At 33.3% G+C, this 72,089-nt stretch overlaps 1 long non-coding RNA gene across 1 annotated transcript; it reads left to right on the top strand.

Annotated features, from left to right (window-relative positions):
* The first annotated feature begins 26,167 nt into the window (after positions 1-26,167).
* On the top strand, positions 26,168-60,021 carry LOC141565964 (uncharacterized). The gene is made up of 6 exons (XR_012489190.1): positions 26,168-26,679; positions 29,263-29,324; positions 42,085-42,228; positions 50,848-50,921; positions 51,284-51,450; positions 59,820-60,021. It is a non-coding gene; the product is annotated as an uncharacterized LOC141565964 (long non-coding RNA).
* The last annotated feature ends 12,068 nt before the right edge of the window (positions 60,022-72,089 follow it).

Below are 72,089 nucleotides of genomic sequence, written 5' to 3'. Positions count from 1 at the left end.
GGGGGGGGGTCTTTAATGCAGCATAATAAATAGGCCTTTGTCATTATTCATAGAAAATAATTGTTATTAGGAATTGGGAAATGTTATTAGGAATTATCTCTTTGCTTCATCAGAGATTATTGCTGTGGGAATGAGCAGGCCTTCTTCTTAGAGTAGGTAAAGATGTAGAAGTAGGAAGAAATGTGACTGAAAAGGGGATGCCTATCTACTTTATAGATAATTATTTATGTGCCTCCAGATCACCAAACTATCTATACATAAAAGATTCCTTGAGAAATTAATGATACACATTTCACTCAATTTATACTTTGTTTTGGTCTTATAAAAGGAAAGTTATATGCTAATATGAATGATAATAAACTAGCACATCCAAAACTAAATATTCAGATATGAACGACGATAATGGCTAATTGCCATATAGCAGATTTGAGGTCTAGTCCTAGAAAGAGTAGTATTGCATTTCCCCAACTTGTGTATGCAGAGGCAAACAAATTTGACCAATAATCCCTAGGACAATACCACTTTCTAATCTCAGTATTCTTTCTAAAGGGAAAAAAAAGGAACTAAATTAATTATATCTGCTTTCTTAGAACTGGTGATTTTTCAGTAGTCCATTGGTAAACACCTCCACAATGATTGTAGCAATTATTATTTTAAGAAAAGGGAATTGTTCTAACAATATATTCTCTTATCTGTTTCAATGCCAGGATCATTTGATCCTCCGGTCAACCAGTAGCTGTATTTTGATTTTTGAACTGTTTAATTATATAAAAAAGCTTCATTGGACAAGTCAAATGAATATATATTTGAGACAAACTGTTTTTGAAGAAGAGACCTTTATTTAAAGACAAATTAAGGCTTACTGATGTCTTTTTTAAAAAATATTGGTTGTTTCTAGATATATCCCTTCACCATCAAGTGAGTCATCCCTTATAACAAAATAAAACAACAGAACAAAACCAACTAACACAATCATTACATCTGATATTGTTTACAACATTCTATATCTAGACTGAACTACATCTGTCCTAAGATGAAAGAATATATTTCACTTTATTTATTTATTTTTTTTCTGGAGAAGATTAGTTACTTCTATTATTCAGTATTTCTCATCATTTTGTTATTTTTTCATTATAACAATAACTAAATATATTATTCTCCTGTGAGAAGACGATTTAAAAATATTGGTCTAATCTTTTATCACTAGAGTACTGTAGACTTCTTCTTTTTCTTTTTAAAGGCAGCTTTTTGAAAGTTCCCATTCTTTCTCTTGAAGTATAGCCAAGAACAAATACCCAGTCCAAGTCCTTCTTAGACCACATCATCTGTGCACAATTACCTTGTTAAGCAATCTGCATCTGTGACCAGTGTTGTACAGTAGAATGGCATGTAAATAGTGAGTATGGGAAGCAAAGGAGGTCTCCAAAGCTCACCAAGAATCCCCATAATTATTATTCAGAGTGTTCCAGGCCTCAAATTTCCTATTTAAAGATGGAACATTCCAAGCTATGTTAATAATCACATGTGTATTATAGGTAACTTGGTCCCTAACTTGTTCTTCCCTTGTGGATGATTTTGAAAGTTCAAAATATGTGGGGAACCTCAGTGAAATCTTTCAAGACCTAAACCCCCAATTATAGCTACCGCTAATGGATAGGAAGGTGTGGCAGATGGGGAAGGGTAGTGGTGGTGAGTTCTCATCTCACCTAAGCTGGGATGTGGCATCTGTGGTGAACTTCTGTGGCTCTGTAGGGTGAGGTGGGTGAGAAATGGATTGGGGGGATTTTTGAATTCTCAAGAGAGTCTTGGAGCCATCAATAGTTTCATGAGCTACATTGGAGACAGACATTCATGAAGTAGATAAAGCAATGAATTTGGGATGGTATGATCTGAGCTGCATTCTTGGCATTAAAATCGGCAAATCTTGGAAAATCCATGAAACTTTTGCTTAGTTCATTAGTTTAGAGCAAGAAGGAATCTAAAGGGCCACTTAACCCATACCCTCATTTTACAGATAAGTAAATTAAGGCCCAAGAAGATTATTAATTATTTAGGCTATAAAGTTAATAACTGATACATCAGTGCTTGTATCAGAGGTTACTCCCTCACAAAGATACTATGATAATGAATTAGATTAACTTCCTTGGGAGGGTATTTCTTAATTTACTTTCTCTTTCTGTTCTCACTGTTGTTTTTCATATAAATACCAAGTATATTATCAGCATGTTTTACTGACAGGGTTATCCACTTCCACTACACAAAAAAGGCTATGGTTTGATTATGAAATTTCCCAATATTTTTCTTCAAGGTTTCTTAAAGTCCCTAGTTAGCCAAAAGATGGATGAATAGTTTCAATCTTAGCTGAGCTGAAATATGCATACTAAAATATACACAGCCTATGAAATCTCAGAGTAACTAGAAAAATATGTTGGGCATTATATGTGTTATGATGAGATTCAATCTCTCTTTTATGACTTAGGCTTTTTGGAGGAATAGGAAGATGAGAGATTTATTTTTAAAAATCTAAGACATTCACAGACCCAAAAGTATGTGTGGATAATGTTTATGTTGTGATGCAGACCATTCAAAGCCAGGAAATTCAAAAGGAAAGGCTGACACTCTGTCCTTAACTCTTGCCATGGGATTTTGAATTCTTGCAGTATTATAAGTGACTCAGCAAATGTTTGTGTGATCCTGGGAGGTAAGGGGAAATAGTGGCCTCTTATAACAGCGTCCAATTCTGACTTACCCCTTCGCATTGACAGAAGGTCATAATTTTAAGAAATAGAGCTTTGAATCTGTGTGCAAGATGGTCAAAATGCACTAATTTTGACTTGTATGCAAGTGTTTATACAGCAAATACTTTTTGGAGAGCACATTTTTTTCCTGGTAAAATGAGGAATTCAGTAGGTTGGCAGCACAGTCCTGTTTGCACAGCTATATACGGTATGTGTGTGTCTACTTGGGCATCAGTTGCTACAATTCATTTGGTTAAGTCTTGTAAAATGTACAGGTGTGGATATACTACATTCCTTCCCTTATGTTTTTTCCTTAACTCTTCTTACCCCTCCCCCAACCCCCACCCAAAGTCACTTGATCAGGTATCAGACATACTGAAAACCTGGCAGTTCTACAGGAAAGTGGCTAGACTTAGAGTGTTTGTGTACTTAAAGAAGGATTCTTGCCCATTTTCAACTTTGAGTCGCAGACATTTTCTTATAAGAGCAATTGGAGGCTTGTGCCAGCCCTCAAAGCGGAAATCAAAAGCTCCCAGAGAAACATACTGGAGGAATGTGACTTTGAGCCAAGAGCCATACGCAATGCCCCATACAGAACTGTCAGTCTTATAGGAAGACTGACCGTATATGGACATCTGTACAGTGAACTATTTATCACCATGATGAGCTTGTTATTGGCTGTGGATATTTCTAGCTTGCCTCAGATTAAATGATGTAAACTAATTCTATCAAAAAGTTTGCCAGAATATTAAAAAATAGTAATAAATATTATCTTAGAATCCAAAGGGATCTGGCTTGGCTGACATTACCTTATATTTGCTTAAAATGAAGGATTGAGAAAGGAAACTTTCTTACTATGGTAGTACAGAAGGAGAAGCAAAACATAAATGTTTACTGTCTAAATTACATTTATTTCCCTTAGATATTTTTTTTTTTTGCTTATGATTAAATCTGCAACAATCATACCATCCACCAATGTGTAGCATATTTGTCATAAAGTAGTTAGTTTTTTCTTTTTTTAATCTGAACATTCACATACTGGTGAATGGTGGGGGGAGGGAAGAAAAGAAGGAACATATAATGTTTGCCCCAAGACATTTCTTTATATTTTCCATTGACCACACTTCTTTATTTATTAAATTAGAATCTTGTGGTTCTCATTTAGCTAGTTATTTTGATTTTGTCATTAGATATTCTGAGAGTAAAAATGAAGAAAAGATAAATTTAGTATTTGAGACCAACTTTTAACTCTTTTGCTGCCAGGTCAAAGTCTCACATCATGTCCAAATTGGTAATGAGGAAGTCATATTATTGATTTCATCACTCTGGGGTTTGTATGCATGTATGTATATTTTTATCTTGAGACTAGCTCTTTTTCTCTCACTCAGATTAGAAGTGCATTAGACACTTACAGGCCCAATCCCACTAGTGGTCAGTATGGGAACTTTGATGTGCTTCATTTCTGGCCTGTGCTGATATTGGTTCTCTCCTCTTAGAAAAACTGGTTGTTCTCCTCCCCCCAAATTTGGTCTCACGATAACAGCTCCAGACCATGCAGAAACCCAATCAGCTCAGCATACCACAATTCAGAACTCTCTAACTCAAGAGATCTGCCAGTCCCAGCCTCCTTAATAGTAGGAATTACAGGTATTTGCTATTCTGGGGTCTTTAAAAGCATCTTAGAAGTGTCATGAATTTAGCCCAAGAAATGAATGAAGATAAAACATAGAAATACATAATCTTAAAAAAATCTCAATTAGGCCAAGGTAAGTAGGAGGAGGAAAAGGAATAAGCATTTAAATAGCATTTGCAATACACTGTGATAAGTGGGTTTTAAAAACATTATCTTATTTAATCCTTAAAATAGCATTGAGGTAGCTGTTGTTGTCATCCCCTTTTTTTAGCTGAGGAAACTGAAACTTGTTCAAGTTCACACAAATGGTAAAGCTATTGTGAGGCTAGATTTGAACTCAAATTTTTCTGATTCCAGGCCAGTATTCTGTCCATTGAATCACCAGTTGGTTATTAGAGAACACCCCATTTCAAAGAATTGGAGAGTATTTAATAGAAAAGAAATTTATGAAAGAAGATATAAAAAAGACTCTGGAAATCAGATGCAAGATATATTTTCAGGTTTATAGAATCCATTTTTTTTAAAGAAAAAAGCCATATATCAGTCTAAAAAGTCTTACCTGTTTCTTTTGTTTTATTATTACTTGTCTCATTCTCGCTCAGATTTTTATCAGTTTATACCAGTTTTCTCTAAAAGCTTTTTCTCTTCCAGATAATTCTGATCTCAATGGAGTGAGAGAAATATTAAAATACCATTTTCATTATGTTATTCTCTCTATTTAATGATTCCTTTCTGGTTACAGGAGCAAGTTTAAACTCAGCTTTTGTTTTTATGGTCCCATACAAGCTTTCTCTAGATTTGTCTCCCCACTGTCCCCCACTATATTGGTTCTATTCCTACCTCTCCATCTTTGTTCATGCTTTTTACTTTACCTGGGATGCTTTTCCCTTCTTCCAATTGTGCAGGTTGCAGATATTCTTCAAGGCTCAAATCAGGTCCTATCTGCTCTATAATGCCCTCCCCAACCACTCATATTGAACTTTTTCTTTTCAATCTTCTTGAAGTATATATTCTTTTTATCATCCATTTGGCCCTTGATTATGCAGAGTTTTGTGGGTATATTTTTTGCCTTCCCAATAATATTTTCCCTTTGAGGGAGAAAATGTGCCAAATTCACTTCAATTCAGCCAACAAATAAGCTATTTTTCTAAACAAAGTACTGTTGATAGGCACTTGGTATATTTCTCTCTATTAATTTCCTCTTCAGAGCATATACAGTCTTGAAAAAATACAATTCTCATGTTGTCTCAATCTAGAAGTGCAAAAACTCATTTTTGTTTAATGAACAATTTTCCTTGTTAAATTAAATATAATTTGAATACTTTTTTCTCTCTAAGAATGTACTGAAACTGTACAGCAGAATATTATTTTTATAGTTCTTACATGCCATCTGACTACTAGAGCATGTTTTCTTTTTTTGTAGGTACCAAGAAATGTAAGAACTACAGCAATGCTAAGTAGTAGTAATAACTTGTTGCATATATCTGGAAACATCTATATAGTCTATTTTCTTTAGATGTCTTCTTTCTGCTTTTTATACCAGACTTTTTTTTATTCATACTTAGTTTATAATTTTCCTTGAATGCTTTTAGAAAGCAGGTATAATATCTAAACAATTAAATGGATATTTCATGTCCTAATATTTTGAAAAGAAAATATATATTATTTCTTTTTTTCTTTTCTCTTTATTTCTTTGTGTTTTTCAACAATGAAATGATATGTCATTAAAATAAGTGATAAATTAATAAGTGAAAATGAAATGATGGCCTAGCATGCTTTATTCAAACTACATCATATAAGTAAGCCACATCTTTTGAAGCCAAGGAATGGGTTAAATAGCCTCCTGTTGTGACAGCCTTAAAGAAATACACCCATCATAATCATTTATTAAAATATTACCACTTACTCAAAATTTTCTAAGAAAACATTTTGCCCTCATGTTTAGATCTTAGGTCTCTTGTGGAAAAAATGTTGTCTTAAAGAAACCTTTGACATCATTAGGACTTGAAGTGAAAGTGAACTTATTAATGCAGTGTTTACTTTGACAGCTGAATGTACAATGCCTTCTTTGTCTGATCAATTTAAGAGGAATGTCTCTTCTAGAGAACTCTGTCTATGTGTATGTGTGAAATGGATGTTCAACTATGGTTCACAAAGATAGTATTTGTATGTGTGTATACTTGTAGACAGGCATGTGCATATATTTTTATTAAGCATCATCAGAAAATTCCTATCTGAGACTTTCTTTAGGCTCTTAAAGACATATAGATGCTACAGGCTACTTTGTAGAGTCAGCATTACACAATGGGCTGAGATAAGCTTAAGGCAGAAAGAGGTTGTGTACCAGCTTGTATTGAGAAACTCTGTGATTAACCAATGATTCTCATCAGTGATTGAGTGGTAAGATATTTCTGAATTCTGTTACCTAGGTGAATGTGCTTCAACAGTGATTTGTACATAGAATGAGTTGACTAACCAAGAACTTGAAAACTTAATCAAGAATACCAAAATGGACACTAGTTTTCAAGGCATGGCAGCGTTGTGACATTAAAATCAGGTCACAATGAAGTTTTTCTGCATCTAATCTTCTTTATTGATTTGGAATTAAGAACAATTGCATATCACTAGGTAACTTCCTGTATCATTCCTGTATCTTTTTTTCTGAGAAAGTCAAATTTATTAGATGGGGATAGAAAGAGCAATTATTTAGTATTTATGTGCTAGAAACTGTGCTAAGCACATGGGAAATAAAAGAAAACAAGATGGAGTCTATTCTCAGAGTACTTAAATTCTAAAAGGGGAAGAAAAATGTAAAGAGGACTTTGAAATGGGTAGGATTTGGGGATTAGAAGTGGAGCAGACCAGTGAGTGAGAACTGGGAATGATGCAGACATGGCTAAGTGTAAAGTTCTGTTGTCTCCAGAAACAGTGGATTGCTCTCTGGGAGGAGATCTGTTGTCTCAACTGCCACCAACTCTGACCTAGAGTAGAAACTCTCCCTCCTTGTTCAATGTTGCTTCTTTTATCCTCCCAGAGAATGGGTGTGGAATAACTCAGGGGCTTCTGGGAAAAAATACTTCAACCAATGAACTTACTCCTCCTAAGCAGCCAAGCTCCTCCCCAGAAGTTCAAAGGGGTAAAACTCCCCCCAAAGGCTGGAACTAGAGAATTGTTAAGTACCGACTTAGCACCTAGTAAGAACCTAATATCTCATTATCTCATTAGCACTTAGTAAGAACCTAACAGCTAAGTCCCCTCATGAAATGATAATCCCCCCTCACCAATCAGTTCCTATGAGTCCTCAGTAAAAAGCATAGGTGTTGGAACTGAGTGTACTGACATTGCTATCTAATGCCACTCAAATACCTGTTGAACCATAGCATCCATTTCTGGATGCTTCATTGTGGTATGGAAGTGGCCCTAGTTATTCAAAATGCCATTGAACATGAAAACTTTGATGGATAAGTTTTGTTTTGTTTGTCATCTTAAGACCAACTTAACCAAATTCAGGGAGGCTCATTAAACTAGGTTGGATACAGAGTAATGAATTTTTTGGCCATAACAGCCATTTCCTAAATCATTGGTTTGTTTTTTTGCATTGGAACAAAGAGTATTCCTGCTGATGAAATCATATATCCATGAAGTATTGAAGCATCCCTTAGTACATTTCAATAAAATGTTGACAGAGTACAGCGGCATGAAGTCATCAATTACATGCTAGTTTCAGGGATAGGAAGACCTAGGTCTTTCTTCTGTCCTTTACTAGGTAAGATTCTTACTGGGTAAGTCTCTTAACTTCTTTGGCCTTCAGACAGCCTTCTAAGACTATAAATTATGGAGACTAAGTTGTTGACATGTCATGTATAAAATTCATGAACCTCATCTGAAGTAAAAAAAAAAAGTCAGCATTCCTCAATGTGATTGCAAATCATGGGTTTGGGGTTTTCAGGGGGATTTTTTAGGTTGTTGTTTATTAGAGTTGTGGTTTATTTTTTTTCCTAGGAATGTCTCAAATTGGCACATGATTCATTGGTTCTATAGTATGCATTCAGTGGTTGTGAACTGTGTAAATATATTGCTACAAGTGACAAAGATGGGAGATGTTGTCTAGCAATGGCAAGTGTATACTTAGGGAATTTCCTTATTGACCCATGCATGTATGCAGAATTTAACAACTATAGGGCCAGGTGTCATATAACCAGAATTTTGCAAATGTTTGAGAATCTTTCAGTGGTAAGCTGTTTTTCACATAAAGATGATGAAAAAACAGTCTTGAAGAAATGGATTTTTAGTGATGTTTTTGTTTAATTCTATCAACTTTTTTATTATTTGTTACCTTCTTTAGAGAACTGATACTTTTTCTTTCATTTTCTTCTCTATAGCCAATTCCTGATTTTCTTTGTTATGTATGATGTACTAGCTTTTCCCCTCTAGATTTCAGTGAAGAAGCAAGCTTCCTGCCTAATTATAGACTGATTACACTCCCTTCCCTCCAATCTTTCCAATAGTGCTTCCCACTGTCACAGTCAAGTTTATTCCTCTGTTAACTTTCCCCACTTCCTGGGCAAGTCCTACTTTCCTTTGTTGAGCAAAATTCCTTAGATGAGCTTTATTCCTTCTCAGGCAACTGCCCATCCTTATAGTTCATTCATTCCAAGTATGCATCCCCATTGTCTCTCATTAGGGATCCATTTTTGTTCCTTAACCTACCCAGTGCACCATGGTGGGAGATCTCAGCAGAGAAGCTTTGACTGCTAAAAAGTATTCTCCTTCTTAGTTGCTAAGATATAACTCTGGTAAAGACTTCCCACCCCACTCTGAGAATTTTCAGAAATGTATTATTTAACTTCAGAGAAGAAAATACTTGCCTTGCATCTAGGAGTATTAGGAAGCAATAGACAGCCTTTTTTTCTTTTTTTTTTTTTCTTTTTTTTTTTTTTTTTTTTTTTTTTTTGTGGAATAAGTCCTAACTTTGACTGAATTTCTTTGAATCTGAGAAGAATGGAGGTCATGACTGAGAAAGAAGGAAATAGCAAATCAGCACAAGTCAATGTCTTAACCTCTGCCTGTCTCATCTCTGTCAATTGTAAATGGTGGGGTGATAAAAGCACCTGCTTCCCAAGTTTGTTGTGTAGACAATGAGATAAGTATGAAATGCTTAGCATAGGTAGATGCTTAATAAATGCTTATTCCCATTCTCCCATTGGAAATAAAGGATAAAGGACATCAAAGGGAAAAAATTTGAAGAAAATTTCTCCTCAATAGAATAGCTATATCATTGATGAATCTACACTATATGAAACAGAAAAGAAAAGCTTCTATAGGCTTCATGGTTTTAAAATGTGAATTGCATTATCAGAAAATTCTATGAACAGTTTTAGATTACCCACCATTTTACATAGACATTCCTCATTTGTCTTTCATTTTTTATCTTAACTTCAAAAAATCCACTATTTAATTGGTGCTGGTACTCTCTTCAAATAAAAAGGGATCTAACCACTATTAATTAATCTGATTTCTGAGTTGCCATAATGAAACCAAGTCATTAGCTGGTGATCAGTTTTCTAGTACTTTCTAAGGTTCATCTTCAGGTGACAGATGCCACAAATACATTGTCAGATCTGTCCCTGATGTCCTGATATCTTAATAGTTGGAACTTGTATTCTGGGACATAGGGTCACCTCTCCACTGTAGTATGGGTGTTGAAGGATTGTCTTTTTTATTATTGGAATAGAAGAAGTATCTGTGATCTCATCAATCTGGGAAATCTCTAGTGATGGAATGACTGAACCTACATCTAAACCATCTATTATATATTACATAAAATCCTAGGAATATGCCTGAGGCAAGGAGAGATTAAATGACTTTTCCAAGGTCCTGTAGCTAGTCAGAGGCAGGATTTGAATTAAAGATTTTCTTGACTCTTGGTCCAAGATTCTATTCACAGTAGCCCTATTTTCCCTATTTCATCAATATATGATTTAGTAATATGACTAATTGAAAGATGACATTTTAGTCCTTTCAAATAAGGCAATATCTTGGTGAAATTTAAATTAATTACACTACTCAAAGAATCATATAATAGCTATTTTCAATAACAATGGGGGTTAATTTCTTCTTTTTCATATCTCATGTTGTATAGACTATTTCACAAATGAAATCCCAAGAAGAGTTGGCAGTAAAGGGATAGGAGAAACATCATTCCCATTTCTGTTGGTTAGGTTGGCCTTAGCAATCCAATAATAAATGTTAGACTTTTGTCTTGTGGAATTTGGAATCATAAATAAATGTTTGCTTTTGACTTATAATTTTATAGAAAAGGTGTTATGATGTATGATTCCTATCAAAAATTTTTTTCTTTACTAGGAAGTTGTAAAGCATTGCATATTTTCCCTTGTGAGTAACATGATTTTTTATTCTGTCCTTGGAGTTGTGTTTTCTCCTCCCTTCCTCCCTTCCCCCCTCCCTTTATCCCTCCCTCTCTTTCTCTTGCTTCTTTGTTTGTTTTCTCTCTCTCTCTCTTTCTTCCTTCCTTCCTTCCTTCCTTCCTTCCTTCCTTCCTTCCTTCCTTCCTTCCTTCCTTCCTTCCTTCCTTCCTTCCTTCCTTCCTTCCTTCCTTCCTTCCTTCCTTCCTTTCTTTCTCCACCATCTCCTTCTTCTCCTCCACCACATCCTCTTTCTACTTTTCCTCTTTCTGCTTTTTTCCTTCTCCTTCTCTTCCTCATCTTCTTTTTCTTTTTTCCATCTTAAAATTGCCACAAGAGGATCATAACTTTAGGAAGAGCCAAAGGGTGGTCCAGTTTTCTTAACACATAGAGCTATGTTCAAACAATTTAGGTTATCAGTTCCTGCTTATGGTTGTTATTGAGTTGATTGAATCAAGTTGTACTGCATCTCAGAATTGACTCCCAAATGACTGACTTGCTTAAAAGACTTTAGACTAATTATCTATAAATAAAAAAAAAACAACAAAATATGTAAAGAGAAGACTGTTTATCTTTCAATGTCATGCATTTGGTTAGAAAAATCTATAGATCTCATTCACTAGTATAGGTATCTTATACATACTACAAATAAGTAGTGAGCCTGGTCTGAACTGAAAAAGAAGATAAGAGCTGGTCTTTGGGGAAGTACACAATTTGTTTAATTATCCAAAAATCATCTGAAATAAATAGGTTTTTTTGTGTGTGTATGTATGTGTGTATTGCTCATATAAGTTATATATTCATAGAGGCTTGTTAAATTCAATTTGCTTGAATTATTGTTTCTTGTTCCTAAGGAGGGAATAGAGTTTGAAAAATAAAGACCATGAAATGAGATTTGATTATGTTTAAAAATACCTTAAAGGCTACATCCAAGTAGTTGTCTCTAAGGGATCAACTTTACTTTGGAAGGTCTCTAGCAGAATATACAATGGATGTGTGTTTGGGCCTGTGTTAGTTCACATTTTTATCAATGATTTGGATACTTACAATATTTGTTGACTACCCAAAGCTATTAAGTAGCACAATGAATGACAAGGTTTAAAGAAATCTTGACAGTGTACTGAATTGGATAAACATGAAAACCAATAGTCACACATTTAAAATCTTATATATATATATATATATATATATATATATATGTTAAATAATAGGTGTGGTTGGATAACATGTTCATCTGTATCATACCAAGGGATTTTGGTGGACTGCAAGCTCAACAGAAGTCAATGACAGTTGTCAGACTAGGGAAATGGTATTCTTCATTACTTTACTTGGTCAGACTATACCTGAAGTATTATGTTTAGTCCTGGGAGCTATAAACTCAAAAGGACTTTGATAAACTGTACTGCATCCAAAAGGGGACAGTTAGAATGAAGAAATCTTAATTTCATGCCATATGAGGATCAATGGAAAGAACTTGGAATGTCTAGATTAGAGAAGAGATCATTTAGGATGAATCCTCCATTAAAATTCTAATCTGTAACTTCCTGCAATGATTAGCTAAAATGCTTCCTCTTACATGATGTCTTTCTTGATTTTCCCTACTACAGTCTCCTTTTCCAATCCATGTCTTTAGAAGGGGAGTCAGGAAGACCTGAATTTGAATCTAGTCCTGATTACTTGCTAACTGCCATTCAAAGCAAGTCATTTAAATTCTGCCTCATTTTCCTCAATTGTAAAATGTGGATTATAATAGTACTTATCTTTCTGAGTTATTATGAAAGTCATGAATTATATTTGTAAGAGCACTTAGAACAGTGCATGGCATATCATAGGCACTAAATAAATGCTCATTCTCTTTCCTTTTCTCTCCATTGTATATATATTTTTTAACATTTACATGTGTAAGCCTATTTTCTCTCTCTATAAAATGTATGTTCCTTGAGGGGAGAAAGCTTTTGCATTCATGTCTTTATATTTCTAGGACTTAGTACAGTGTTTAGTGTATACTAAGTGACTATTAAGTACTTAGTATATTATAGATTCATTAATTATTGTGATAAATGTCAACATATTTCAAGGGCTACATTAGTATTTTTTATTCAAATAGAAGAATTCAGAAAAAGAGTATACATTTGTGAGAGGTAAATTCAGACTTGAGGTCTCAATTCTTCATGGGAGGCCTTTAAGCCAAAACTGAATGACCATTGGGTAAGGGTATTGTAAGTAAAAATCTAAGTCTGGTTCAGGTGAGAATGGATGACCTTTAAGTTCCTTCCCAAATCAGAAATTTTGTAATTTTGTAATAAGTACAAATTTAGAGACATTAGAATCAACAAATTTCCTGAGTGGGGACTTATTGTAGTAATTTGCTCACCATCAAGCACACATCTTTTCTTTCTGTTCCCTTTCTGTACTTCCTTCCATCTTTTTTTAGTCTCCTACTCAAATTCTTTTTTTTCCCCTTTTCTCATTGTCTATAACTTAGCTTTATAGAGGAAGTTAGAGATAAAAGGGTTTGCTATTTATGGGCCTGTGAAATATGTAGGGAAGAGAGATCACTGAAAAATTATTCTTTCCCAAATTCCCCTCAGGAAAAATTATCCAAAACTGTACAAGAAAAAAAAAAGAACAGAGAACCTTTTTTGGTTTTGAGATGTTTAAGGTCACCATGGGGGAAGATGACAAGCAAGTCAATGTTACTTTAACTCAAATTAATCTCTAAGTTGTCTGATATTTCTTGGAATTTTATTTCTGAGTATTTATGAATAAAGCTCTCACTTAGAATTAAAAACAAACAAATCTTTCAAAAGTGAATTCCTTTTTAATGTTTGGAAAGCATCTCAAGCATGCTTCTATGAACATTCTACATTTATCTAAAATATCACACTTGCCACATACTTAGGTGTTAGGATGATTGATAGTACATATGTGCGTGTTTGTATTCATAATTCCTTAGACACTTCAATACTTTAATTGATTTATGATCTTGGTGATCAAGCTCTTAGAAAAAAGCTGACACTAATTGCCTCTACTTCCTCTCCTTTCATTCGCTTCTCAATTCTTTTCAATTTAGCTCCGAGCCTCATCACTCGACTCAAACTGCTTTCTCCAAAGTTACTAATGATCCATTTTTTGATAGAAAAAATATACTTTCTTTGATATCTTTTTATACAATTCCATTTTCCTAAATATTTCTCCCAGACATACTCACAAAAATGAATAAGAAATGAAGAATAGTTCAGCAAATTTAGCCAACAAATGTAAAAGTGTATGATCTTATGTTTACTGTTTCATGTCCATTGTCTGCAAACTCTTCAAAGAAGGGAGACTTCTCATCATTTTTTATGAATAATCTCCAATAAGACATTTTGACTTTTCTGCCTCAATTGACATTGTTTACCATCCTCTCATCTTAGATATTCTTTTTTCTCTGCTTTCTTTTCTTGATGTAGTCCTCTCTTGGTTCTCTTCTGACTGATCAGATTATTCTTTCTGAGTGTCTTTTGCAGGTTCATCACATTTATCATGCCCCCTTAATGTAATTGTACTTTAAGGCTCTATCTTGAACACTCTTTCACATTCTTGTAATCTTCTTCTTTACCTTGCCTCCTAGCTTCCCTTGACTTTAAGTCCACTAAAAACCCTCTCTTCTATAAGAAATCTTTCCTAACTTTTCATTCCCTCCTTTATGTTACTGCCTTCCCTCTATTATATTTAATTTGTCTTGTATATATCTTGCATGCATGTGGTTGTTTTATTGTTTCCCCCTATTAAACTGTAGATTCCTTGAAAATTGGGATTATCTGTTACCTCTGTTAGCCATCACCTAACACAGTGCCTGGTACATAGTAGATACCTTAATAGTTAGCCTATTGACTGACTTATCTCTGGAAACTTGTTTTAAGATCTCATCAACTCTCATGAGATTATCAACTCTATGCGAATGACTTCCTGTTTTCAGAACTTGTTTTGTACTCCTGTAACTTCACTGTTTCTTTTAATGGCCTTTCTTGAGTTATATATTGTCATTAAGGTCATCATTGTGGAAGACTGGCCTCCCTGGAGTCATTCTCACTGCTGCTTCTACCATTGCTGAAATCTTTTCCATCTCATCTCAATATTCTTTGCTGTAACCCTTCCCAACATCTTAAATATAGGGTGATTATGGAGACATGCTCTAGACTAGTCCTTTACTGGATGAGAAATTGTTTGATATGTGCATAGATGTCAGAGAATGCACTTGTGCTACTATAGGCAGCAGATAACACTTCTAAGTTCTTGACATGGCGATTGTGGAGGTAGATGTTTTATATCCTTTTAACTTTGAAATTTATAATTTGGTGTCTTATTTGTAAAGGTGTTTTTATTTTCACTGTATGATCTATGAATACCTTATTAAATTTTAACACTAGAAACTGAATTAGTGGACTGATCTATGTCAGGCCTAGGCTAGAATAATTTCATATCTATATATCCAGACCCAGTTTCTTTCCTGGGCTCTAGTCTAGCATATAGCACATTTCAAACTTGGTGTTCCTGACATGTCTGAAAATGAAATTACTCATTAACAGAACTCATTTCCTTTCCCTTCAAATCTACTCTTCTTTCAAACTTTCCTATTCCTATGAAGGTTAACTTTTTGTTGTCGTTGTTCAACTGTTCAGTTATGTTGAACTCTTTATGAAACTATGAACCATACTTGTTCATGGGTTTTTCTTGGCAAAGATACAGATGTCATTTACCATTTTCTTCTTCAATGTATTAGAGCAAACATAACTAATGAGAATCTGAGGCCAAATTTCAATTCAGGTGTTCCTGACTCCAAGATCAGCCCTCTATCTTGTTTTCTAGTCAAATAGAGGTTTAATGACTTGATTAGGATCATATAACAGCAATATCTGAGGTCAGATTTGAGCTCAAGTCTTCCTGACCACTTGTCTGGCACTCTATCCACTGTGCTGTCTAACACACTATACTTTTACATTCCTTGATTTGTCATGCTCCCTTAAACCTCTTTAGAATATAGCCACTTCTCTTTTCACACAACTATCACAATATTTAACGACCTAAAATATGAATGATTGTAAGTGTTCTAATTGTTCTCTCTGCACCAATCTTTTTTTTTTTTTTTTTTTTTTAGACATTATGTCCTTTAAACCGTCAAAGTGATTTTTCTTAGGATCGCCTCACTCCTCCCCTCAATATAATCCAATACTTCTAGGCACTTGCTATGATCCTAGACATTTCAAATCTTCCATAAGTTGACCTCTTCAGCTTTATTATACATTACTCCCCTTGATGCACCTTTCAGCCATCTGATCTTCTTCCTATTTCTTTGCACTGATCATTTCCCCTGTCTGTGTAAAATGCTTCCAGCTCATTCCTGAATCTTAGAAGTCCTTGATCTCCAACACTCAGCTAGAATATGATTTCCATGAAAACTTAAGTGATCTCAAAGCTCTGATTCCCTTCTTCCAAAAAGATATTGCATTTATTTTGTATATATTTATGTACATGTTATCTTTTTTTCACTAGATTATAAATTCTCTAAGGGAAGGGATTATTTCATTATTGTATTTATATCTTTCAGTGCTTGACATTTAGTAGTATTTTATAAATACTTGTTGACTAATTGATTAATGTGGCCACTTCCTTTAGCAGTCAATATCACAGTCCGTCCATGCTTTATCAACTTGCATTACTCTCATTCTTATTCTCTGGTAAATCCTCAATAGAGGTCAATGGACATGTAGGGGGCCTTCTTCTAATTCCCTTCACAGTATGTGGATATTTCAAGGTAGCAGGAAGACCATCAATCAATTTTACTACATGGTTGTCATTTCTTTTTCAGACATATACTTCTTTGATGCATTTTTGATTCATTCCTGCCACTTATCTTGTATAGTTCTTCATTAGTAATGTATCTCACTCATGCTCACTATACTCATTTCTACTGACTTCTGGATATTTTTATTTTAATTTGAATTCTTTAGACATTGTGGCATTATATAACTCACTCATATGTTGTCAGAAGATTTTTGTGGGAAAGGATTGGAATTACGATTTCCTTGGGGTACAGGTAAGGGAACTCATTATTGATGTATGTAAATTAATCAATCAATAGATATATAACCCACTGTGTGCAAAGCAGTGTACTTGGTACTGGGGATAAAGGAAGGAGGAATGAAATAACTCCTACTCATAATGCACTTAGTATACATTTGTTCTTCAATGTATAGTTTTAGAGAGTTAATTGGTGGAAATTAGAGATTAAATGACTAGTCCAAGATCACATAAAAAGCATGTCAGACACAGAATTTTCAGACTCTGAGATGTAGCTTTATTCATTATTTCAAACTACTCCATAACACAATGAAGTTTAAAGGCCAAACCTCTGCTTTGAAGAGAAGGATGTAATCACCAAAAATACCACAAAATTTCCTAAAGGTAAATTTACTTCTTTTCCCCTTTTTATTCAGTTTTGAACTAAGTTTCTTCTTTATCTATTTTTGTGGGTTGTATCAGATGCACAATATAATGTGAAAAAGGCATTCTTTATGAACTTGTTTTTTTCCTGTATATATCTATAAGCTGAACTCCTTTGAAAGCAATAGCAATGGAGGAAACTTTATTCAATAGTTTTCTGGTTATTAAAATCAAGTGAAGCATAAAAATGTGATACATACTTTCTAAAAGTATTTGCTTCTGTAATTCAGGTTGCTTAATACTAAACTGACATATAAGAGGAATTCCTCATAGATAGTGAAGTCTTCCAGGTGCTCCTTTTTAAGATGTCATTTTATTGATTGAATAAGTCTGGAGATTTACCAGAGTCCTTAAATGAGTTTTATAATCACTCAAGATCTTAGAGAAGATCAAATGCATTGTTAATTCATCTCTGCATTTACAGACAAATTGTAATTTAAGCAACGGAGAAACTTACCTCAATAACAAAGGACATCCAAATGGAAGCTGTGTCAGGGCAGTCACACTCACCTGAAAGTTCCTTCTGTTCTTTCAACAAGATCATTAAAGGTGTATGGAGCACTATTCTGAGCACTGTTATGTAGAGTTGTCTATAATCCATGCCCTCCAGTAGCTTGCAGCCTATTTGGGGTTATACATTCCCAGGAAAAACTGAATTGTTAATATTTACAGTTACAAAGGGAGCCAGGATTAAGGCGTAATGACAGAGACTTGCCTGAACTCTCCCCAATTCCCCCCAAACAATGTTAAAATAATGCTTCAAAATGAACTCTGAAATGATAGAATCAGCAGAAGGCTAAACAAATTGTCAGTTGTAATCTATGCCATTGCATATTTATTTTATTGCTATTTTTAAATGATTTTTAAGAATGTCCAATAAATGTCCAAAAGTGTGGTTCTGAAGGAACTCATTTGAATTAGCATTAGAGATTTTTCTAGTGGCTGTTGATATAGATAAACAAAATACTTCAAGGAGCATTCAAAGACAGTAAAATAGAATCAGTCACACTGGAGCACAGAGGAAAATTGTGATCAGTTATGAAAAACAACTCCAAAACCTGACAAACTATTGCTACATAACGTCTAATTAATTTTCATAAAATTACCAAAGACCTTGAAAGGGACATAGCAGCTGGATGGGTTATTATTGATTTTGTTGCAGAGTGGCATAGATGAAGATCAGTTTTTAAAAGTTTCTAAATTGTTGCTGTGAAGAAAAAAAAATTGTCCATTGTCAACACAATAAAAGGACTGAAATGCAAAAAGCCGAGAAACTATGTTTTTCTGATGAAATTTACTTTTTCATTCAAGGCTATACAAAAATTATTGTCAAAAGTAATCCAGGTAATCTTATAAAATCTGGATGCTCTCATGGAACTATAAAAACACACCCTTTGCTTTTTGCTTTGGAGATTTAAAAAAAAAATTCTAGTGTGACTGAAAATCTTGAGAATAATGAGAAAATGATGAATGTTGATAAATATGTTATTATATTGAGAAAATAGAATTGTTTATAATTACAGAAATTTATAAATTAAAATAGAATATAGCAATATGACTTTGCCATGTTACATGCCATAAAATATTAAGAAATTTATTCAAAAATGAAGAAAAATACACTTCTGTGGCTTTGAAACTTGCCTTATTTAAATCTTATAGAACATTTATTGACTATAATCAAGGTTAGATTTGAAAAACTATTTTTTAATTAAAATACACTTAATATTCAATATGATTAATATTTTTCAAGATTAACTTTATAATTTTTAAAGTCTTATAATTTGAATATTAATAATATAAAACAAATGATCATACCAAAAGGACCTATTATATTTTATATTTTTATAAGATGTAAAATTATAAGATTTATTATATGTCTGATAATCCTTTCATAACTTTCTCTTACCCTTTCTCCATTCCTACTTTATGATTCAGTGACATTAGGCTCTTTTCTATTCCTTGAACAAGAAACTTTATCTCCTAACTCTAGGCTTTTTTGTTGGCTTTTCTCAAAGCCTGGAATGCTTTCCTTCCTCATCTCTGCCTCCTGGCTTTTTTGGGTTTCTTCAAGTCTCAAATAGAAGTCTAACTTTTAATACAAGAACTTTTCCAGTTGTCCTTAATTCTAGTGCCTTCCCTCTGACTTGTTTTCTAATTTATCAGACATATATTATGTTTGTAAATTATGCACATTGTAGGACATTTATCGCTTTGAAATAATTGAAAATGCTTAGATTGTGTTGATGAACCCAAACTAATGCTACTCGGTGTCAGCCAGTTAATATTTCTGTCATTCATTCAATCAGAACTTGTTAAGTAGATATCACTGAGCTAAATGTTAAATATTCACTTAAAAGTAGCTTTAATTCTTTTTGCTACTTATCCAGAGGAGAACTGCAAATTAAAAGTTGGAAGTGATATTCTACTGGACAGACTTCTGATTAGTTGCAGCTAGTCCAAATTCCTGGGGCAAAGTAAAAATTGATACAATCCTGAGTATTTCTTCATATCTATACCTTCTATATGGAGTGGTAGGGATAAAACTTAAAGAAGAACAAAGCATGATTCTTTTTATGAATAATAAACTAATCTTGCTTAGGATATAAGTGAACTCTTCAGTGAGGAGATTTTGAAAAGATTTCACTTCCCTGGCACACTGTGGAGTCAGGACCATTAAAATAAGTCAGCACTTCATAAAATTGTGGGGCACAGAAAGGCTAGGGGCTTAGGAATTTGTTTTGGAGCCCAGTCCCACTATCATTTTGAAAATATTTTTGTTCATTCCAATATATTTTCATTGCAACAGTAAACCATATATTTTTATGTTTAGTTGCTCAATAGGAAAACCAAGAGGGGTCTGATTTTCTTCCTGGAAACCTGTCAGGTGAAACTTGTCAGAGATATGTCTCGTTAGTACCAATACAAACTTCTACATGCTCACCACCTCATAATTTTTTAGATTAAAAATATTTTAACATGTACAAAGAAAAAACCAAATTAAAAAAAAAATCAGTCATATAAAGAGAGGCGTGGTATTTTCTTAAGGAGCCAAGTTACAAAAGAGTTATCCATTTAAATAGCCAAGTTAAACAAGACTAAGTAAAAACTTGCTTGACACTCCCAGAATTAATGAAGAAAGTGTTGGTACTCATGAATTAGATGTAGGGTAGGAAAGTTAAGACCAATTAATTGCCAAAGGTAATTTAAAAAAAATCTACTTCATTCTGTTATTTGTAGTGAATGTGACCAACTCTAATAATAATTCTTCATTCTTAAGATGAAAAGGCTTCAATAACCACAGGGACCTTTCTTAATACGAACATATTACATGTAAGACAAATATAGTTTCCTGTTGAACAAAGCCCATTATGCAGTTGTAAGGGCTGGTGACATACTTACTCATATGTCTAGGAATTAGTGGATAGAAATAATATCCTTATTCCACCACCACCCCCTTTTTGGAAAAAGTTAAAGCAAATACAAGACAAAGAAAGTAATTATTAAAACTGTCTAGAGATGTAAGACTAATCACAGCAAAAATAGTATTTCAGGTTTTAGATTGAGCTTAGTCAAATATGACTATCTTCTTCACTAAAAGATCTAAATGCTGAGAGACATGTTAAGGAAAGTCGTAGCCTGAGATATGTATTTTGGCTTGAAAAGTTTGGGGAATGGTTAGTATAACCATAGGAGAATATACTGATGACACATTCTTTCTGGTATTAGTGATAATACTGGTTATGTTATAGTTCCAGAACTAGAAATGTGTGTGTGTGTGTGTGTGTGTGTGTGTGTGTGTGTGTGTGTGTGTGTGAGAGAGAGAGAGAGAGAGAGAGAGAGAGAGAGAGAGAGAGAGAGAGAGAGAGAGAAAGAGAGAGAGAGAGAGAGAGAGAGAGAGAAAGAGAGAGAGAGAGAGAGAGAGAGAAAGAGAGAGAGAGAGAGAGAGAGAGAGAGAGAGAGAGAGAGAGAGAGAGAGAGAGAGAGAGAGAGAGAGAGAGAGGTCAGAGAAAATAAAATGGGAAGTGTAGTGGTGGCTTTATAAATGACAACAAGGTAGATAGTGAGGTTATGGGAGTAAAATGAAATTTTTCCAGAGTCTGACTGGTTATAATAGACTATATGAGACGCTCACCATTAAAAAAATTATATAAGCAGTTTCCACAGTATATGCAATGTTTATATTAGAGAGAACTAGTAGAATCCTTTTTCATGGAAAGTACTGAAAATCAAGCATTTAGCTGTTTCAGATTGTTACAAAAGGACCATTTATAAATTGATTTTTTTAATATTTAAAGCTTAAAAATATCATAGTATTTTATAGTTATTTTGTTCCATACACTATCCTTCATAAGTTCTATACTCATAATAACATTCTTGTCTATCTACATTTGCTCTCATTTTTCCTTTGCCCAGTATTCCTCCCCTTTCTATCTTTGCCTTTTGAAATCATACTCATTTTTCTAGATTTAGCTCAGGTGCTATCTCCACAAAATTTTCCATGATCACTAGTAGGCACTTGATAAGTATAATAGATAAAATGTTGGACCTAGAAATAGGAACACAAATTTTTTTTTACTTAATAATAATATATTTCCCCCCTCCATTTCATGCCAAGACAATTTTTAGCATTCATTTTTACAAGATTTTGAGTTCCAGATTTTTCTCCCTTCTCTTTTCTCCTCCCCTCTTCCAAAATAGTAGGCAATTTGATATAGATTATTTAAGAAACAGATCAAAAGGGAAAACCAGGAAAAAAGAATAAAGTAAAAATATGCTTCAATTTGCATTCACAGTTCTTTTTTTGGATGTGGATAGCATTTTCCTTTGTGATTTATTTGTACTTGTCTTGGGATCATTGTGTTGCTGAGAAGAGCTGAGTTATTGAATTGATCATCAAAAACAATGTTGCTGATACTGTGTGCAGTGTTTTCTTGGTTCTGCTTATTTCACTTTGCATGAGTTCATACGAGTGTTTCCAGGTTTTTCTGAAATCAGGTATTCATCATTTCTTATTGCACAATAATATTCTATTGCATTCATATAGCACAGTATGTCCTCAAAATTTCCAATATTTTGTCACCACAAAGCTGCTATAAATATTTTTGCACATGTAGGTCCTTTTCCTTTTTAAAAAATTTACATTTAAAATTTTTTTATCTCTTTGGGATGCAGACCTAGTAGTGGTATTGCTGGATCAAAGGGTGTGTACAGTTTGGGTACTCTTTGGGTAGTTCCAAATTTCACTTAAGAATAGTTGGATCATTTTACAATTCCACCAAGAGTGCATTAGTGTCCCAGTTTTAACATATCCTCTCCAATATTTATCACTCCTTTTTTTGGGGGGTGGTGGTGGAATCATATTAGCTAATCTGATTGTATGAAGTGGCATCTAGTTGTTTTAATTTGCATTTCTTTATTCAAAGAATATTTATTCAAGTGATTTGGAGCACTTCTTCATATGCCTATAGCTTTGATATCTTCATCTGAAAATTTCATATTCTTTGACATTTATCAATTGTGGAATAGCTTGTATTCTTATGAATTTAATTCAGGTCTCTCTATATATGAAAAATGAGACCTCTACCAGTGATACTTGCTGTACTGTTTACCAGCTTTCTGCTTTCCTTCTAGTCTTGGTTTTGTTTGAACAAAAGTTGTTAAATTTTATATAATCAAAATTCTCTATTTTACATTTTCTAATGCTCTTTGTCTCTTCTTTGGTTACAAATTCTTCCTCCCCCCCAAAAAATCTGACAGGTAGACTATTCCTTGTTCTTTTAATATGATTATGTCACCCTTTATGACTAAATCATATATCCATTTTGACTTTATCTTGGTTCATAGCATGAGATGTTAGTATATATAATTTGTATTCTATTGTTTTCCAGTTTTTAAGATAGTTTTTGTTAATTATTGTATTCTTATTCCAAAAGTTGAGGTCTTTGGCTTTATCAAACCTTAGGTTACTAGGGTTATTGACTTCTGTGTGTTCTGTACCTAATCAGTTCCATTGATCTACCACTCTATTTCTTATGCAGTAGCAGATAGTTTTGATCATTATTGTATTATTTTGATATTGATATATTGATGATGATGATGAGACATGATATTATTATGCTACCTTTGTAATTTTTTTTCATTAATTCCCTTGATATTCTTCACCTTTCATTCTTCTAGATGAATTTTATTGTTTTTTTTTTTTAGTTTTATCAGATAATTTATGATAGTTTGATTGGTATGACATTGAAAAAGAAAATTAATTAAGGCATAATTGTAATTATTTATTATATTGGCTTAGTATACTCATTAGCAATTGATATTTCTCTCATTGCCTAGATCTGGCTTTATTTATGTGAAAAGTGTTTCCTGGTTGTATTCTTGGCAGATAGACTGTCAACTATTTTATACTGTTTACATTTAACAGGATCTTGCTACTAGGCTTTGTTGGTCAAATAAAGAAATGTTGATGATTTATGTGGGTTTATACCCTGCAACCTCCAAATAATTAGTTGATGCTCTAGGATTCTCCAAATATATAATAATGTTATCTGCAAAGAGTGATAATTTTGTTTTCTAATTGCCTATTCTAATATCTTGAATTTCCTTTTCTTCTCATTGCTACAGTGAACATTTTTAATACTATATTAAAAATAGTGGTGATAATGGCCATCCTTGCTCCTCCTCTGATCTTATTGGGAAGGCTTTTAGATTATCCTCATAAAAGATAATGTTTATTGATGGTTTTAGAAAGATACTGCTTATTAATGTAAAAACCACTCTTCCTATGTTCTTTAGTGGTTTTTTTTTAAATAGCAATGAGTGCTATATTTTGTCAAAAGCATTTTCAGCAACTATGACCAGGTGGTCGTGATTTCTGTTGACTTTGTTATTATTATTATTATAAATTGTGTTGATAATTTTTCTAATGTTAAACCTGTCTTGCATTCTTGGTATAAATCCCTCCTGGTCATAGTATATAATCTTTATGACATATTGCTTTAACTGCCTTACAAGTATTTTGTCAAAAGTTTTTGCATTGTAATATTAAGAAAGTTGGTCTATAATTTTTCTCTGTTTTAGCTTTTCCTAGTTTAGGTATTTTTTCATCACAAAAGGATTTTGGTCTAGGATTTCTTCCTTGCCTATTTTTCCAAATAGTTTATATAATTTTGGAATTAATTGTTCTTTTAAATGTTTGGTAGAATTGACTGATAAACCCATGTGGCCCTGATGATTTTTCCCTAAGGAGTTCATTAATGGTTTGTTAATTTTTCCCTCTAAGATGGGTTTATTTAGGCATTCTATTTCCTGATCTGTTAATCTTAATAATTTACATTTTCACAAATACACACTGATTTTGTTCAGATTGTCAGTTATTGGCATGTAATTGGGTAAAATCCTAATGATTATTTTAGTTTCTTCTTCATTGGTGGTAATCTTACCATTTTCTTTTTTGGTACAGGATATTTGGTTCCCTTCTTTCCTTTATTTTTCAACCAAATTAAGGAATTCTTATCCATCTTAGGTTTATTTATTAATAAAATAGATTTCTCTCTCTTTTTTTTAACTTCTAGTTTTATTAATCTCATCATTGATTTTTCAGGATTTTCAACTTAATGCTAAATTGGAGACTTTTAATTAATTCTTTTTCATTTAAAATTTTGTATATCTAATTTATTGATTTCCATTTTGTTGATATAAGAATTAGAGAAATAAAATTTCTCTTATATGCTGTTTTGGCTGCATCCATAATTTCAGTGGTCATACTTTTTCATTCTCTTTAATGCATTTTATTTCTACATCTTGTTCCTTGATGCACTTATTCCTTGCATTAGATTATTTAGTATCCAAATAATTTTCAATCTTTCTTTTCACTACCCATTATTGAATGTAATTTTTATTACATTATGACCTGAAAACAACACATTTAATATTTCTGCCTTCCTACATTTGATTTTGAGGTTTTTATTCTCTATTACATAGTGAATTTTGTATAGATTCCATGTGCTACTTAGAAAAGTTATATTTCTATTCCCATTCAGTTTTCTCCAAAGGACTGTCACATCAAACATTTTTATATTCTATTTACCTTCTTAGTTTCTTTCTTAATTATTTTTTTTTGTTGGAATTATTGAGTTCTAATAGGGGATAGTTGAGTTCCCCTTACTAGTAGAGTTTTGTTGTCTATTTCTTTCTGTAACTCACTTACTTCTTTAAAAATTTGGATGCTATACCATTTGGTGCATAGATGTTTAGTGTGTGTATGTGTGTGTATATAGTTTCATTGTCATGGTTCCATTTTAGCAAGATGTAGTTTCCTTCCTTATCTCTTTTAATTAGGTATATTTTTGTTTTTACTTTGAGATCCAGATTGTAAAGCCAGATGTTTTTTTTTTTTTTAACTCCAGTTGAAGAATAATTGATTCTGCTCCAGATTTTATTCTGTGAGTGTGTCTCTTCAAGTGTGTTTCTTGTAAATAATATAATGTAGGATTCTGGTTTTTGATGTATTCTGCTAACCACTGTTTTATGGGAGAGTTTATGACGTTCACATTCAGTTATGATTATTATTTGTGTATTTTCTCCATCCCATTCTTCCTCCTATTTGTCCTTTCTCCTTTCATCCTTTTTCTCTTGATCTGTGTTTTGCTTCTGTTTACCACCTCCCTTGATTTGCCTTCTGTTAGGATTACAAGGTGAGAACTCAGGTTGTCTATTTTATCTTCGAAGAGATTCAACGGGGCTAGTGAGAAAATACTTCAACCAATGAACTTCCTCCTCTTAAAGGTTCAAACTTCTTTTAAACACCTCAGAATTTCAAAGGTATAAACTCCCTCTAAAGGCCTGAACCAAAGGTGTGAACTCTGAGCCAGAGAACTGTCCAGACAACCTGAGTTCTCACCTTGTAATCCTAACAGCCCTCCTTTCCCCCTTCCCTCTATTTAATCTCATTTCTTTCTACTTCTCTGTCAGGCAAGACAAATTTCTGTATTCGACTGATTTTGTATATTATTCCTTTTTTGAGTCAATATTTATGAGAGAAGGTTTCAAGCAATGCCCATCACCCATCCTTTCATCTTCCCCTCCACTGTAATAAATCTTTCCTAATTCTTCATGTGAAATAATTTATTTAATTCTATGTTTTTGATCCTTTAAATTTTTTTGTCATTCCCTCAAATTCACCTTAATCATCTAGCAACTTACCTAGTCCTTAGCTGGCATCCTAGTGGTGGTATCAGGTATGTGCTAGTGTGTTTTTATATTTCCTCAGGGCTACACTGAAATATGTGGCAGTTGGCAATTGGAGGTTACCTGTTTGCCCTGGGCTATGATGAAACAAGTGGAAGTCTGGCAATTGGAGGTTGCCTCTTTGTCTGGGGATATGCTTATGCACATGGTGAGACTCTGTTTACTTAGGCACACACAGGGTTGATGTTTACCTATTTGCTTAGGCTACAATAAAGTATATTGAGTATGGCTGCTGGAGGTTTCCCCTTTGCCCAGGGCTATGCTAAAGCACATGGTGATTTTCAAAGCTGGATTTTGCCAATTTCCTTGCTCATGTTGAAGCATGTGGAACATTTGCCATCATACTGAGGCTAAGAATCAATTGCTAGTTTGTTGAGGTAGGACTTGTTGCTAACTTGCTAGCTTATTTCCTATTTTTTACTTGCTGCCCTTTTACCTGAGTGAGACTGACTTTTTCTGCCAATCTTCTGAGTTTCTTGGGCTCAAAGATTGTTTCACTCCATCTTTTCACTTGTTCTTCTGTTCCATGATTTGTTTGGGGATACCATTTTATGGTTGTTTGGAGGTAAATGTGGGAGAATTATGATGATTTGCTGTTTACGCTGTCATTTTGACTCCTGGAAGTGACCTAAGAACACAAATTCAAATCTGACCTCAGACACTTTTTAGCTATATCACTTAACCTCTATCTTTTTCTCCTAAAGTATAAAATAGGATTAATAATAGTACCTACCTCCCATTATGATTCTATAGTTTGAATGCATTTATTAGTTTGCTAGAAAATTTTGGCCAAATCTTTGAGCCACAGATAAAATACAAGTTAAGATATTAAAATAAACTTAGGGAAATTTGAATATATTGTCATTTATTGACAAACCTTGATGGCTAGGAAAGTCTGGGAAGTTTGATTTAAATAAACAAATCATTAGAATTTCTGAGCATAAATCTGATTTCTTAACCAAATGAGCAGAGATTAGAAATGTCTGCTTCTAATTTCAACTTCTCTCTCAGAGAAAATTTCTCTTTCCAGTAAAAGATATAACTATGTATTTATTACTGAATTTACAAATAAAGTTTTGTTTTAAAATTGTTTCATCAACTCTAGTATATTTCCTCAGGAAGATGAAGGAAAATGATAGAAAAGAGTAGAGGGGTCATATAGTTAGAAATTTCACCCTTATTTAACAGTTCAAATATAAAGAAATTCTTAATTCTTAAATTAGAGAGCATTCTAAAATTGAGTACATTTGACTGTATTATAGTTTATTTTTAAATACTTTTTTTGTTGCTGTCTCATTTCTTTACCACAAAATTTCCCCCAAATATTTTTTCTCTTTGCACATCTCAGTAAGTCATCCCATATAATAAATTTTTTAAGAAATAAAAGAAAAAGAGGAAAAATCCTAATAAAACTGATCAATAGATCAAAAATCATGAAAATATAAGTAATTATTAAATGTATAGACCTCCTGTATTTGCAAAGGGATGGGGATGAGGTATCTTCTCACATTTCTTTTTTGAAATCATGCTTACTCTTTATAATTTTGCAGGACTCACTTTTGATTTTTTTGTGATTGTTCTTCCCATTTACAGTGTTGTAAATTTTTGTTGATTTTGAGTTGAAAATCAACTGTTGATTTTCTTGCCTCTGCTTACTCCTCTCTGCATCAGTTCATATAAATCATTTCATGTTTCTCTGTACTCATTATTTCTTACCACTAACTGATATTCCTTTAAATCATAAACCACATTTGTTTAGTAACTCCCCAGGTAATAGACATTTTGTATTTTCAAAACTTTGCATATATACATAAACACATACATATATGTGGTGTGTGTGTGTACATATATATATATATATACTATATAATTTTCTCAGCATTTTGGAATAGGAAATGGACATAGATAACATTTCATCAGTCACATAATACTATAAGGTTGCTTGGGGACTGAGAGGTTAAGTGAGTTGTCTATAGTTATGCAACCTAGTATAAGTTGTATAAAATTTTTTTAATGCTTGTTAGTGTTATTAGCTTGTAAATGCACTAAGACATTTGGAAGACCCTGTATATGTCAGAGGTAGAATTTGAATACAGGTCTTTCTGACTCCAAGGCCAGATCGATATCTATAATGCCACTTTGCCTTTCATGTATTTATAAAGATATATATCTGTATATATACACATATATATAGGCATGTGTGTGTGTATGTGTGCATGAATGCACATACATACATATAGTGTTAGCAACTAGTTTCTTTGGAATTTGAATTTGATTTCAGATTCAATGCTATTCATACTATATTACATGTTGGCTTGCTTACTTCAGAAACTCTCTAGAACAAAGCTCAAACAAAAGCTCTAGAAACAAAGTCAGAACTTAATATGAGGTCTAGTACCTGAATGTGAGGATTATTTTTGTACCTATTTTTAAATACCTTTATACCTGGGTTTGCATAAAAATTTCTTGGATGAAAAGGAGTCACTAGTGGAAAAAGTTTAGGAAGCTATGCTCTAGAAAACTATGGTATTCGTGGCATTTTGAAATATTGTTTTGCTTTTAAAAATTATATTTTACTATTTGGAATAGGATTAATGGTCAGATTAATGTTTAAGGAAATCTTTGTTCTAAAGTGCAGAAAATAACTCAAAATTGTATTCTTATTTAAAATAACATGAAATATTATTTTGTTTTGTTTTCTTTTTCTTTTTTTTCTTTTTTTTTTGCCCAGGATATCAGAAGAGAAAAAAAAAATTAAATTAATTGTACTGATGAGACAGAAACAGGTATAATGTGAGTATAATCTACTTTGTTCCATACTATTAAGACATGTTTATAACTCTAAAGATGACTTAAAGTAGAAGATTAAGAACCAGCCTTGAAGCCAGGAAGGTCTGCCTCTGACACATCCCAGTTATGTGACTTTCAGTTTCTATTCTTCCTAGTGATTCAGACAATTCCTTAAAGACTATAAATTGCAGAGAAGGTGCTGATTTGCAGGAGTAGAGCAAATTTCCTCATCTGAAAGTTTCATGACATATGATCCTTTTCTTTGCTACTCAAATGAGTTCAAAAATTTCTTTTTCATAGTAGGCACTTTATAGAAGTTTTGTTTGTTTCTTTAGTAGACTATATGCTCTTATTGTATAAAATAAAATTTGTTCCCAGGCTATGCCCTTACATTATAAATAATAAATTCTAAACATTACTAAATATGTTTATTATTTAATACATAAATTAAATATGTAATGCATGAGTAATTTGTCTATGAGTATGATGTCTTCATTAATGGGAACTCCCTTGGGAAGCATTATTTTGTAATTTGTATAGTCAGGGAATTGGGCTAAATGACTACTGAAGACCCTTCCAGATCCAAATCTATGATCTTATTAAAAAATATTATTGTTCCTCTAAACTGACCTACTTCTCCTTCTCCCCCCCCCATAGTAGGATCATGAGGTATTAGAATTTTGTCCCCATTAATATTATTTCATTCCAGTTTTTGCTTCAAATCTCTTTATATTCATTCTCCAACAAATCCTGTTGATTCTTTCTCAAAAGTTTATCATGAATCCAAGACAATGACCATAATGAAACATTTAGGAACACTGATCTTACTTTCTTTTTGCCCCAGGGATGATAAGAGGGACAGTAAACATGAGGCTGAAGAATCAGTAGAATCTTTATTACCATTCCTATAATGGCCAAATGCGTACTGCACAAGCTCTGGTATGCCTGGGATTTTTACTTCTTTATTGAACTAGTGGAGGGTGAGGAAAGAGATATACTAATACAGAAGGATTTCTTGATCTTTCTTCTTTTTGTCAAGTTGAGCTGTCATTCATCATCAGACCTATTAGAAGAAAGAATAAATTCCATGAGAGTAGGAATTTTCATATAAATGATTTATTATCAGTGGCTCCTCTGATGCTGATTGATAACTCAAAAGTCAATGGTATTGTTGGGAAGAGAGATCACAACTATAATATTATTTCAAACCTTTTAAATTCCATGTCTTAACTATTGGCATATCCTTCAAATTTATATGATATAATGTCAATTGGATCCTTAATGCTGCTAGCCAATCCAGCTATATCTTGCCATCCCTTTCTCTCCATCTTTTCCCCTCTCTTCTTAATTTCCCATAGCTTCTCTACTCCAACTCTATCATGTGAGAACCTTGATTCATATTTTATAGAAAAAAATGAAGTCATTTTCTGTGAACTCTCCTTTCTCTTCTTTTCCTCGTTTGCTATCACTGTGTTGCATTTTACCACTCTCTCAACCTTTACCTTCAACTCATAGGTTGAAATGATCTTACTCATTACCAAGGAAAACACTTCTACTTATGTAAGTGATCCCATTTCATTCCATCTCCTCCTCTATTGCCTAAAAATATTCCCATGTCACCCTATCTTCAAGAACCTCCATTTTATCCTTTCAACTCACTGATTATCATCTTATACTTACTTCTGCCTTTTGTATCTAAATTTGAAAAGTTACCCACTTTTTTTCTCTTACTTTCTTAACACCTTATAATCTGAATTCTGACTTTATCATTTTATTGAAATTGCTCTGTCAAAGTTACTAAGAATCCCTTAGTTAACAAATCTAATTATCTTTTCTCAATCCTTGCTCTCCTAGATCTCTTTGCAGCATTTGACATCTTTGATCATGCTCTAGTTCTTAATATTCTCTTATTTCTAGATTTTTGAGATACCATTCTCTCCTGGTTCACATAATACCTATTTATCTATTCCTCTCTATATTTTGCTAGATTCTTTCTTGGGCCCTCTTCTTTCCTCCCTCTTTTTTTATTTTACTTGGTGATCTCATCAGCTCCCATGGATTTAATTACTATCTTTATGATTTTCAAGTCTATCTATCTTACCCCAAACTCTTTACTGAGCTTTAATTTCAACCCCCCAACTGACTTTCAGGCATTTTTAACTGGATATTCAATAAACATCTTGAACCCAATATGTCCAAAACAGAATTCACTATCTTTCCTCCTGGTATGTAAAGTGTATTCAGGGAAGAATATTATCTCTTTTCAGGTTGCTTTCTATGTTTGATGTCAGTCTGATCTACCCAACACTCATCTCTGGCTCTGAGAAGCTGTAGCATGCATAGCATGATGGCCTACTCCAGATTGAGGATAACCAAGAAATCTGAATTAGATGGCTTTTTATCTCAAGCACATGAAGATTCTGTTTCCCTCTTAGTTTAAAAGGCAGGTTAGAACAATTTGTTCTATGAAAGTGGATGGGGGCAGTTAGGTGGTGCAGTGGATAGAGCACCAGCCTTGAATTTAGGAGGACCCAAGTTCAAATCTGGTCTCAGACACTTAACATTTCCTAGCTGTGTGACACTGGGCAAGTCACTTAACCCCAGCCTCATTTTTTTTTAAAAAAAGAGGAAAGTAGATGGAACAGGTGCTATGGACTACTTAGAGCTTTGAAGTCAATATGATCCAATGCATCCTGAGCCATCTACCAGTCATCTTGATTTTTGTCTTGCCACTGCACTTAGGTGACTTTGGAAAAGAGAGTGAAACTGATGACTTTGTGCAACTCTGCTTCACTTAAGTACAATTTATGCTCAAATAAAAAGATATCACTATACCGTTTTTACTTACCTCAAAGTCCTTTGAGGACAGAAAAATGATGAAGCAGCAGACATGGATACACTGGAATCTGTAGTTGCAACTTTGCACAAACTCTCATGGAGTTTATTCTTCCCCTGTAATAGGTCTGATGATGAATGACTGCTCAACTTGACAAAAAGAAGAAAGATCTAGAAATCTTTCTGTATTAGTATATCTCTTTCCTCATCCTCCATTAGTTCAATAAAGAAGTAAAAAGCCTAAGCATACTGAGCTTGTACAGTATGCATTTGGCCATTATGGGAATGGTAATGAAGATTCTACTGAAACAGATTCTAGGAAACAGATGACCCAGGATATAGGGTCATCTCACTGGATTAAAGCAGCATTGGGTATCTGAGTAATCTTTTTTGAAGGAGTGAAAAGCAACTATCTCATTCAATTGGCAGTCCCCAATGAAACAAGGCTGGCAAATGAAGGTCATCTTTCCAAAATCAGAGTGTTTTTCTGTAGTGGCTGCAATGAAAAATGAGTTTTAAAGCTGGCAAAGATTTTGCAATTAAAACTAATCTAACCAACAAGCTTGCTAGCCTACCAAAAGGAGTGAATGACATCATCATTATAAGATTGCCATTTGCAAGAAAGTGCCACACCACTATCATCCATATGTAAGGTAAGCACTTATATGGAAGTCAGGAAAAAAAATATTAGTGCACTCTGAAGGTCCCTCTAAAAAACTTTGGAATTGATTGTATGACATGGGAGATGCTGGCAAAGGACTGCTCAGTATGGTGTGTCTGTATCAAAGAAGGTACAATGCTCTGAGAAAAGCAGATGCAAAAATTTGAAGGCATCTCCACTCCAAATTTTAAAATAAATTATTTGTGCCTGTCCTGTGCTAGAAACTTTTCAGCTCAAATTGGTGTGATCATTCATAATCAGACACATTGTATCTTGATTCCAACATAGAGATGCTATTTTGATGCACTTCAAGGACAAAGGAAAACAGCAATTATCTTTCCCCCTAAAATCCCCATTTTCTCCATTTTTTGGAAGAAGGAATACCATCTTCCCAATCCCTTAGTCTCACAAACTAAGAATAATCTAAAACTCCTCATTATTTCTTATCCCCCCACTTTTAACTGATCTGTGGTTAAGATATCTTGATTTCATATTTACATTTCCTAAATATTATCTTTCTCTCCTCTGACACTGCCACCTGAACACCCTCTGCACCTATTACTTATTGTAAAAGCCTGATAGCTATTCTACTGCTTCAGGTCTCTTTTCATTCCAATTCATAATCCATCCAACACTAAAGTGATTTTCCTAAAGTGCAGGTCTGATCATAGATACCTATATCCAACCTTTATTAACCCCCATTATTCAATAAACTCTAGTGACTTTCTACTGTTTTCATGATGAAATACAAAATCCTCTTTTTGGCATTTAAGCTATTTATAAAATAGTCTCTCATCCTTTCCAGTCTCTTTACGTTTTACTCTCTGACATCTACTCTATGATTTGATGACATCAGACTTCTGACTTCCACGAACAAGGCATTCTATCTTTCCACTCCAGGCATTTTTTTTTCTGACTGACATGTCTGGAATGCTCTCCCTCCTCTGCTCTGCAGAGTTATTATGAGGATCAAATGATCTATGCAACATTTAATACAATACTGAGCATGCAGTGCATCCTTAATTATTTCTTATCTCCTTACCTTATTTCCTCTTCCATTTTACCTCATTTCTCTAGCCTGGATGCTTTGTCCAGTTTGACTGGCCCATATAGCTTCTTGCTGTTTCTTGGCTCAGCACACAAATGAATGCTTAGTAATTCAATATGTTATTTATGGATTATTATATTTAATAATTTTGTGGGAAATGAGATCTAGGAAAAGATGAATCCCCTTGATTTTCAGAAGCAAAATAATTTTCAGAAGCCTAATTTGATTTATCTATAAAATGGGGAAAATTATATCTTTCTCACAGGATTAATAGTTCTCTCACATGAGATCCAGGTATATTTGGCAAACCTCAAAGCAATATATAAAAGAAACTATTATTATTATTACTGCTCTTGCTTTTTAAGAGAAATGGGAACATATAATATCAATATTCTATATATGTTTTTAAAAATACATCTTGTTCTAAATATTTTTAATTTATTTAATATCAATTTCTTAACTTCTCGCTATTGAAAATTCAATGCTAAAGATAATTAAGTTAGCATGGCTATAGTCCCAGAATTTGTAATCCACTACATTGACTTTGACAATGTGACACCAACAGAAACATAAAATTGTGTTATGGTTCTGGGGAGTAGAAATATCCTAGAGTTAGTTTTAAATAATGCAAAACCATTTTTCCATGTATTAGTTCTTTTCATATCCTGGTTTTCATTTTAGAAACTATTTGCATTGGGAACACTGCCACCTTCCCAACCCCTTTTTCCTTCCCTTGCCTTTTTTCTTTACCTCTCATTTTTGATCTGTTAGTACTTGTTCTCTTAACCTTTCACTATATTAAAAGCCTATAAGGTTGGTTTTCCATCAAGATTTTAGGTCCAAGTCTTTGGAACTTTCAGCATGTGAATTAATCTCACCAGCTGCAATGAATCTTTTATGGTTTTAAAGCTATTTCTCTTGAGAATGTCATGCATTGCATGTAGACTAAGCTTGTCATGGTAGGGAAAAATAACAGACTAACTATAGTGCTTTGGTGCCTGAACTTTTTTTTAACTATGCAAGCCATAAATATGGAAGGGTACACTTTAGTATATCCTAACAAAAAGTGGAAACCACATTTTTTCCTTCTTTCTGAATCACTAACATTTCAAGTTAGTGCTAGTTAGAAGACCTATGTTCTATTCCTGGTTCTGTTTTTTACTATCTGTGTAACCTTGGGCAGACCACCTCTCTTAGACAGTTTCCAGACTTAAGTATAACTCTTCACCTAGAAATATACAAAATAAAAACACTCAAAAAACTTTTTTTTTTTCTGAAAAGCAAGGCCCTGATCTTGCAGTAATGAAAGAACATAGAGAACTCCAAGAAGTTGAAGATAATGTATTGGACATGGCATGATTGGCTAGTTCATTACATGAAAAGAAATGATCTAATTGACCATTCATGCATAAAAGGCCAACCTTTTTGTATGAAAATAAATATGAAGGGTGGGGTGGGGCAACAGGAGAAAAAGAAAAAAAACCCAAGGAAGAAATGGAGAGAAAAGGAAAAAGAATAGGGAATTACAAGTGCTAATAAAGCTATAGTTCAATAAAAAAGTGGGAATGAGAACAGCTTATCAAAAAACAAAAGAGAAGACAGCTTTATTACTGAAAAGTTAAAATATTCATATGCTTTTAAATAGTCCTTGCAGGCTCAGGATTGTGTATTTGTGTTTGTAACTGTGTGTGCATATGACAAACAGCAGTAGGAGCGTGAGCACACAATTCAGTGATTGTACAACATACAATACAGTTAACTGTACAATATCCAGTATACTTAAACACTAGGAAGATATTGGGACAGGATATAATTGTTTTGAAGGGAAGTTACAAGTTAGGCTAAAATAAATGTATAATTACAGAATCTTACTGCATCCTGTCCTCTATTATAGTATTCATAAAGCAGTAGAAAAAAGCCATCATTTTATAGTAAAAGCCATTTGATTAATGAGCATGGGGCAAAAAATTAATAAATAAAAACAGGAAACTAGAAAAGCTCCAAGCTCTGTTGATAAAATTCAGATATTCTTGTTTAGCCAGGGACTGACTTCACAGCTTCATAATTGCCTCTATCTTCATTCTGGTACATACTTTGAGAGTGTATTGCACCAACCAAGTCATGACCTTGGATCAAAACAAAAACTGTACTGTGGCAAGGAAATCCCAGCATACCACAATACTCTCCCCCTTAAGTCTTCCCAATATTTACCACAGAGTTCATTGCCTTTTACCAAGTATTCTATCATTACTTATTCATTCACTCATACTGAGGTGTCTACCAAACTGTTAACAAACAGTTCATCTTCCTACTCTCTGTTACTCTTAAATGACCTGCCAAAAATACTAACACTGATTCACTCTCTACTCCTACAATGGCTAGCCAAATCAACATTTAAACCTTGGCCTTTTAATTACAAAGCCAATGTTCTTTTCAAGACATAACATTGATACTTGAATCTCACCTTGGACTTGTTTTCTGGAAAACCTTGGCCAAATCACTTAAACTTATTGAAATTTGGTTACTTCATCTCTAAAATGGGGATAATAATACTTTCACTATTTATCACACAAAGTTGCAGCAATAATAAACAGAACAATAAAATCTTTTTATAGAAAATTCTTTTTACATCCTTTTTGCACATTTTAATGCATATTAAGTGATTTCAAGCATTTGAGTATATTTTCTGTCCAGTACTTTAATTTTCTTGTTTTATAAGACATGTTAGTATATTTTCACTTGCACAATTTAATTAGGTTCCTATTCTCTTTTCCCCTTGAATAATATGATACATGAATGATAACTTCAAGTCCTCACTGTTTTTCTTAGAGGATACCCATCCAATCGTCAACCTTCATTTGCATTAAGTTTCCATGTTCTGAATTTACTTTTTTTTTAAATTTGTCCAAAATTACACAGGAAAATAATTTATCACTATCTTGCTAAATAAAACAAATTATTACTCAGTATTCTTTTTATAACTGGAACAAGGCATACAAAAGATGTGACAGTTGCACTGAGTAGCATTCTTATTTCTGCTTATTCATTCAGCAATTGTTTTAAAGTACCTACTTCGTGCAAAGCAAATGTCCGTGATTGACCTATATGTTATGTTACTTCTCTAAACCACTGCGGTTTTTAAGTGCCATCATCATTATTGCTGTTTGTTATGTTAATTATCTGCTCATTTGAAAAATGACTAATGTTTTGAAACTGAGTTAGGACTATTTCAATGCAATAGTTATTATTTTTGACTACTTGATTATGTTTGTTAAAATATCACGAATATTTCCCTTTTTATTTGGGAGGAAGACAATCTGAGCAACAAGAATGCTAAATAGTATTGACAAATATTAGTATTACTTGAATGGTACTGTCCAAAAAACTCCACCAAATAAACCTCCAAAAAGGAGAAAACAAAGTAAAGCAAAGTATTAGAAGCATCTTTAAAAGCACAGAAGAGAAGACAACAAAGTTCAGAGGGAAGCACAAATAACTAAGACAGTTTTGATAGTAGTGCTGAATTTATATTATTTCTTTTAAAAAAGTTAACAATAGAGTTTCATGATTTCACATACAGACATCTTTATGACATGACAAATCAGTATTTACATTTCTAATTTATAAATTCAATGAACAATTCTCTGTACATTAGCTATAATTTCCTTTGATGAAATGTTAGTACTAGACTAGCTATATTTTAGCATAATAAACATTTTGTAGACACACCCTACCATCACCACCACCAGCAGCAATAGCTAATAATAGCTAACTTTTATAAAGTGCTAATTATGTGTCAGGCATTGTGCTAAAAGTTTTACAGTTATCTCATTTGATCATTTAATTATTTCATTCGAATAACAGTAATTCACTGTTAAACTTCAATATCACAAAAACTTTTATATATACTTCTAATTTGATTCTAGTAACAACAATAGGAAATACAGATACTAGTGGCTCCATTTTACAACTGGTGAAACTGTAAATAAAAAAAAAGTAAATGAATTACTCAGTGTCTTACTAGCAAATGGTACAATCAGGGTTGAAATTCAAATAATACTTCCTGAGTTTATTATAATTATGTGTCATATGAAGTCTGAGATGGAAAGCAATGCATTTTGTATACAATGTCTCATCATCAATAACATTAAGCTGATTTACCACTTGTTCATAGATCTAGAGCTGAATAGAAGTTCAGCTGGCATATAGGTAATTTTACAAAAGGGGAAACTGACTCAGGGAAGTTGAGTGATTTGTTCAGTCACATATCTTCCAGGTCCAGAGTCATGGTTTTTTCCAAGATGTATTATACTGCTCTTGCTGATGCCACAGAATTTAACCTACTTGGACCTGTTTCCTCATTTTGAAAATGGTGTGTTTGAGAGTATGCTAGAGGTATGGGTATGCACTAAGTAGATGTCCCTAAACTTCATTTTTAATCAATTTTACAAAGGGGGTGATAATAACACGTACCTGATAGGATAGTTTGTGGACCAATTGAGATAATGTATGTAATGTACTTCTCAGACCTCAAAGTGCTATATATTAGTTATTATTAATATAATTAATATATTATATGATTAAACATTATGATTATATATTAATTATTAATGTTCAATATGTACATATTACTCAATAACTTTTGCTGGATTGAAACTGAAATATCTCATAAATTTTTCCTGAATTACATATTCCTTTAGTCAAAACCCCCAGAAAAACCAGAATCTAATTTTATTTTTTCATAATTGATATTGCCTAGCAAAAAAGTTTGTAGTTCCTAAATTATATAATTTAATTTTTAATCTTTTTTATATGTACACCTCAAAGTAGAATGGGTAGATGTTAGGATTACTAAGTGAGAACTGAGGTTGTCTGGATAGTGACAAGGTGAGAATTCAGGTTTTCTGGACAATTACAAGGTGAGAACTCAGGTTGACTTGATAGAGGGGGCAAGCTCATTGGCAAGGGCTTCTGGGAAGAACCACCCCAGCCAATTAGCTTGCCCCCTCTATCAAGTCAACCTGAGTTCTCACCTTGTAATTGTCCACATAACCTGAGTTCTCACCTAGTAATCCTAACATCTCCTTCCCAAGCAACCCGACTCCGAGAAGACCCGGTCCCGGCGCGCCGGGGGCCGCTACCGGCCTCACACCGTCCACGGGCTGTGCCTCGATCAGAAGGACTTGGGCCCCCACCGAGAGCGGCACCGGGGAGTGGGTCTTCTGTACGCCACATGGCCCCACGTTGGGTGCCAACTGTAATGTGCTGTCGTCTCCAGAAGCTGCTGGATCTCTCTCTGGGAAGAGATCTGCTGTGTCTTCTACTCAAATCTCTCCGACAGATTCTTCTTCCTGTAACGAACCGTTGTCTCCAGGCAGTTGCTGTTAACTCTTGTCCAAAGAAGTGACTTCCCTTCCTGCAGAGAGCCCCGTCAAGCCTGATGCAATTCAGAGTCTTCTTCTTGAATCCTGGCTCTGAATCTCCTCCAGCTCTTATCCTTCTCCAGGCCGATCTGCTCTCTGCGCCCAGTGCTGTCTCTTTTTATCCTCCCAGAGAATGGGCGTGGGATAATGCAAGGGCTTCTGGGAAGAACCACCCCAGCCAATGAGCTTGCCCCCTCTATCAAGTCAACCTGAGTTCTCACCTTGTAATTGTCCACATAACCTGAGTTCTCACCTAGTAATCCTAACAGGTAAATTCTGGATTAATATTGGCCACAAAATGTATAATTGAGAACTAGTGTAGGCCAGGGGAAAGAACACTGTTGTTGCAGTCTAGAGTCCTAGGTCCAACCTTATCTCTGGTGTCTCCTAGTTGTGTAATCTTGAGAAAGATATTTAACTGTTTTGGATTTCAGTTTCCTCATCTGTATAAAGAGAAGGTTTGGCTAAATAATTCCTGAACTTCTTATTAGCTCAAGGATTATAGCTAGTAGGTATCAACCCTTGAATTTTAGAACTTTTAATAAATGCATTTTAGAAGAATAGAAATTTAATGTCTCTGTCTCTGTTGTGGCAAGTGAAAAGGAGTGCAATAATATCTTTTCATTCACAGTTGTACCAATTGTAAAATAGAGTTTAAAATATCTGCCTTTCATATTGTTCCTATTAGAATCAAATTAGGTAGTACATATATAGGTTTTGTGATGGTGAAGGACTGTTTGATGGTGAATTATTCTTATAATGACGAACTGTGAAATTAGAGCCAAAAAGATCCGGGGTCATATTCTGCTTCTGCTGCTTATTTTGGCAAATTATTTTGTTTTTCCTTTTTTTTTTTTTAAATGAAGGATTAGACTGGATGAGCTCTCTGGTCTCTTTCTGCTTTCAATTTTTTTAAGGGCCAGTGTTTCTTGTCTTCTTTCTTTGTCTATATTGAGTGTATCCTTTATCTCTGTACATCTAATTTTCTTTTCGTGATAAGCTGCCATTTATTATATTGGTGGGAAGAGATTTTTGAGCAAAAATTATTTGTGGTATCCCTTACTATTTAAAAATAATAATAACATTCTGAAAGAAAAATTAAATGTATGTCTTTGGACCCAAAGGAAAATTGTTCTTGTTTACATCTTGATGTAAGATACAATTTTCTTTCTGGAAATTTCATTAACAATGTACAATACTGATCATCTGGCTTGAGAAATTCTTGTGTTATTTTGGAACCATTGCTGGTGAGTCAGAGCATATTGGGCATTCAAACTGTGGTTAAGTGGTAATCAGGTTAGGAAATTCTGTTCCCATTAACTCTCCCTTTCTTAGCCCCAAACTCCTCCCTATTAAAGTGTTTTTTTGGTTAGTCATGCTTATGGTCTCTGCTGGGTTTTAGTGGGACCAAAACTGGAACCAGCGAAATACCCTAAGAAAGACTATTCTTGCTTTATTTCCAGCTCAGCTAAAAACAGGAAGTACTGGAAATTTCATGGAAAAGCCCACTTTCATGATATTTTCAATCCAGAGAGGTTTGGATCAACTTTGGATGGCATATGAACTTTTGGCCACTTACCTACAGCAAACCACCAAACTTTTAAGATTCTAGCACCTATGACAAGTCCTTCCTTGGGGTGAAGGCTAACCAATTTAGGCAATTGTGGCACTTAACATTCAATTTCCTTTTTGTAAAATCATTTAATTTAAATACATTTAATTCCAAAGATGTATGGGAAAACATAATCAGATAGTTCAGATCAAATGATGAGACATTAACCAAAACATTAAACACAAATCTAGTCCAATTTTCCATTTTAATTATTTCATGCATACTTCATAATTAACTTAGAATATGATGATCAGTGTAAGAATTCATGATGAGTGTTTCTTGGAGGAATTTATAATTTAAAATAAAACCAGAACCAGAAATTCCTGGTAAGGGAAAATAGTCAGATGACTGATTTATGCTAGGAAATGCTTAGCCATTAAAGTATGAATTGCAATTGTGTCTTGAAGATCAATCAACTGGAATTCAGTTATACCAGGAGGTTGAAAGTATTATGAAAGGACTTTTTAACAGAAATTTTAAAAAGCTCTTTCTTACTCTTATAATAATATTAAGCCATATGATTTTGGGTAACTCCCTTAACTTCTCTGGATTGCAGTTTCTGAATCTGTAAAATGAGGCTCCTGCTGGATCTATATTTTTATATTTTGAGTTTGGCTTGAGTGGTAAGTATGACATTTGTATATCTCTGCTATATGATATATCTGAGTAGATGCCAAAAGAAATTAGATGGATAAAATCTTTTGGTTTCTTGATTCTGCTGCTAACTCCCCTGAGTCTTTACACCTTTCTCATATGCAAATTTGGAAGTTAATTTTTGCAACAGTTAATTCATGTAGATGTTTTGAAGAAAGTGTTTGTAAATACACTATAGAAGTGTTAGTAGGGTGCTAACAATAGCCAGCTGACTTCAGAGTCAAGAAAACCTGGGATCAAACTTTGCTTCTAATATATATTGTATTGTATGATCTGTTTAGAAGGACCTCTAGTCATAGAGCTTGCCAAGCTCTTTTCAGGGCTTCTCATCTACTTTTAGTGTCCACCTGATTCATCCAACCTAAGGCTCTAAAAAGCTGTAGCATGTGCAATGCTCACACCCTGCTCAACTTTATTCGCAAGTTGGAGAATAGGCCTCAAACCTGTTTGTGAATTAGGAGAATACCTACCCCAACCATGTGAAGACTTCCCTGGCAGAATGAGCTAATGAAAACAATTTGTTCCAATAGACATGAAGATGGCTGAGCCAGAAACCATAGAGTGCTTAAGAGCTTTGTCAGATATCAAAGATGCCAAAATCATCCATTACATCCCAAGCCACTGCCAGTTGTCCTGGCTTTTGTGTTACCACTAAATGACTCAAGAAGAAAAAGGTAAGACTAATAACTTTATCTAACTCTGTCTCACTTAAATCTAATTAATATTCAGGTTATCACTTGTGATATCATTGGTCCATGTTTGTGTTGTTCATCCTTCATTCTCAAAGAGGATCATTATCAGGTTCACTTTCTCCGAGTCATCAAAGTCCAGTGGTAAGAAAAAAGTCAGGATGACTGTTGATGGCCCTGGATGGAATAGATGATCTTGGCATCTTTGATGTCTGACTAATCTCTAAGCACTTCATGGTGTTTGCTTTGACCACTTTCATAGCTGTTGGAACAACTTGTTCTCATCTACTCATTCTACTAGAAAACGTCTTCACATGCTTGGAATAGACATTCCTCTAACTCACCAACAAGTTTGAGGGCTCTCAGTTATTCCTAACCTAATTTAGCTCATCTGCCAAGACAATTTACTAGGGTATAATCACTGTACATGCAATAGCTTCTTGGAGCCACAGCTGATCCTCTTAAAAATGAAAGACACATAACCAATACATATTGGATGTGTGGCTCTGAATAAGTAATTTTGACTGTAAGACCTGCAGGCTACTGTTGAAGACTATTTTTACACAAAAGTTGTTGACCTGTATTGTAGAAGGAGTTTCTTATGCCAATAAAGTCATAAGTCTGTACCCAAATATTCCAAAACACATTATATAAATATGAGTAATGAGGAGAATGATAATGCAGAACCAATAGTCAATAATTGTTATACAAACCACAAACCATAGTGAAATCAATATATTTTGTTATTAAATGTCTTTTATATATTTTACAAGGATGAGATATGTTATATATCTTCATTTCTTCCTTTGCACTGAAATAAATTCATCAATTAATTCAGGGTTTGGTTGTTGAAAGTAAAAATAAAGTGAATCTGTTCAGGAAAAAGCAGAATCCTCCCATACTAATCCATGTTGAAAACAAAATTTATGATAACTCTCACTAGGGTTCTGCTGTATTCAAATAAAATTTTAAAACCTCCTATCTCATTGATCCCTTTTGGCTGGAATGAATTACTGGTTTAGACTAGTAACAAATATTTCTTATAAGAAAACTAACTTTGTGAGCTATCTAGACTGTCTTTTAGACTTGGCTAGCAGAAAAAGACATATAGACTATTGGTTACTCATTAGCATGTGATGCAGCAATATCAAACACTAGCTAAAGATCTTGCAACCACAAAGACCTCTTGCACATCTCTACTCAGATATCTTAAAAGCTTTGCTCAACATGTACAAAACATTATCCACTTCTCTTTTCTCCTAGATGTCCTACTCGTAACCCCCATTTCTGTTGGAGAATCATTATTTTCATAGTCACCCAGATTCACAACAAACTTGGTTTACTCTTTACTCTCCATCACTCAACACAAGCAAACAACTGCCTAATATTATTGGTTCTCTCTTCTCAATGTCTCTCAAATCTGTCCCTTCTTTTTACTAAAACAGAACCCACCTAACTCAGGCTCTCATCACCATTCATCTGATTTATTGCAATAGTCCATGAATCAGTCTTTATACACACATTTTATTTCTTCTCCAATCCATTGTTCATATAACTGTCAAGTTGATATTCTTAAGGCACACATCTGACCAGATCTCTCCCCTTTCTCAAGAAGCCCCAAGATGTTATGGGCCAGAACTCTGTACTTGTAACAAAGATTCTTACAAGGTGTTAAGTCAGTGGAATTGATGAGACAATGGTTATCTAATTTAGTGTGGTGATTAATAGTTATCTAATTCAATACATGTATTTAGTTCTACAAGATTGACACCTATTCTACAAGATTCACACCTATGATAATGTAATTAAAATAAAATAGACAGATTCATTCCATCTCACACCATCCTGGTGGCTCTCCTCCTTTGCTTCTCTGAAACCAAGACTCTGGAAGGCCTCCAAGAAAGATAGCTGAAGCCCCAGGCAAGGAGACAAGACATTGAAGGAGATAATAAAGACTTTGGACTTTAACGCCTGGCTATTACCAGTGATTACTTTGCTGAAACGAAGGTTGGTCCAGAGAACTCCAGAAAACCAAACAGAACACTACATCAAGGACTCCATATTGTCTCTAGGATCAAGTATAAACTCCTCATTTTGTTATTTAAAGTCATTCACAATCTGCTTTCAGCTTACTTTCCCAGTATGATTACACATTGTTTCCCTTTATACAATTTGCAATGTAATCCAGTTTACCCATTCATTGCCTCTCTAATGAACATTCTAGCTTCTGCCTTTGCATAGACTGAGGAATAATTTAGTTTCTCATCTCTTATTCTTGAAATACACATATGTGAGTACACATACTATAATATATGTCTGTTTATATGTATAGCAATATACACATAATAGGCATATACATATAAGTATCATATTTACTTTGAAATACAGAAATATATATATATATATAAAATACATAGAACACACATATACACAAATATATATATATATATATATCCAATATTAACTTTATATGTAAACATGTTGTATACAATCAATAAAATATAGCCTTCTTTAGGACAATGATCATTTCCATTTGTTTTTTGCTTATTGGAAGGAAATCTATGTTGACTCTGGAGAGTATACTAAAAATAAGAGACATCACCTTGCCAGCAAAGCTCCATGTAGTTAAAGCAATGTTTTTTTTTTTTTTTCTTTTTCCAGTAGCTATATATGCTTGTGAGAATTGGCTATCAGGAAAGTTGAGATCTCAGAATCAATATTTTTGAAGTGTGTTTTGGAGAAGAATTTTCAGTCTCTCTTGGACAAAAAGGGGATAAATCAGTCAATACTTAAATAAATTAATTCATATACTTCCCTGTGAGGGCAAATATTGAAGCTGAAGATTAAATATTATGCCCACATAATGAGAAGGCAGGAGTCACTGGAAAAGATCTTGATGTTGGGAAAGACTGAAGGCAAAATGAAGAGGAGTGGTAGAGGATGAGATGAATAGATTTCAATAAATATGAGCTTAGACAGATTTCAGAAAATAGTGAAGAATAGAAGGATTTGGGGTTCCATGAACTATGGAATTATGATCATTGAATGGCTGAACAACAACAGATGCTTAACACAGTGCCTGATTTTACATATATATATATGTGTATATATATATATACATATATATATATAGATATGATAGATGATTTTTAAACGTTTCTGTGTTTACTGATTATCAGTGCAATAAACAAAAGAAGGGAAAAATAGAATAGTGCTTTTAAAAACTGACATGAATAAAAAAATCTATTATATATTTTATCAGGTGATATCCAAAACTTTTTTTGTAATTCTTGGAAAAAAATCCCTTATGAGCTACAATCTTATGTTCCAAATTTCAACTCCAGATGAATAATATTGGCTAAATCAGAAAGTCCACAAAATGGTTTTATAATAAAAATGTCGACAAAACCTAGATTCTTGAAAGGCTCATGGGTGCTGGGATTATAATAATAATCTCCTTTAATACTCTTCCATTTAATGTTCCAAACAGTGGAATTTGTAATTTTTCCTTTGGTGCAAAGATCAAAAAACCTGGGCAATTTGACATTTCTAAGATTGGACAGAGTTTGAATTTCCACAATTTCTGTGGGAATACAATCTACAGTCTCTTACTTTTATTAAAAACCACCTTCTTGGCAATTGCCTATGCCATTATAATAGGCACTTCCATTATGTCTAATATCTCATTATAGGAAATAGAAATCTACCTCATGTTCCAAGAGTCATGGTACAAAGAATCTGGAGGACACCATAAAATTGAAGGATAGTATGATTTCCTTTGATGACATCCTCTTTAAATGTTGTACTTTTTTATCTTCAAATTTGAAATAACTTGTAAGAAGATCAAGAAGATGATAACGATTGCTAATAGTAAGAAAAGTTATTAAAATTAACTACATTAAAACAAAATTGATTTGAAGCTGAATTTTGATTTGAGAATCAATAGTACCTGGAAAATTCAGTTTAGAAGTCAATACTGAATGCTGACTAAAATTCATTTTGGATTTTTGGGTAATATTTTGGAAAGTCATTCTAAAATTTGTATTGAGGTAGACACATGATATATATTCTTTTAAAAAAATTCTGTAGGTTTATACAGATAATGCAAAAAGTATATGTAGGTGTGTCTATGTATGTATGTATGTATATGTGTGTGTGTGTACAAAAACTATCAAAATATGATGCATAATACCATTATTTGCATTGTTACCATGGATTATTTAAGTTAATCTGGTCATAGCTCAAGGGTGGAAAGGAGAATTTTTAGGCAAAAGGGACTAGAAGTTCTGAGAGGCAGTATCACTTTTGGTGCCATCCTTTTCCATCTTATGGAAAGAATAATCATACTTATATTTGTGGTAATTATTTATAGATTTGTTCTTATTTTTCTATTAAAACAATTGAAGATAATAAATCAATGAAATAAGCAAGGAGTAAGTATAAAGAAAAAAGGAACAGAAGATAAAGCAAATCCAGAATTAGGGTGTTGGAGGAAGAAGAGGAGTTATCAAAGACAGAAATGCTAGTCAGAGAAATAGGAAGACAACCAAGAAAATTTAATGTCATTGAAACCAAGACAAAAAAAATTTGTCTGTAGGGGAATAGTCAATCATGTCAAATGTCAAATTTAAGCATTTTGAAATTAAAAAAGAGCCATCTGAGCTAATAATTAGAAAAGGCATATTTAGCAGGATGAAATGAGGGTTGAAGCCATGTTGTAGGGGATTAAGAAGGAAACTGGTATGTCTAGAAAGGGAAACCAGTGATTGTAATTCATGTATTTAAAATGTTGGATTATGAACATAAGAAAATAGAATAGAGGTCATAATATAGTAGCTAGATAAATGAAGCAAAGAGGTAACTTTGGAGTTGATGTTAAGCAAATCCAGAAATGATAGAATTTGATAGTGTTCAATTAAGTTCAATTAATATTTATTAAGCAATTACTATAAGCACAGCACCATGCTATTGCTGGAGAGGTAGAAAATGTGTAATATGTAGTTCTCTTAAATACCTCCTATGAGCAAGGTGGAGTGTTAGATGGTCCATTCCTCACAATCAGGGGCATACAAAGATAAATCATTGTTATAAAGGAGGATACATTGTACTAATGGCATTATATTTTTGTTGGAAGTAAAAGACATACATAAAAACATATCAACCCTGAGGCAGGGTCGGGGATTACAGTTTTAGCTGGCAGGCTAGGCAGGAAGCAGCTATCTTTCTTCTTGCTAACTGATACATATACAAAAGTCAATCTTAAAATTCTGACTCTGTATCACCAGGACTGACCTGGAACCAACTCAAACTTGGAGAACTAATGATTAAATTTTCAGGTTAAGCATTTACACCTAGAAAATCAGACAAAAAATGAAACAAATCATGGCTTTGATTTATTGTTTGTTAATTGTTTAGACTTGAGATGGAGAAAGTTATTAATGTTAATAAGGCAGAATAAATGTAAAAGTGTGCTATATATGTATGTGCTACACACACACATATATATCTATATCTATATCTATATCTATATCTATATATATTCATCTTCAGAGACCTGCTTGTTAAAAAATCACTAGCACAATAGGCTCAATTTCTATATCTGGGATGCTCCTCTATTTGTTTTGTCCCTGGCAACCCATTGTTCCTTTCAAGACTTAATTTATGTTACCTCCTTCATGAGGTCTTTCTTAACTGATCCAGTCCTTAGTTGACACCATCACGAGAAATCACTTTCTATTTATTTGTACATATACTATATTCGATATGAATATGAATACTGCATCTCAGTTGAAAGGAAGGTTCTTGATGGCAAACTGTATATCTTTTGGATTTGTATCCTCAGGGTTTATCATAATGCCTGACTTACACTAGGTAGTTAACAAATCCTTATTAATTGAGCAATGTAACAGGGTGTGTAATTACATGCCACAGGGAGTTCAGAAAATATGTAAGTTCAGATTCCATGTGTAGAAAGTAGGACTTTATGAATTTTGGAAAGTGGAAAGAAAAGAAAGGAACATTTCAGGTGAGAGAAAGGGCAAAAATGTGGGTTACAGGTGGAACTCTAATTCTTTTCTTCTTAGATTTGTTTCTAGCTCCATGTAATTTGAATATTTGATGAACATGCTCTTTTATTATTCAGGTTGCATTATATAAAGGTCAAATAGCCCAGGAATAGCACTCATTCATGTAGAACATTGCTTTCTTTATTAACATGATTTGCCATCGAATCTTCTTTTGTGTACAACCTTAAATAAACAATAAATTCTAGGTAAGAGAAGGCAAAAGAGAGGTATGTCAGTTTGAATCTAAGAAATGTTGCCTTTCAGTCCACTGACTCAGCTATCTGAAAACTAAGTACTAAATCTGGTATCCAAGTTAGACTGATGTTTTTAATAATAAGAAGAAAAGAAAGTACTAGATTGGGCTGGCATAGTTTTTGACCTGAATCTATCTCTAAGACATAGATAAAATGTTTATTAAGCACTTAATATGCCCCAGATACAGACAGTGTTAAGGCATTGAAGTGGAGAAGAAAAGGTAGAGTTAAGAGAAAGTCAAGGGATGACAAATTTTAATACTTTATGTTAGTAATTTTTGTTAAATTTATAGAACTCGAAATTATTGTGAAATTATAAATTCTTCTAAGTTGCCTCTTCAAAATAATAGATATATTCTTATTTCAAGAATGAAAGCTAAATAATTGTATTGTCAAGAATTTTTTTGTTGGCAAAGTTTTTTCTCTCTTGGATTCAAAGAAAATAGAAATCTTTGAATATTTAGGTAATTTAAGAGAAATTAAGTTGCTTCTGAGGTAATGTAAGGCAACATAATATAGTGAAAGAATACTAGAAGTGGTTTTGAGTCTTGAATCTGCCACTTACTGTATGGCATTAGACAAGACCCTTACCTTCTCTGAGTCCCATCTGTAAAATGAAAATGATGTTGTAATACATACATTGTCTACTTCATAGGGTGAAAAAAAAGTGCTCCTTAATCTGTAAAATGCTATATGTATGAGTTTTTTTAAATTTACTTTTTACTTTTTGAGAGAACTTTGAGCTGTTGAAAGATATGAGGATGGCAACTTCAGAGACTAAAGTCTGTTTATTCTCAGAGTAGGCACCAAATGGTAATAACTGTCATGATCCAGCTGGATCTCCTTTAGACTAGGGTGTGGGACTGAGTTTCCTTCCCTACCATGGAAGGATCTGAGTTGGCAGGGTCTTTTGCCAAGATTCAGCCCATTCAACACAAGGAGGAATATGGTTGTGATGTAATAAAAGGATCAAACCACGATACTTTGCCAAGCTATATTAAAGAAGCCAGAGAAAAGAAAAAACAGTCAGAAAGGAGTTCCTAAAGTAGAAGCAGCAGAGGTGTTTGTGTGTTCATGGATTCTGGTCAGGAAGTCTCTGTAGTATAAGCAACAGAGATATTTGTATGCCTTGGAACTATAGGCAGGTAACTCTTTCTATGATGCTTATCCCTGTGATTCAATTAGATTCAATTAAGTACAATTCATTGAATAGTAAACACTTACTAGGTGTCAGACAGTGTAGGGATTCAAATAACAAGAAAATTGTCCCCGGCCTCAGTTTACAATCTAATGTGTCTAATTACAATCAAATGATGAGCAGATATTTGATTGGTGGTTTTGCTTTATGCCCTCCTTCAATACTCTATAGCCGTAACTGAAGAGATTTCTTGAAGAAATGAAAGACTGTTTTATTTTTTTTTTGAAAATGCTATAATTGCAAGGTTTTTTTTAAAAAATCATTTAAAAATGTTGCCAATCTGTGGCAATCTAAAGATGCTATATATTCTCTATAACCCTTCAGAAGGCTGGACTTCAAAAAGACTTCAATGTAAATCTTGTCTCAGATATGTACTGACTGTAAAAATGGGAAAGTCACTAAAATGCTCAGTTTCAGTTTACCCATTTTTAGAATTACAGGGTTGTATCAGTGAGCTTTAAAGTTTCTTTCACCTCTCAATCCATAAAGCCTACTCTTTTCCACTAGGTTCATTTACACTAGGATTTATTTTATTATATCACCTCGCTGTTAGCAGAAATTCTGTTATTTGTGATCATTGCATTGCTGAGAAAAGCTGTTTATCATAACTGATTATTGTGCAATGTTGGTGTTATTATGTACAGTGTTCTCCTGGTTTTGCTCAATTCACTTAGCATCAATTTGTTTAAATCTCTCCAGATTTTTCTGAAATCTGCCTGCTCATCGTTTCTTATTGAACAATAGTATTCCATTACATTCCTAGACCACAACTTGTACAGCAATTCCTCAATTATTGGGCATCCCCTCAATTCCCAATTCTTTGCCACCACAGAAAGAGATTCTATAAATATTTTATATATGTGGATTCTTTATCATTTTTGAATCATCTTTTGGGAGTATAAATCTAGTGATAGTATTGCAAGTAGGGTATGTACAGTTTTATAGCTCTTTGGGCACAGTTACAAATTGCTCTCTGGAATGGTTGGGTCAGTTCACAACTTCACAAACAATGCATTGGCGTTCCAATTTTCCCACATCTTCTCCAACATTTATTATTTTCTTTTTTTCTGTTTTGATGATTGAGAAGATTGAGACCATTTTCATCTTGTGATGAAGAGAGCTATCTACCCAGAGAGAGTGGGAATGAGTGTGAACCACAAGGTAGAATTTTCACTCTTTTTGTTGTTTGCTTGCATTTTATTTTATTTTATTTTTTTGGGGGGGATAATATTTTATTTTTTTATTTTATAATTATAAATTTTTGACAGTATATATGCAGGAGTAATTTTTTTTATAACATTATCCCTTTGTAATCATTTTTCCAAATTATCCCCTCCCTCCCTCTACTCCCTCCCTTAGATGACAAGCAATCCCATACATTTTACATGTGTTACAGTATAACCTAGATACAATATATGTGTGTAAATCCAATTTTCTTGTTGCACATTAAGTATTAGATTTTGAAGGTATAAGTAATCTGGGTAGATAGATAGTAGTGCTAACAATTTACATTCACTTCCCAGTGTTCCTTCTCTGGGGGTAGTTGTTTCTGTCCATCATTGATCAACTGGAAGTGAGTTGGATCTTCTTTATGTTGAAGATATCCAATTCCATCTGAATACATCTTCATACAGCATTGAAGAGTACAGCGATCTTCTGGTTCTGTTCATTTCACTCAGCATCACTTGATGTAAGTCTTTCCAAACCTCTCTGTATTTGTCCTGCTCATCATTTCTTACAAAGCAATAATATTCCATAACCTTCACATATCATAATTTACCCAACCATTCTCCAATTGATGGACATCCATTCTTCTTCCAGTTTCTAGCTACTACAAAAAGAGCTGCCACAAACATTTTGACACATACAGGTCCTTTTCCCCTCTTTAGTATTTCTTTGGGATATAAGCCCAATAGCAGCAATGCTGGATCAAAGGATATGCACAGTTTGATAACTTTTTGGGCATAGTTCCAAATTGCTCTCCAGAATGGTTGGATTCTTTCACAACTCCACCAACAATGTATTAGTGTCCCAGTTTTCCCACATCCCCTCCAACATTCATCATTATTTGTTCCTGTCATTTTAGCCAATCTGACAGGTGTGTAGTGGTATCTCAGAGTTGTCTTAATTTGCATTTCTCTGATCAGTAGTGATTTGGAACACTCTTTTATATGAGTGGATATAATTTCAATTTCATCATCTGAGAATTGTCTGTTCATATCCTTTGACCATTTATCAATTGGAGAATGGTTTGATTTCTTATAAATTAGGGTCAGTTCTCTATATATTTTGGAAATGAGACCTTTATCAGAACCTTTAACTGTAAAAATATTTTCCCAATTTGTTACTTCCCTTCTAATCTTGTTTGCATTAGTATTATTTGTACAGAAACTTTTTAGTTTGATGTAATCAAAATCTTCTATTTTGTGATCAATAATGATTTCTAGTTCTCCTCTGGTCATAAATTCCTTCCTCCTCCACAGGTCTGAGAGGTAGACTATTCTCTGTTCCTCTAATCTATTTATGATCTATTTATGCCTAAATCATGGATCCATTTTAATTTTATCTTAGTATATGGTGTTAAGTGTGGATCCATATCTAATTTCTGCCATGTTTGCTTGCATTTTATTTTATTTCTCTTGTTTTTCCTTTTTGATCTGATTTTTCTTGTGCAGCAAGATAATTGTATAAATATGTATACATATATTAGATTTAACATATATTTTAACATGTTTAACATATATTAAACTATTTGCCATCTAGGGGAAGGGATGGGGGAAGGAGGGGAAAATTTGTAACATAAGGTTTTGCGAGGGTCAACATTGAAAATTATCCATGCATATGTTTTGAAAATAAAAAGCTTTAATAAAAAATAGTTAATCTGATGGGTGTGAGGTAATATTTCAGAGTTGTTTTATTGTGCATTTTTCAGTTAATAGCTATTTAGAATATTATCATGTGCCTATAAATAGCTTTAATTTCTTCATCTGAAAAATATTGTTCATATCCTTTTACTATTTGTCAATTGGGGAATGACTTGTATTATAATAAATTTGATTTGGTTTTCTCTATATTTAGAAATAAGACTTTTATCAGAACCTTGGCTGTAATTTTTTCCCCCTAACCTGCTTTCCTTTTAATCTTGATTGCTTTTAAATTTAATGTAATGAAAATTATCCCTTTTACGTTTCATAATATTCTCTGTCTTCTGTTTGGTCATGAATTCTTCCCTTCTTCATAGATCTGACAATTAAACTATTCCTTGCTCTCCTAATTTGCTTATGAAATTAACATTTGTAATCATGTACCTATTTTGACATTATCTTGATATAGTGTATGAGATGTTAATCAATACTTATAGTATTTTCCAGTTTTCTCAGCAATGTTTGTCAAATACTGAGTTCCTTATCCTAGAAATTGGAGTTTTGAGGTTTATCACACAGTAGATTATTATAGTCATTTACTATTGAGTCTTGTGAACCTAACCTTTTTTTAGTGATATGCCACTCTATTTCTTAGCTAGTACCAAATTGTTTTGATGATAGCTGTTTTATAATTTAGTTTTAGATCTGATATGGCTAGGCCACTTTCATTTGCATTTTTTCATTAATTTCCTTGATATCCTTGACTTTTTGTTCTTCCAGATAAATTTGTAACTATTTTTAGCTCTATAAAATAAGCTCTTTTCTTCTAAAAGGGTCACAAAAAATCTTTAAAAAACACACAAACTAAATGAACTTGGCATACTTCAGTTTTCCCTTGAGAAAGAAGTAGAATTATAGCAAATACTTTAACTAAAATTAGATGCACAAGAGAGGAAAAAGCCCCCCCCCCCAATACCATTCAATGGAGATAATATGTTCAGCAAAGCAGCACTGAAATGAGCAATATTTGGTAGAGACTTATGGAAGGAGGTCTGATAAGAGCAGGATGATAGAAGCTGTAGGATGACATCTCTAGAGATTATCAGAGGTCCTATCACATCGGAGTTGCCTCTTTATACATTTATTCTTCTGTATGTATGGCTTGGACACATGTGATCTCTAACCATATTTCTCTACATATGCACTTTATCTATTTGTTCTCTACACATGTATTTTTTCCTATATTTTAAACAGCTATTCTTCCCACCAATGCTGTGTATATTTTTTAGACTTTGTCTCAGTTTTATCAAAAATGTTTTATTGCTGCTTTTCATATTGTACCACTTCTTCAAGTGTCTGCTTTGCACTAATTTTGCTTTTACCAAAGGTAAACATAATAACTTCATGCTTGTGAACTATGACTTTTTATTGCTGTAAATTCCCAGAATTCTTTGAACTTAAGATAGACTTTTCAGTGGACTCCTTCATGGTTAGAAGGGTTTAATAGCATTAATTTTGTTCTATTGTGTGATGTGGAGAAAAATGAAAACAATAGTCTCTGTTCTTAATAAGCTTAGAGCACTGAATTTAAGGAAATATAAATCAAATTTAGCCTTAGCTTATTGCTAAACTTAGTTCTTAAACTTAGAAACTGAGTGGTAACAGAGAAATCTTTGATCCTCTATTATCTCCTCTGTCAAATAAAGATCAAAGAAAAAGTGGCCCTTAAAATGAATCCCAGTTCTCCCTTAATAGCAGTTATGGCACTTCACAAGCAGATCAGACAGACACATAGTACTGAAAATAACAATGGCACCATGGACAGGGCCATTGTCAATGAGGAAAGGGAACAAGCTGATAAAACACTGGACCTCAGTAGTCTTCAGGCCATGACAAGGGAAATAAAGGGGATCAGGAATTGACTTGTGAAGAAGCTCCTTTCAAACTTGGCATTCAGTTTCTTGAGATTTCTCATGAAGTGGATCAAGTGGTGAATTTGGATTCAGGGGTTTGAATCTTTTTATTAGTTTTGTAATCCTAGGGAAATCACTTAACTGCTCTTAGCCTATTTCATTATCTGGGAAATAAGATAACAATATACTTTACAAGGTTTTTGTGAAGATTAGAGAAGAAAAAAATTTAAATTATTTTCAAATTAAAGTGTAGTAATATAAATGTTAGTTATTATTAATCTGCTTCATATGGGATGCATGCCTTTCATTCTCCTGCACATTAGAATAGCTTTCTGCATCAATAGAAAGTAATGTGTTTTGCAGAGATGGGGCAGCCATATTTTATTAGTTTCTTATCTCTGATGCCACAGGCTGATGCTAGTAATAGAAAGTATAAGCAAGAGCTGTGAAAGATTTCAAGAAATGTCAGAGTAAAATATCTGGGAAAAAAACAAAAACAAAACAACAACAGGGTTTTCAGCTTTTAGTCAAAGCAACCTGCTTCAAGCAAGCTTTATGAATATCAAAGAGTCCAGAAGATGCATTTTTTTGAATTATAATATAGAATTGCTGTAATGATCTCTCATGCGATCACTCACACAAAATATTTTGTGAACTTTAATATCCCATATGAATGGTTATATCTGAAAATACATTATTAAGTGCCCATTATATGCCAAGTATTATACTAAATGCTTGTGATGAAACAATCCCTTACTCATATTAGTAACTGATTAGGACTGATAATATACAAACATCTTTTTGTACACTCATAGTATAAATGGAAGATAAATAAATAAAAGGAAGGGCAAGTAGATAGAGCACTGGGCTTAGAATCAAGAAGACTCATCTTCATGAGTTCAGATGTGGCCTTGGACACTAGTTGTGTGGACCTATGCAAGTTTTTAAACCCTATTTGCCTCAGTTTACTAAATGATCTGGAGAAGGAAAACCCAAGTTACTTTAGTGTCTTTGTCAAGGAACCCCAAAATGGAATAATGAAGAATAGGATATTATTGAAATGTCTGAACATCAACAATCATGTAGAAAGACAACAGCCTACAGAGCATAGCAAATGAACTGAGTTTTGAAAGAAGCCATGGATTTCAAGATGTCAAAAAGTGATGGTAAGGGGGTAAAGCATTCCAGGCACGATGCAAAACTATTATAAAGGTATGGAGACATATTATAAAGGATATAGATTCTCATGTTTTGAAGAACAGAAAGTAGGCTATTGTGACTGAATCATAGAAGGTAATGAGGGAAGGAAAGTGACTGAAATCTAGTGAAGTAGAAAGGGACCAAGTTGTCATATGTCAAACAAATGGATGTGTCAAATCATAGAGATGATGGGGAACCATTGGAGTTTATTGAGTATGAGGATGACTTGGTTAGGCCTATGCTTTAGGAAAATAACTGGCAACAGAGTGGATTATGGATTGAAATAGGGGAAATAAAACAAGGAAATAGAATGGAATGCTATTGTAATAGTCCAGGTATAAGGAGAACAGTGCAGTGGCTATGTAAGTATAGGGAAGAGTATTTATACAAGAGATACTGTGAGGGTAGGAATTATAAAATTTGATATATGAGGTGAATGAGAATGAGAAATAAAGAATGATTATAAGGTAAAGAACTCTAGCAACATTGTAGGTAAACAAAGATATCTACACAAGAACCAATTGAATGAGTAATTAGAAAGGTCAGAATGAAGTTGGAGTAATGGGAAAGTAAGATTTATCATACATAACTCTTCTTTTATTTTTGTAGATATGAAATTTACTTTTTTTTTTTTTTGAGGCTGGGGTTTAGTGACTTGCCCAGGGTCACACAGCTAGGAAGTGTTAAGTTTCTGAGCCCAGATTTGAACTTGGTCCTCCTGAAGTCAGGGCTGGTGCTCTATCCACCGCACCATCTAGCTGCCCTTGAGATTTACTTTTATAAAAATTTACTTTTATAAATATACAATAATGATGAATTCTTTATCTGATAAAGAAATCACTTGATATAAGCTGTGGGAGTTGATTATGACTTTTGAAAAAATGTTCAAATTTTTTAAGAATACTGAAGAGAAGTGATCACAATTTTTTCACAATTTCATTTGTCCTTCCGTTGCTCAAGAATTTTGTATAATCACCTAAGTCTTCCATAATTACTCATTAACTTCCTAAACTTGACTTATTATAGTATTCCTTATAAAAGTTGCATTCACCTTGCAAAATCTTGCTTATGCAGACATTTATCATGCATGATAGAGTCTAATTTTAAAAAATGTGATAAGTAAATATACTGTTGGCATCTCTGCAGTTAATATATTCTTTCTGGTATAGTGGTTGATATATCACAGACCACTACATGTTGATTGATTGTTAATATGATAAAGGTGAACATAATTTGATGTTCATCATATTGTAAGATAATAGAAAGGTTTTTTCCTAATGAGTAAATTAAATATAACTTTAAATATTTTAAAGCATTGTCTATAAAATCAAATATTTTATTTAAAGATATCCATTTCTATTTTATTTTTGAGGATTTTAAGTGGGAAGCTTATTTTTTCAAATTCACATTTTAATAGATAAGTAAACTCATCAAAATCCTTTACCAATATAGATCATAACCCACAAGCATCTTTTTATCCTGCATTATTCTAATTCACACTTTTGCATAAATCATCCATAAAATATCTACTTTACATCTTACTGGCATTTGGATCCTTTTGTTTTTACTATAGTCCGGCCCTCCAACAGTCTGAGGGACAGTGAACTGGCCCCCTTTAAAAAGTTTGAGGACTACTGGTCTATTGGATCAAATATAATTATTTGACTTTAATTTTACATGTTTTACTTGTACTTTATAGTAACATTCAGGCTATGAATCTGTTATCTTTTGCTTTTGTTTCATAATTAGCCAAACTCTTTTCCTGAGTACTCCTGTCCTTGTTAATATCTTTACTCCTGTTTTCATAGGAAAGTACAACTAGTAATTGATGAGGAGAAATTGGGGCTCTAAGCCGAGATGGATCAGCTCTTTTCCTCGTGGTCTAATTACCTCTTTCTCCTTCCCCAAAGTAACCAAAAGGCAGGTCTGGTAGCAAATGAATTCGCTATCAATGCTGTACTTAAAACAAAATCTTTATTGATAGTAAAGGAATAGACCAGCATTTGGCGTCCAGAAAGGCCAAACTGCCTGGAAAGGGGATGCCAGTTGGCGGGCACAAGGCAGGTATAAACCAAGTGCGAGGAAAACAATTTTAGAACTTCATTTTATAAGTAATTAGTAACACAGAGATGTTATCCAAGAGGTTCCTGAAATATTTGTAAAGAAGACAGGAATTTTTCTTAATCATTTTTATCTCAAGTTATCTCCCTTTAACCTCTCCCACGACAAGAATTTTCCTGTTAATTATTTTTATCTTGGGCTATCTCTTTTTTGACCTTATCAGTAATGACCTATAGTTTGCTTAACCCATCACATTGTCTTTTGCGGGGTTCTCAAACTAGTGCCCGTGGGCCATATTGGGCCCTCTGGGTTTTGGCAAATGGGCTGAGGGGCAGAGACAGAGTGTGGTTTTTGTTTTTACTATAGTCCGGCCCTCCAACAGTCTGAGGGACAGTGAACTGGCCCCCTTTAAAAAGTTTGAGGACTACTGGTCTATTGGATCAAATATAATTATTTGACTTTAATTTTACATGTTTTACATGCACATGTAATCACATAGCTGTAGAACATTGAAAATTATCATCCCTGAAGAATCAAAATTGAAAATTGATTTTATTTTTGAGATAATAGCTTATCATCAGTGAAATAATAGCTTATTATCAGTGAAAATACTGCACATTTTCCCAAATGCTATCAAACTCTTTATTCAGCTTTGGACCCAGTTTATTGTTCAAGGTAGATGAATTGATGGACTCAATGGATTGTCTATCAAAAAGCTTGTCCTTAGCATAGATTTTAATTGTGATCTCCTTTGAAAGGCCAGGGTTTCACTGGGGAGGCTCTTTAATTGTTCTTAAGTTTAATATTATCAATACAATGTCATCTATAAGTAGGAGCATCTGTACGAATCTGTATAGATTCATCTGTACAGAATTTTCTTCCATTCTGAACATTATAAAAATGGTAAATATCTTTATGTAACAAATGCCTTTATACTTCCCTTTATGTTTATAATTAAAGGATCATTGAAAACTGTTTTTTCCTATTGTCAAAGTGCTAAAGAAATAATATAATGGTAAAAGAAGGAAATGACTTGCACACTTAAGGAACATATTAAGATTTTACCAAATTCTTTCTTAAACTTAACTCTGTGGATTTGACCCTGCATTTTCTATTTTGTAGATGAAAAACCCAAATTTATACTATATGCCTATTTGGAAGTTTGTTTATTTTTATTTTTTTTGCTATGGCAATTGGGGTTAAGTGATTTGCCCAGGGTCACACATCTAGAAAGTGTCAAGTGTTTGAGTCAAATTTAAATTCAGGTCTTCCTGTCTTCAGGGCTAGTGCTCTATCCACTGTGCTATTAAACTTCCCTGAAAGTTTATTTTAAAGAAAGCCTATAAATTGGAGTTCTACTCTTCTGAGTCAACTATTTGTTTATATTCAACATATAACAAATCTGATGGAATGATATATTTTTTTATCTTGGGCAGTCAGTTGTGTGGCTATGAATATGTGATTGGCTCTGAAAAAAGTCACCTTCAAAACTCTGAGAATTCTACCAAATCTATCTTTAAATATGATAATAGATTATTCCTATGAAGATTTTTATGAGAAATTATGAATCTGAATCAAAAAACACTGAAATTTTCTCTGTAAATATAGTAATACTCATTTCCCCCCAGCAATCTCTCTTCTTTGAGACATCTTATAAATTGAATGCCATTGGTACTCTATTACTTCCATGATAATTTTTTCTCTGTGCATTTGTTCTTGTGGTCCAGAAACCTTTTCTTAATTTTTCTGGGTATCATTTCACTTAATTTTATAGTACATTAAAACCAAGGTGTTAGAATTTAAACATTGTGGTATCAGTGTTATTAAAACAAGAAAACTTTTTTTATAGAAATATAAATCAGTACATTCCATTTTACATCTTTTTTCCTTTTTTCAATTGCATTTATAATGATAGTAAGTTTGCTTTGTCATTTTCAAATCAGGCTATCTGTAGGAATGTTTTCCTATTCAACTCTTATTGCAATGTTATAAAATTATATTCTTAAAAATACTTCTAATAGGAGCAGTTGGTGGCACAGTGGATAGAGCACCAGCCCTGAAGTCAGGAGGACATGAGTTCAAATCTGGTCTCAGACACTTAACACTTCCTAGCTGTGTGACCCTGGGCAAATCAACCCCAATTGCCTCAACAACAACAACAACAAAAATTAAAAAAATATATACTTCTAATAATATTACTTATATAGCACTTTAAGATTTACAAAGGTAGGTAACTATATATATTTATATATATTAATTTTATTAATATATTGATATTATATATATTAATTTTTCATAGCCTTTTGTAGTTTCCCTGCATAACATTTTGCATATGAACTTGTATTTTAAATTGGTATGATCCCTTGGTTCATTCTGATTTTGGAAAATTGATATAATATTTTCCAGGTATTTATTCTTTTTACCTATTTTTGAGGGAGTAGTATACTTTACTTGATTATTGCTAAATTCTATTAAGAAAATTAGTGCTAATTCAATGTTTTAAATTTTATTTATTTCACATTTGTCAGTCATGTGAATTGTTATTAATGTCCTTATTTTTTCTTATCTTTATCCTTTTGACTAGTCAACAATCTAATTATATGCAGATAGTTATCACAAAAAGACTCCTATTTCTTTAAGTAGTCACTTCCTGTGTTTTAAGATTGATAAATGAATTTCTCCTCTCAATTTTCATTGCTTCTTTAGTCCAGAATCTTTTAACTTCTTTTCTAAAGTAAAGTATTCATAACATTTTACATAAGGTTTCCACATAATCTACATGCTTTTTCTTCTTTAATTTCTTGACTCTGAAACATATTTTCCAGCACATTTTTTATTGTCTACCAAACTTTGCATTAAAGTCTTTAAATATTGAGGTATATGTCAATTTAGTTAAGAGTTCTTTCTTTACATTATTTTTTGAACCTCAGCTAGAATGGCGTGTAATGGGAATTTTATGTATGTATTTTAGGATGCCACTAATAATCCCTACAGAGTGAGATGAATGAAATAACTATTAAAATATTATCTAAAAAATTCACAGATCTAAGATTAAGACTCTCAGGTCTAGAACAGTTAGGGAGGAAATATTGTATAAGAAAGTTTGCTTGAGCAAAAGTCAAAAGGATTGTTTTGGAGTCCTGACTCTGCACCTACTAGTTGTTTGGTCTTGGACAAGACATATTATCTTTCCATGCTTCAGTTTTTCTCTGCAAAATGAGTATATTGGAATAGATGGTCAGTTTTAGCTATTACATTCTTTGTGAATACCTCAGTTGTGAGATGGTGATGGACTTGATTCTAAGTATTATATATTAAGATTAAATAAATTGACCTCTTATAGTGAGTTATGTTTCTTATTTTGTCCTTTATTCCTCTTTTGTTGTGTTTCCAGGAAAAAAGGAAAGGGACCTATTGTATTTTTAAAAAAATGTTTATAGTAAATGTAATACTTCTTTTGAAACACTTTTTGCCTGAGGAATCAAGAATTTCCTTTTATACTAGAGATAAGAATCTAGATCTTTCGGCTTATTAAGTAATAATAAAAACATTCCACTGTGGTTTTAAGTATGCACCATATTTGAAAAGTGCTGTAATTCAGCAATGATAGCACAACTGGGAGCATGGTGGTCTGCTGGTCTCATGAATTTTCTGTGCTTTCTATCTTTGTTAAACATGTCAAGATTTTAGAATTAGCCAGGACAGCCTGTAGCCCCTCATTCTGGACACTGTTTCTCTTAATTAAGTCCAAGATTGCAATGACTCTTTTGGCTGCCATGTTATACTTTTGGCCTAGAATTGAAATAAATTATTTAAAGGAATGGAGAGTCTGAAGAGTGCACTAAGCAAAATAAGAGAGAAAGGTAATATAAAATTAGAGGAACGGTAATATTTAAAAAAACTCTGACAACTGCTCACTAATATGTCATTTAAAAGTTTGTAAAGTGCTTTACATACTTTATCTCAGATCAAATATAATCATTAGAACCATTGCTTCAAGAAGAGATGTGCCAATTGACTGCTCTTTGAATCAACATTATATCTCTGAATTTCCAGAACAAACTCCCTTTTCCTTGTCACAGTCCCTTGTATGCATTATTTTCTCCTTTTTGAACTGATCTATTTCTCATCTGTTCTGGTTCATCCCTTCATGGGCAAGATAGTCACTCCCAATCATGGGCAGAGGGGGTTATCATATTAATGTTGAATTTAGTGCAGATACCCTCATTGGCTACTGTGGCTTACAACTTATGATTTCAAGAGATCCAATAATCTAAGCCTCCTTGGCAGAACTAACTTTATTTTTCCTAGGCCTACACAGTTTCCCTTCAACTGTTTCATCTACAGCCATGACCACTAAAGTTTTGTCTGGTATGCAAAGTTTGAGGAATGAAAGAATGCAAGTTTGAAGCTTAGAACTTTATAGAGTCTTAAAACTAGAAGGAATCAGTCTCCTATTATTTTATAATTTAAACCCAGACAATGAAAGTAGTTTGTCTAAGGCCACACAGCTAGTTATAAATTTAAGATAAAATCATGGTATACCTGATTTCTATTCTATTTTGGTTTATTTTTTCTACTAGATCATAGATTTGGTAGGTAATATGGTTTCAATGATGAAAACTAACCCAGTACCAGTACTATACATATAGTAAACCCTTAATGCATGTTTGTAGAGTGAATAAAAAAAAAATCAATGAATTTCTAAGGCTCACTGAATGATTAGGATCATTCTGGGTAAATAATCTATAAAACCATATGTATATCTACAAACAATCCCTGGCACAGAATAAGAGTTAATAAATGTGTATTAAATTTAAATTCATGTAAGTTTAGGTTTAGATTTAATTCTGGATTTACATAGACAGGATTCATTCTTGGGATCATCTCTCATAAATTCTCTTTCATGTATGACCACTCAGGATTTTCTTGGGCAACATGAAACATCAGTATTTGATTTGCTACCTAAGTTTCCCCCAGCTACATTAGAATTTGATTCATGGCTAGATCACTAGAGGAAAGATAAAGAGTTCTTAGCTCCCATGCTTAACTCTCACTCAGGTTAATGCCACATAGAAGAGGATAATATGATCTCAGATTTAGAGCTGGAATGGCTTTTGTGGCTATCTGGTGCAACTCTTTCATTTTATAGGTAAGAAAATTGCAGCCATAGAGAGGAAGTAAAGCTTAAGGTTACAGAATGACTATATGGTAGAGCTAGTCTTTGAATCCAGGTCCTCTGATTTCAAATAATGACTCAGTTTGACAAATTATAAAAAAGGTGGTGTAGGGCAGTCACTGGTTCTCATTTCTATGAATATATAACATTCATTTCTAGTATTCTGATGTTGCTATAATGCTATCACTTTGGGTAGTCCATCCTTGGAAATTAGGAAAATGATAAGGAAAATTAACAACACATACATATATATATATACATACATACATATATATATGCATGCATACACATACACACATATTATGTGTAATAATATAGAAATTTGACTAGTGGATAGAAAAATTACAGGTCATTACAATCAGGGAAATCTGGGCTTCACTCCATCTCTGACATACTAGCTGTGTGACTTAGGAAAGAAACTTCTCTGTGCCACAAACCACTTTTTAAATTACAGAGCAGATACCTATCTGTATTGTTAGAAAAAGTTTTTTCATTGGGGAAGAAAAGATCTAGTCTAAAAATGAGGAAGAACAAGCATTTCTTAAGTATTTACTTGTGCTAAATGCTTTAAAAATATCTCATTTAATCCTCACAAGGACTGACTCTGGAAGATAGGTGTTATTATTCTTATTTTCATTTTGCAGTTGAGAAAACTACAGAAATAAAGTGGTTTGCCCAATTGTCATATAGCTAGTAAGTGAGAATAGATTTGAAGTCAATGCTTTCTGACCCAAGGCCCAGGTCTCTATACATTGTACTGCCTAGCTGCCATATCATAATTTTACTAGTAAGAATAATTTATTTTCTATAGAATCAATAAGAGTTCTTATACAAATGATCTATTGAACTCTACATAACTGAACTGGAAAAAAATTGAAGTCAGATCTGAAAATGTCATCCAGATCTTCCATTTGCAAAGTAAATTGATATTCTAATAGATTAATTATATCAGGCAATCCAAATGACCCTTTTCCTACTATTCTGATTTGAAACACAGAAATGGCAAATTTCATGAAAAATAGTGTGCTGTAATATCTCCTTCCTGGTAGATTTACAACTTTTTTCTTTTTAATTGTGATGAAAGCACTATGCTACACCAAAAAAATTATTTGCTATGCTGAGTTGATAACCTAGATTGAATTAGACCAAGAACTTCAGATGTGAAGTAAATCCATGTGAAAATCACTTCCTTATAGTTTTTCCTTCATTTATCAGAAGAGTTATATGTTTTGAGATAAATTTATTTCATTTTTAGGAAAACTTTGAAATCTTATAAAGCATGTAAGAATGTAAAAGGAAGAAGAGTGTTTATCCCAAGGAAAAAATATTTTAAAAATACTTTTCAGTTCTACAAAGAGGGGTATATGAGTATGTCTCCTCATCTCAAGTAAGGCAAAGTAAATTTCTAATGCAACTATTCAAAACTAATAGAATATTTGTAAAAAAATGAGAAAGACATACTTGATGAAAAATAGGTATATAATTATCCATTTCCCTCCTGTATTTTTTTATCAGGACAAGTTTCAGTCTTGTTGTTTTAAAAGCTATTCCATTGTGAAAGCCTTCACCTTCCTGTACAATTTGTGATTATTGAATGGGAAAACCCAGAGAACAGGTGTTTCCCTTAGGTCAAGGAAAGTTCACAGTATCCTCGAGGGTCAGTCCCAAGCTGGAATTCTATAGATGAGAAACTTTTTCTATTATTAGACATATAGCAACATATATTTCTAGCACCTGTTGGCTTTTAGATTTTGTGAATTCTGAATGCTAGGGATGAAGAGTTTCAGAAAGAACTTACATATGATTATGAAATCAAGGAAATGACATAAAATAGGAAAAAATAGGGGAATCTAATTGAAGTTAAATGAGACATTATGATGAGACATAACATATGAAAGTGAGCAGTACAAAAAACCCACATCATTTGTGCAGTTTATCCTATCTAGGCATTCATAAGACCCTTGTGCTAAAAGACACTTTGTGGACCACCCAGTCTTATCTTCTCATTTTATTGATGAGAAACATGACTTACTTAGGGTGCTGGAATAAGTTACCAAAGCAACCACTAGGTTCCTCTTGAGAACTATGTCTAAACAGAGTCCCATAGTATAATTATTGCCTTTATGCAATGGGATTGCTTTATAAGTGTCATGGGAGATGAGTAATACATTGATTTTATGAATCATTTAATTTGACTGTGTCTAAAAATCAACTTGACAAAAAAACAAGAGAGTGTCACATAGAATTAATAGGCTTAAATATTTTATTGTAGTGACATGTATTTTGTAGGAGGATTTAAGCACATTTCTTTCAAAGACATTTTAACTGAAACCCTTAAAATATACAAAATATTTGATTACATTCTCTTGCTGCCCAGATTTATATTTGATTTCAAATATATTTGGGACAGGGGAGTAAAAGTGAATGGGTTGGAATGGAAACAAAGGCTTGGAAAGAAAGAAAAAGGAATCTTTCTAGGAATCCTAGGAGATCAGCCCTGTGGAAATGATGAGGATGATAATTATCAAGTGTGGTAGTTAGAATAATGTCAAGTGGGAATCACCTAAGACAACTTTGGAGAGAATTCCAGAATGTTTCTCCAGGTATATGTTAAGTGGGACAGCTAGATAGAACAGTGGAGAGATCACTGGCCCTGGAATGAGGAGAACCAGAGTTCAAATTTGGCCTCAGACTTTTAATACTTACTAGTGTGACTGGGTAAGTCATTTAACCCAATTGTCTAAAAAAAGCAAAACAAAAATAAATAAAACCACCCCAGACATATGTTAAGAATCTTTGATATCATTGGTATTGATATTGCCTCCATAACTCTGGATGGCTTAATAGATGGTATTTGTCCGTTACTATGGCTAAAGAATATCATCCTCCCTTAGATGTCAATTTTCTTTTAATGAGCATCTGATTTGACTAAAGTAGTCTGTGGACAAAGACATGTGTGTGTGTGTGTGTGTGTGTGTGTATATATATATATATATATATATATATATATATATATATATATATACACACACATATATATATGTATATAGTTCTAAGACAGCTGGATTTGAAGCCTTCCTATGTTGGTAAGATCTATTAGAATCCCACTGGTAAAGGCTTTGAGATTAGTGGGTCATCTCCATATCACAGTGAGGCATTGACTAGGGTAGGCTTCTACAGTGAATACACAGACACACAGACACATACACACACACACAAAATACACACATATATGTATCTTTATATACATATATATGCACTTGTATGTATACATATACATGCATATATATACAAATCATCTTTCCCCTTCTATGACATCCCCTATAATTTTTAAAAAAAATTTCCTATAGACCTTATCTTTCCTTTTATTGCAGTTATTTTTGGACATGTCATCCTCTATGCTATATGATGCTATGGATGAGGTCTATGTTATATTTACATTTATGTCTATATCTCTGCCAATTTCTCACTGGCACATAGTAAGTGCTCAATAAATATTGAATGCTGAATGAATAAGCAAATTCTTGAGAAAAGTATATTCTGACTCTAATTTCCAATCAATCATAGATATTTGTAAAGGTTTCATTATCCAAAAAGAGAATTTACAGCAAGTATTGAAAGTTATATGTTTAAATAATGGTCTAATAACTAATATTATAATAATTACCAAATGTCTATGATATTAAGGGATTTTAAAAATATTACTTCCCAGCATGGTTGCTCAGTCACTAGTGACTGTAAGGAGCCAGAAATGTCATAAGAGGCCTTTAAATACTAGGCTGCCTTGGGTTCTTGGCACTAAATTCAGACAACTTTGAAAAGCAGTTCAGATCTCCTGTTTTTTTTCTTTCTTACTTTATATTTCTTTCTGAAAGAAAGCAGAGTCTGACCTATTTTTAGGCTTTGGCCTGGGGAGTTGAACTTGGTGGTTTTAGGTTCCCGGTTGTTCTTCCTCCCTTAAGTTAAAAAAAAAAAAAAAAAAAAAAAAAAAAGACGAGTTCTGGCTGTCATGATCAGGGAGGCATGAAGACTTTCTTCCTTTTAATTACATACTCAAAGGTATTCTAGGTGGAAAAGTTCTTTATATTTCCTGTAAAAAAAAAAAGAGTCCTTGATTCCCTTAAATCCTTATAAGTGTTTCCTGTAAATAACTCACTGATTTCAAATGGCCCAGTGTGAAGGCATCAGCAAAACACCTTAAAAATTAATCTACCTTAATATTGGCATTAATTTTATTTGAAGGAGTACCTTCTCTAAGGTAACTTCTCTATTTTTATAGGCTTTGTTCCCTATTCCATTCCATTTGTCATATTTTGTAGCTTCCGCTAATGTCTTGATAGCTAAAGGAAATTGATCCTAGCCTACTAGTAAATCAATCATTTAGCATTTATTAAGAGCTGTGCTATTCTTAGTGCTAGGAATACAAAAATTGGAAAAAATAAAACAAAACAAAACCTTAATCTCAAGGAGTTCACAGGAAGACACCATGTACAAACAACTATGTGCAAATAAAATATGTACAGAGTCAATTGGAGGTAATCTCAGAGGAAAGGCATTAACATGAAGGAGGATCAGGAAAGGCTTTCTGTAGAAGGTGGGACTTTGGCTAAGACTTTGAGCAAGCTGGGAAAGTTAGAAAATGCAGGTAAGTAGTGTGAAAGTTCTAGGCAAAGGAGGCAACAGGAAAAATGCTTGGAGTCATGTTCAATGAACAGCAAAAAAGACAATGCCATTAAATCACATAATACATGGGATGAGTGAGGCATAAGAAGACTAGAAAGTATGAAAGGAGGTAAGGTTATGAAAGGTGTTAAAAAACAAATTGAGGATTTTATATTTGATTCTAGATGTAATCGTCACTAGGGTCACTGAATAGAAGGAAGATGTGGTCAGACCTGCATTTTTGGAAAATCAATTTGAGAGTTGATTGAAGAATAAACTGAAGAGAAAAGACATATGACAAGGTATTCTAATAATACAAGCATGAGGTAATTAAGAGCCTACAAGTATAATAGTGGCAATATCAAGAGAATAAAGAGGCATAAATAAGAATGTTACTAACAAAAAACCAAAACAAAACAGTGAGATTCAACTTGATTGGGAGTGGAGTAAGGAGCTGAGGATGACAAGCAAGTTGCAAGCCTGTGTGATATCTTTAATTATAATAAGAAAGTTAGGATTTTTTTGAGGGAGATGAGTTCATTTTTGAATATTGAATTTAAGATGCCTATGAGATATCCAATAAAAAATCCAATAGGCAGCTGGAAATGCAAGACTGAAAAAATAAGAGAAAAGTTAGAGTTGGACAAATATAATAGTTTAATACAATGGAGTTGATGAAGTCACTGAGCGATATAACATAGCTGAAGAAAAGCAGTATTTGTACAGTCTTGGAAGACAAACACAGTTAACAGACATATCCTAGATGAAGATCTAGCAAAAAAAAAAACAGTTGAGAAATAAGTATCAGACAAATAGGAAGAGAACAAAGAGAGAGTAGTATAATGAAAACCTAGAAAGAAGACAGTATAAAAGAGAGGATTATCAACATAGTCTAGAGGTAGGTGCTAAGATACTTTGGTCATGTTATTATTTTTTTCTTTCTATCCAGAAGTTTGTCTCTCTTTTCAATTAAGTAATGTCATGGCTAAATAACATTTTAATTATTACAACAATTGTGTAAGATTGATATTATTAATCTGTGAGTGTCTTGGCCAAGGTATTAAAGCTAATGAATGAAAGAAGCAAAGACTATATCCTAAAATTTTCAAATATGAATGTGGATCACTGGAATCTGAATCTAGGTTTTTTAAAATTCTAATTCTAGTATTCTTTTAACTATATTATATTATCACTCAGTCTGATTTGAGTTCTTGGCACAAGATTGGCTGTTTCAATTTTCTACAGGAATATGTTTTGAACCTGTGATTTCATTGTTGTGGGAAATTCTCAAGTGAGGAAACTCCTTCTACCAATACAGATCAGCATCTTTTCTACAACTTAAATCTTCAGTAATCTTCTAAAGCACTGATAAATGAAGTAATTTGCTCAGTATAACAAAGCCAATATGTGTTAAGAAATCCAAGTCTTCCTGGCTTATGATGCCAGTTATCTATCTCCTGAACTTCATTGTTCCTTGTCATCTATAAGACCTTTTCAATAATAGCCTTGTATTTTTAAAGATATTAATGATCTGATGATTTGACACATCACTTTGTTTAGTGGGATTGAGCTGTATCTCTTTTCACATTAAATTTTCATGATCATACCTCCTGACATCTGTGAAACATTAGTTGCAAGTCATAGGAAACAGTACTACAGATATGAATAAAGCCCAGAGGTACCACAGATGATGATTATAACAGTTAACAGGAGCAATTGATTTAGCTCAGATAAATTCAGGAGAAACACTACTTCACCACTGCTCTACAAAAAAATATCCTCACCTTCACTACTCACCTCTTGTCAAGAAATCACTGCCACATGATTTTCAGCTCACTCTTTTATTCCCAAACTCAAACTTCAGTAGTATATGATGAACTTTTCCCCTGACTATCTTAACACACCTCTCCAACTTTGTAGAGTCTGGCCAAGATTGGAAGCAGAGGTGTGAAGGAATTATGAAAGTGGCCGGTTTTACAGTATTTTGGGCCAGAATGAAAATAATCAGGAAACATTAAAAGGTCATGAAAAAAAAAAAAAGCTTGTCTTCAAAATAATTTTTGCCTGATTTTCCAGACTGAGATTCAGACACTTGAAATAATACATAAACACTGGAAATTGTTGTTAAGAAAAACAAACAACAATACTGTATGTTTATATAATACTTTATTATTATTTTATGAGTGCTCTCATATGAGAGGCAGCTTGGCGTAATGAAGAGAGACCTGACTCTGGGGCCAGAAAGACCAAAGTCTTATCTCTGACACATTATTGCTATGATACTCTCAGACAACTGTATTTGAAAAAGTGATACGGGAAAGTACTGGTAACCTAATTTCCTCCTTGGGAGTCTCCCCAAGTTATTGAAATTATAGGCCAATACCTAATCATGACTTTCATATGTAATATCTTATATCTTGGACTATGATGTCACATAGGGAAAACATGCTTTTAATTCCCATTTTGTAGATGAAGAAATCAAGCTGTAAGATTACACAATAGTTCAATGTCAAGAGTCAAGATCACTATCCAATATTCCAATGCTCAGTCTCATCTTAGATCAAAATTATAGTAGAGTTCATAAATGCTGGACTCTATTCTTAGCATGTAAAATTCCTTAAATGATTTTTGGGAATGTGAGTCTCCACACATTTTTTGAGAACAACATTTAGAGTAGGCAATGGATAGACAATCATGTGGCATAGTAGAGTGTTAGTTTTGGAATCAGGAAGACCTGATTTTAAATTTGATTATATACACTTTAATTCCATACAAGGCAAGTGAACAGATGTTTATATTAATTGTATTAGGTATAATTAATGCAATTACTTTTTCTAGATTTGTGTGAATATGGTCTAATCACCACAAGGATCACTATCAATTGTGTGATCCTTGCCAAATCACTTCACTCCCCTTGCCTCAGTTTCCTCATCTGTAAAATGAGCTAGAGAAGGAAATGATATATTACTCCAACATCCTTGACAAGAAAACCCCAAATGTTTTTTATTTTCATTAGAGTGGGAGATCTATATTTTCTTTCACAACTTGACTTTTATGGAGTGCACTGCATAATTTCACATGTGGTTTCTTAATTGTGAGTGGAATAAGGGAGAGAGTCTAGAACTCAAAATCTTAAAAACAAATGTTAAAAATGTGTTTTAAATGTAACTGGAGAAAATTGTAAATAAATTAATTGATAATTAAAAAAAATTCAAATGAGGTCATTGAGAGTGGGACACAATCGAAATAACTGAAAAACAACAAAAATTAGGTGATGCAGTGAATGGAGCATTGACTTGGAGTCAAAAGACAGTGGGTTCAAAATATGTCTCAGACATCTACTTGTTGCTCTTAGTTAAATCATTTAACTAGTCAAACTCAGTTTCCTTGGGTATAGAATTGGGATAATAAGATTAGCATGTCTCTCAAAGGGCTGTTGTAAGTACTGAGTGATATAATATATATATAGTTGTTATTCTCTGCTTCCCAGCATCTCTTCTTGGGAAGTTAAATTAGTGAAGCAAGCTGATGAAAGTTAACATGCACTAGTTATATATGAAAAGTGCTTTGCAAACCTTAAAGTATTGTATAAGCAGGATATGGTGGCACAGCTTTTTTATCTATGAAAATGGCAATCTTTAACTTAGTGGCTTGCTTTGGTGTAGTAGTTCTGGGTGGTAGTAGGACTAAAGCTAATGAAGCTACCACATTTGATACCAATAAGGGTGAGTCACTGGGAGTAGGGGACCACCAGGATGATTAAAGAGGGTCAATTGCTGTAGATCACAAACAGAGCATTTCAAAGCTTCTGTACTAATCCTAAGTGGAATGAGATTATAAATGCCTCCTGTATCTACAGCTTCTGTGAGAAAGGATGATGCAAAACAAGTAAACAAAATTTCTCTAAAAATCCCCTAGAAACAAACAAAAAAATTAGTCCCATTTTATAAGTGTTATTTATTAATATTATTATTACTTATGTTTATATTTCAGATTATCATTGCAAAAGAAAATTAATAATAATAAGTTGGGACAGTTGGGTAGCACAATGGATAAAGCACTGTGTCTGTAGTCAGGAAGACCTGAATTTAAATTTAAATTTAAACTAGCTCTGTGACTCTGGACAAGTCAATTAGCCTTGATTGCCTATTTCTCTCAAAACAAAACAAATCAAAAGTCTCAATCTATATAGAATTTCCCCAATATCTCTGTGAGAGAGGTAGCATAAATATTATTCTTGTTTTACTGGCAGGGAAAATGAGACACAGGTAGGTATTGCTTATGGTTGTATAAATAAAAAGTGCAGTCACTTGAGCTAAAGTCTTTTGATTCCAACCCCAATGGTCATTCTGCACTATGGCACACTGCCTGCCATTAGATGCCTAATCTTATATAATGTTATGTTAAACATTATCTAACCTTATTGAATCATATATCATCAAGGTGTTCA

This window comes from Sminthopsis crassicaudata, chromosome 4 (assembly GCF_048593235.1).
Source record: "Sminthopsis crassicaudata isolate SCR6 chromosome 4, ASM4859323v1, whole genome shotgun sequence".
Classification (NCBI taxonomy): domain Eukaryota; kingdom Metazoa; phylum Chordata; class Mammalia; order Dasyuromorphia; family Dasyuridae; genus Sminthopsis; species Sminthopsis crassicaudata.
This window is presented reverse-complemented; position numbering and strand designations above follow the sequence as displayed.